Source organism: Sus scrofa, chromosome 17 (genome assembly GCF_054392235.1).
Source record: "Sus scrofa isolate SSC_HxYL_T2T_F1_AM1 chromosome 17, Sscrofa_HxYL_maternal_Yorkshire_Landrace_v2.0, whole genome shotgun sequence".
Lineage (NCBI taxonomy): Eukaryota > Metazoa > Chordata > Mammalia > Artiodactyla > Suidae > Sus > Sus scrofa.
In genome coordinates this window covers 69,722,534-69,791,941 of record NC_139399.1, presented here as the reverse complement: position 1 = coordinate 69,791,941, position 69,408 = coordinate 69,722,534, and the positions used below count along the sequence as shown (strand labels likewise).

Below are 69,408 nucleotides of genomic sequence, written 5' to 3'. Positions count from 1 at the left end.
GTGCCGGGTGCTGGCCAGGGTTGGAGCCTGGCTGGGAAGGAGGGGTCATGTGGGCATTGTTAGCTGTTGATTTCCGAGTGCCTCCTGCGTGCTTGGCATGGGGGTGTGGGGAGGGGCTGAGCACGGTGCCCTCTCTGCTGGGAGCCCAGAGTCTGGGGATCACACAGAAGATGTGAGATGTTATCCCGAAGGAGCTGACGGGAAGGGCAGGAAGGGAGCTCCCCTGGGGACGAGGACAGCCCCAGGTGGCAGGACTTCAGAGAGGGCGCAGGTGCCACGGGGGCTGCAGGTATGACATACAGGTGCATGAAATGCTCCCGATCTCAGTGCACAGGGTCCCTGGGGCCCAGCATGGCTCAGACACCACCCCCCCCGACCCAGACACCACCCCCAGACCCATTCTGGGGCTCGAAGGCCGGGACACACAGTGCAGAGTGGCTAAGACCAAGGGTTGCCCCTTGATGTTCTGGGCACCTGGACCTCCTGGGCCCTGGGGGGGGGATGGGCAGCTCCTCCCCCAGGAAACGAGACACTGGATCACAATACCAACGGCATTTTTCACAGAACTAGAAGAAATACTTTTAAAATTTGTGTGGAAACAGGAAGACCCCAAAGAACCAAAATAATCTTGAGAAAGAAGGGCAGATCTGGAGGAGATCCGTCTCCTGGTCTTCAGACTGTCCTACAAAGCTACAGTCAGCAAAACAGTATGGCACGAGTACAGAACCAGACACAGGGATCAATGGAACAGAATGGAAAGCCCAGAAATAACCGCCCACCCCACGGTCGGTTAATCTAAAACAAAGGAGGCGAGACAATCCAAGGGAGGGAACCTCTGCAGCAAATGGTGCTGGGAAACGTGGCAGCTCCACGCGGAAGCATGGAGTCGGAACACTCTCTCTAACACCACGTACGAAAATAAACTCAAACAAGGTTAAAGACCTCAATGTGAGGCCAGAAACCATGAAACTCCTGGAGGAAAACAGGGGCAAAACACTTTTTTTGACGTAAATCATAGCAATATGTTTTTTTGAGCTCCGTCTCCTAAAGCAAAGAACATAAAAGCAAAAATGAACAAATGGGACCTAATTAAACGGAAAGGCTTTTTCACAGCAAAGGAAATAATTGACAAAATGAAAAGACAACCTACTGAAAGGCCGAAAATATTTGCAAATGATACGACTGCTAAGGAGTTAACATCTATCACATAAAAACAGTTCTTACAACCCGACATGAAAAAAAAAAAAAAAAAAAGAACCCACAAACGACCTAATTAAAACATGAGCAGAAGAGCTGCATAGGCATCTTTCCAAAGAAGACATGCAGATGGCCAACGGGCGCAGGAAAGCATGGGCCACATTGCAACCATCAGAGGAATGCAAACTCAAAGCCACAACGAGATACCACCTCACACCTGTCCGAATGGCCATCGTTGAAAGAACACGTCGAAAGCTCCCACCGTGGCTCAGTGAAAACCAATCTGACTGGCATCCATGAGGATGCAGATTTGATCTCTGGCCTCGCTCAGTGGGTTAAAGATCTGGCGTGGCCGTGAGCTGTGGTGTAGGTGGCAGACACGGCTTGGATCTGATGTGGCTGTGGCTGTGCTGTAGGCTGGCGGTTACAGCCCTGATAGGACCCCTAGCCTGGGAACCTCCATATGCTGCAGGGGCGGCCCTGAAGAGCAAAAAGGAAGACAAACCCAAAACCGAACCAACCAAAGAATACAAGGAGTTCCCATTGTGGCTCAGCGGGTTACGAACCTGACTAGAATCCATGAGGATGTGGGTTCCATCCCTGGCCCTGAGCTGTGGTGTAGGTCGCAGACACGGCTCAGACCTTGTGTGGCTGTGGCTGCGGTGAAGACCAGCAGCTGCAGCTCTGATTTGACCTCTAACCTGAGAACGTCCGGATGCTGCAGGTGTGGCCCTAAAATGCAAAATAAATAAATAATAAAATTTTTAAAAAAAGAACACAAATAACAAATGTTGGTGGGTATGTGGAGAAAGGGGACCCTCTGACCCTCTTGGTAGGAATGGCAATGGGCGTGGCCAGTATGGCGTATAGTACGGGGCTTTCTCAAAAAAAGCGCACATAGAACTACCGTATAGGATCCAGCAATTCCACTCCTGAAAAGACCAAAAACATTAGCTTGAAAAGACACTTGCACCCTGGTGTTCGTAGCAGCCCTGTTTCCAGTTGGGGTGGGGTGCAGGGAGACCCTTTCTGTGTGTGCTCTTTGTTCAAGGGGTTCCGGAACCACGTGAAGTGAGTTCCCTAGTCAGAAAATTAAATGAAACAAAATCGAATGTGCCACATGTTATCTGCAATCATTAAGAGCAACAGGAGGAATTCCCACTGTGGGTTAAGGGTCTGGAGTTGCTGCAGCTGCGGGGTAGGTCACAGCTGCGGCTTGGGTTCAAGCCCTAGCCTGGGAAATTCCATATGCCGCAGGTGTGGCTGAAAAAGAAACCGAAACAATAGGAGTTCCCTGGTGGCTCGGGGGCTAAGGACCCAGTATTGTCACTGTCGTGGCTCAGTTCATTGCTGTGGCATGGGTTTGACCCCTGGCCTGGGAACTTCCACATGCCAAGAATACAGCCGAAAAGGAAGAAGAAACAGTGTAACTGATGGATAAAGGCTATGTTTCAGGTGTGTAGCATAATGATTTGATATTTGCATACACTGAAAAGATGTCACCTCCCTCACCTAGAAGAGAAGAGGGCACTGAAGAGCCAGCGGGTGGAGGCCAGGGTGAGGGGCCCCAAGTTGTCAGAACCCCAGGGCTCCCTTGTCTATGGGAAGACCCGGGCTTGGCAGAAACCTGGGCCGGTGCTGAGCTCAGCTCGTGGATTCACCACTTACCCCACAGCCCGCTTGCTGAGCAGGTGCCTCGAGGCTTGTACTTAAGCAACCTCGCCAAGTCCCTCAGTCAAGGATGGGGTTGGGAACTGACCTCCAGAGGCCACCTACCTATGCAAGCCGCCCCCCAGACCCGTCCTGCTCTGGTCTTGGCGTGCCCTCAGCTGGGCTCCCCCTTGCAAGCCGCCCTCCAGCCCAGGGGCCCCCCAAACGCCTCCCCTGCCTTTGCTGTTTCTCTCCCTCCCAGACTTCAGTCCAAGGTCGTCACCCCAGGGCCCTCTCCTGAGTCCCTGCAGTGGGGCTGCCCTCCCTGTGCATCCGCTGAGACCTGGGGGAAACGCCGACGCAGGAGGAGGAGCTGGGGGGCCAGAGGTGGGTCCTGCTCACCCACATCCACCTGCTGGACCGCGGGCCATCCTCAGCCTCGCCCAGATTGCGGGCATCATCCTCGGCCTCGTCTGGACTGTGAAGTGGAGCTTTGATACCCCAGTGCCCTGCTGAGCCGCCTGCAAAGCAAGCAGGTGCACGATTTCCCGCCTGGCGCCAGCCTCGGGCACCTGCAGCCCCACATCACACCTCTAGGGGGCGCCTCCCACCCACTGTTTGGACCCAAACCAGGGCTCGCGTCTTAGAAACCTGCAGGCAGGAACCAAGAGAAGGTGTTTCCTGTTCCCTGGGACCCGGGCCAACCCGAGGGTGCCAGGCATGGCGTGTTGAACGGAAGTCCGGTTCCTCAGACCGGGCACACGAGGTGACAAGCTCAGGATATTCAGCCGGCCTGCCGGAGGAGGCTGTGTCGGCACCCTGCCTCGTACTCTCTGTGTCCCCATCACGCCACCCACAGGACCAAGCTGGGCCCAGGGGAGCTGGGAGCCCCAGGGACAGGCTCTGTGTCTGGTCACCCGCTGCGGCGGGGGCGGAGGAGGGGCTTCTTTGGGGGGCTGTCAGATTTGACAGGTCAGAACAGGATGCTCTGTTACATTTAAATTTCCGATAAACAGTGAGGACTTTGCAGCACAAGTGTGTCCCAAGTACCGCATGCCGTAGACATACCCCAAATTATTCATTGTTTATTCGGAGTTAAGGAGGCATTCTGTATTTTTTCTGATGATCCTACTCTTTTCGGCTGAATTACTTTTTTTTTTTTTTTTGTCTTTTCTGGGGCCGCACTCGCGGCATATGGAAGCTCCCAGGCTAGGGGTCCAATCAGAGCTGTAGCTACCGGCCTACACAAAGCCACAGCAGTGCAGGATCCGAGCCACATCTGCGACTCACACCTACAGCTCATGGCAACACCAGATCCCCGACCCACTGAGCAAGGCCAGGTATCGAATCCGCAACCTCCTGGTTCCCAATCAGATTCATTAACCACTGAGCCATGACAGGAACTCCTGAATTACTCTCTGATCAGCAGCTTAATTGGTCCTGAAACGTGGGGCCAGCCAGGTCCGAGGTGTTCCATCTGCCTCCCGCTGAAGCGGGCAGTGGGGGAGGGACAGGGCCTGTCGCCCTGGGGGCTTACCAGGGTGTGTGGAGGCTGGGGGAGGACGGGGACGGCCAGGCTCTGGCTCCCCAGCACCGATGCTGTGTGCAGAGGGTCTGCGGGGAAGGCCGCCGATGTGCTGTGCACTGGGGCTGTGAAAAGCCCCGCTGTCCTGAACCCAGTCCCTGTGTGCGTCTCACATCCCTGGGCCTGCGGGACGGACCGAGGACAGGAGGCGGGTCTGAGTTTCATAGACGCCTGGGGCCCCCTCAGCTGTCACCTGGGATTTGTCACAAGTGTAGCCTCTTCCCAGGGGTGCCAATGCCCGGGAAGCAGGCACGTGTGGGCACACGCGCGGCTCTGAGGGGGCCAGTCTCCCAGGGGCCCAGCATGCACGCGGGCAGCCCTGCAGGGGTCTCGGGGTGAGGAGCCTGGTGGGGGATTTGGCCCGACTGCCCGCCACGCGCCCCCTCCCCCGGTGGCCTGGCAGTGGGGGGGGGGCTTCACTACTTTTATTGTCTTTTTATTTTCTGCTCTCCTGGGAGACATGAGCTCACGTTTCCTGCCTGTCCTGGGACACGTGGTCGTCCAAGCCCTGGGTCACAGCCCTTTGTTGTGGAGCCAGGCCCTGCCAGAAGGACCTTTGTCCAGCTGGCATGTGGTGGCTGCGAAGGCCGGTGGCCTCTCCTGTGATGGCAGGGACTGAGCTCAGGAAATGGAAGGAAGGGCTCCCGCGCAGTGGCTGTTGTGGTCCCTTTGCGGGGGACGGCAAGGCACGGGAAGGCAGGGTAGCTGGCCCGCTGTGCCGGACAGGGGCCAGGCTTTGCGCGGTTCGGGGGACCCCCACGCACGAGCGCCCGCCCCTTCTCGGGGGGCGAGGTCCTACAGGTCAGCCCTCATCTGCCCTCCTTCCTCCTCCCTCCTGTGGCCCCAGGGGGCCTGCGGTCCTTTCCCGGTCCCACCTGCGGCTCCAGAGTAGGTGGTCCGAGGTGGCGGGAGAGGTCTGGCCACAGGCCTGTGCAGACATTGGGCCTGTTCCCAGCATCTCCGGGGTGGCCTTTCCCTGGAAGGGGGCGGGGAGCAGACCCTTCTTCCCCAGAGGCTGGCGCTTACCGTCGGTTTGGAGAGCCCTGTCCCCAGGATGGCTCCAGCACCGCGCCTGCCCCACAGAGGCCCGCCCCGCTCGCCCCCCTCCCTCTTTTCAAGTGAGGCTTTTACAGGCCTCATTTCCCTCACTTCCTGCGGTTCTTCTCATCTCCTTGGATCCCCCGGGGCCCTGGGACAATTACGGCTTCAGAGACACCGCAGGATGGCGACGCGACAGTCCTGAGACGCCGCGAGGCTGCGCCTGGGTCACCAGTCATTTCAGCTCCCAAGTCAGTTTCAGCGGGACTAACCAGGCCGGAATTTACTTGAAGAGATGGCATCTCTGCCCATTAATTCAGCTTCCAGACGCCAGCTCTGCTTTCCTGTGCGCAGGCAACAAAGAGGAGTGGTCTTCGGGCTGACGTGGAGGATGTGTTGTCCTTTGCGGAAGAAGCCGCTCTCTCCAGGCAAGAGGAGCCGTTCTGGGTGAAGATCCCACGAGCTCCTGCTGCGGCTCAGGGGGTTAAGAACCCAGTTAGCATCCAAGGGGATGTGGCTTCATCCCTGGCCTCACTCAGTGGGTCAGGCATCCAGCACTGCTGTGAGCTGTGGCGCGGGTCTCCGAGGTGGCTCGGACCCCGCTTTGCCGGGGCTGTGGTGGAGGCCAGCAGCTGTGGCTCCGATTCAACCCCTAGCCCGGGAACCTCCATGTGCTGTGAGTTAGACCCTAAAAAGACAAAATGAAAAAAACGGAATTAAGACCTCTTCTGCGCTGGCACTTCTGTGGCTTCTGTCCACTCTGAGGGGGGGAAGATGTTGAGCCTTGAGGGTCAGCAGCCGGTGGCCTGGGGCTCCAAACTGCAGCTTGATGCGGGGGGACAAAGACGCCGCTGAGGGGCAGGACTGATGCAAGAGGGCCCCTTCTGGTAACTCACAGAACCAGGGACAAGGAGAAGAGCTACGAGCTTAGGGAGAGGCGCTCCACGGCCCCGAACCCTCCGCACAGAGTGGCAGGTGCCTTGGACCAGCCAGGATCCCCGCCCATCTATGTCTTCTTCCAGGGAGCAGGCGCAGTGCCATGGGGCTCAGGGGAAGGAGGCCACGTGGGATGCATGAGCCAGATGTGACGCCGAATGGACTGCAGGTGCCAGGTGGGGGGTGGCGGCAGAATTGCGTTTCCTACCCCAGGGCCCAGACGTAACCCGGGCTTCTCAACAAACAGTGTTCCCAGAGTTCCCACTGCGGCTCAGCAGAAACAATTCGACTAGGATCCACGAGGATGCGGGTTCGATCCCCGGCCTTACTCAGTGGGTTAAGGATCTGGTGTTGCTGTGACCTGGGGTGTATGTCACAGACCTGACTCGGGTCCCACGCTGCTGTGGCTGTGGTATAGGCTGGTGGCTACAGCTCCGATTCGACCCCTAGCCCGGGAACCTCCATATGCTGCGGGTGTGGCCCTAAAAAACAAAAGAGAAGATGGAAAGTAACGCTCTCAGGGAGGGAAGCTGGGGGGTGGTGGCCGGAGGGGGCAGGAATGCCCTGGGTTTGCCAGCTTTCAGAGCAGCTGTGTGTCGAGAAAAGTCAAGAAATAAAGGTGTCAGCCAATATCCTTGCACTCACCCCGTGTCCTGGCCTGGGCTGTGGTAGCAAGACCGCAGACTCGGGGGGGGGTGGTCAGGGAGCTGGGGGGGCCCTTTCACTAGGGCGCTGATCCCGCGGTCGGGGCTCCACCCTCATGACGCGATCACCGCGGGGACTCGGGATTCAACGGAGGAGTTTGGGGAGACACAACCGCTCAGACCACAGTGCCCCGGAAGAACTAGGAGGAGACCCTGGGACAGAGCCCCGGGAGTGGAGGGTGACAGGGGGCTCTAGGGATGGGCCTGGCCCACCAGCGTCCCCGCCTGCTGTGAGGACAGGCTGCTCTGAGCAGAGCCAGGTGCCCCGGGAGAGGCCGTCACCACGTGCCCGCGGTATGTCTGAACTCCCTCCCATCAACTCTCTTATTCGCTTTTTTTTTTTTTTTTTGCTTTTTAGGGCCACACCGTGGCATATGGACGTTCCCAGGCTAGGCGTTGAATTGGAGCTGCAGTTGAAGTCTACACCACAGCCACGGCACCTTGGGATCCAAGCCACATCTATGACCTACACCAGAGCTCACGGCCACGCCTCATCCTGAACCCACTGAGCGAGGCCAGGGATCGAACCCGCATCCTCATGGGTACTCGTCGGATTCATTCCTGCTTCGCCACAAGGGGGACGCTCTCCTTTTGCTTTTGTGAAGAACATTAAAATCTACCGTTCCCTGGTGGGTCAGTGGGTTAAGGATCCGTGGTCACTGTCGTGGCTCTGGTTCAAGTGCACGTTCACGCTCCAGCCGGGGAACATCTGCATGCCGAGGACGCAGCCAAAAAAAAAGAAAGAAAGAAAAGAAAAAGACATTACAATCCACGAAGGCTGTAATCTCGATGGTCCCGCAGAGCTTCCGCAGAGACAGGAATCGGAGCGCAAACACAGGAGGTGCCTGACCTGGTGGGGCCGGGGAGGGCGCCCTCGTGTGAGTCACGCACCTTCAGTGTGAAGTTATTGCAACATAAAAAATTAAAAAATTCAGAGATTGGGAAGGAAAAAAAGATACGTGAAGAAAACATTTTATAGCAGGGTTTTTTTCTTTCTTTCTTTCAAAAAACAGCATTTGTGTAATTTCATACATGATCGAGTCCCGAATCCTGGCCTTTCTATGTGTTCCAGAGCAAGCCTTTCTGATTAAACTAATTCCCCAAAGCTGCTTCATAAAACGGAAGCATTTCCATTTCACAGCAAGTGCTCGGGGTTGACGGATGGAGTGGGGAGGGGGTAGTGAAAGGGCTTTCTGAGCTAACCCCGCGGTAGGGTCTCTTGGGGTCACCAGGGGTCTCCCTTGAGTGTTGGGGTGTCTCTGACAGGTCCACACAGACCTGTCATAGCCCCCAGAATGGGGGGGCCTGCTGGGGTACAGGCTGCTCTGGGTTCCAGTGCTTCCCCAAGGCTAAGGGCTGCTGAAGGAAACGCAGCCTGGAGACCCCCGCCGGAGGGCAGGACCCCGAGCCTTGTCCTGGGTGCTGCTGAGCACCCCCAAGGCTCCTGGCAGAACCCGCTGTGTGATCCTGGGCCACTGCCCACCCCACACCAGGAGCCACCGCAGTCCTGGCCATAGCACGGTCTGTGGCGGGGCAGAGCCTTCTGAGCCGGGCAGGTGTTATCTGCTCACTGGGGTCCTGGCTGTGACCCTTGCCCGGCCCTGAGCACTTGGCTCGTGCCCAGGATGGGTTGGGGCACCCGAGGAGATGCGATGCAGGGTGGCTGCCATGGGTGCGTCTTGACCTCAGGTTCTCAAGGACCGTGGCCTCGGCTTTACGTCCTCAGTGTGAGGGCTCGTGCCCGGCTGGCTGGAGGGGGTCCCCCGAGGTGTGCCTGTCTTGGGGGTCTGCCCGATTTCTGTCGGTGGGTCTGGGTGGCGAGAGCAGAAGGGACGCCGGCAGGCGCGGGGGTCAGGCCTGGCAGAACTGACAGGAAGCAGGGTGGGGGCGGCACCAGGGCCGGGGGGGGGGGTCCGCGCTTGTGTGCTGGGGTCACGCTGATCTTGGGATGGAAAACTGGCCCACGAACAAAACTGAGGTGCTGCTGGAAAGAGGCACGGATGCTGGGCCCCAATGCACAGACGTGACCGGGGGGCCCCGCTGGCTCATGGGGCAGGAAAGGCAGGATGGCTCAGGGAGCCCAGGATGGGCCCCAACAAGCCCCCCAACATCCCCCTGGTCTGGGAGCCCTCCTGCCTGGGCTCTGGCTGTCACTGGGCCCCAGGGCCCCTTGCTGGGGACACCCCCATGGGCCTGAGCCAAGCGCCCTCCCTGGTTGCTCTGAGGTCCCTGTGGGGCTGGGCTGCAGGGACCACTTGTTCTGAACTAAGTCAGAACAGATGGCATGTTGGCCCTTCTGGCACTGAGGCGCATGCTGGGCTCAGAGCCCAGAGCCTCTTGGCGCAGCGGTACCCCAGCCGCCTGTTCCACCTGCTAAGGATCCTTTCCACGCGCCAGTGGAGGCTCAGGCGGCAGGCGCGGGCTTAGCTCTCCTCATCCCTGGGCCCAGGCAGGTGGGGGCCGCGTGCATGTCCCCCCACGGGGATGGTGACGTGGGCTGTTTCCTGTTTCTCAGGAGCTGGAGCCAGTCTTGCCCACTCCCGGCAGGACGCCAGTGCTCTGGGAAGGCGGGCGTGGCCTTTGTCTGAAACATCCAGGTAATTAAGGAGAATCTATTTTCCGGTAATTGAGCCCGAGGAGCAAGCCTGGCTTTGCTGTGGTCGGAGACCCCTGGGACACTGTGGGGGTTTTCTGGGAGGGGAGCAGCCCTCCGGGGGGGTGGGGCTGCTGGGGTCTGAGCCTGACGACAGAGCCCAGAGGAGCCCCTTGGAGTCCTCGTGGGGCACCGGGCCAGAGGAGGGCTCGGGCAAGCAGCCTGGTCCTGGCAGGCTGCCCTCGGGGACCTGGCGCCCCGTTACCCTCCAGCCCCTCCCTGTTCCTGGACTGCTCGGTGCCAGGTCGCCCCCTTCTTCCCTTCCCGTGTCAGCACGAGATGCCGAGACTCCCGCGGGGAGTGATCACAGCACTTAGCATGTTTTCCCGAGAACCTGACACATCGCCATTGACTCATGAAGCTGCCAGCAGGCTCCTCCGCACCCCGGGGCCCCTGGTTGGGAGCTTCCCCAGAAAAGCAGTGGGGAGGCCGCCCTGGGGTCCGACCCCTGCCCAGCGCTGGGTGTGGCCGCACGTGGGACCAGGAGCCGCTCCTTCCGGCCTCTTATGACAGGGGGGGGAGCTGGGGGCCGCTGCCCCCCGGCCCCCCATCCCCCCCGCGCCCCCCCATGCTGTCCTGGTCGTGCCCTGATCTCTGATGTCCTGACAGACTTAACAGAAAATGTGGCCTTTTCATTGTCCTGCTGTTGAGCGCAGAAGACGTGTGGCCACGTCCACTCGGTTGCGCTCTCCGCTTCTCTGTGCACCTGACACTTTTCCTAACACAAAACGGGAGACTAGAAATAACGTCTCTCCGCGGATGAAGAGGATTTTTAGAAAAACCAGACAAGTAATCACCGCGTGTGAGGAACATTCTGGCGACGAAAAGCCTACATGGAAAAGCCCCGGGCGCTCTGCTCAGAAGGTGCTTTCCACCCGGATTCCCCAGTTAGAAAAAGCCCACGGAGTTCCCGTTGTGGCGCAGTGGAAACGAATCCGACTAGGAACCATGAGGTTGCAGGTTCGATCCCTGGCTTTGCTCAGTGGGTTAAGGATCCGGCGTTGCCTTGAGCTGTGGTGCAGGTTGCAGACATGGCTCGGATCCCCCGTTGCTGTGGCTGTGGCTCTGGCGTAGGCTGGTGGCTATGGCTCCGATTCGACCCCTCGCCTGGGAACCTCCATATGCCGCGGGAGCGGCCCTAGAAAAGGCAAAAAGACAAAAAAAAAAAAAAAAAGAAGAAAAAGAAAGAAAAAGCCCACACGGAAGCCCAGCCCACCTGCTGCCGGCCCTTCCCGTTAGTTTTAACACAGCAGTTGGTCACAAGCATTATCCCAGGGCAGCAAACGGAACCTCCTTTGGCAGGTGTCTGCTGGGTGCCGATGGTGGCCCGACACTGCCCTAGGGCGGGCTGGGCCCCTGCGCGGACAGCGGAGTGAGGAACGCCCTGGACGTGCCCCCTGCCCGGGCTTCCTTGGCCTGCCCTGTGGCACTAAGGGCCAGGAGGAGGCTTGGTGGTGAGCACCCTGTCCCCTCCCCTTGGTGTGACCGCTTGGTGTTTCTGCAGCGTCCCCAGGAGTCCCCGGGGGGCCCGCAGATCTGCTCGCTGACTCCCTAGCTTCCAGGCTCACCTTCCAAGAATACTTGGCAGGCTTTGTCCCGGGCTGCATCCTGGGAGGGAGTGTGGCTGCTGGGGGACAGCGGGTCACGGAGAGGCAGCAGTGGGCATGTTATGCTTGAGAAACAGGGAGCAGTGGGTGTGGCCAGGGCGGAGTGGACGTGGCAGTGGCAGGAGGGGTGAGCCTGGTTGTTCGGGGACTGGAGCAAGGGGCCCTCTGTATGTCTGTCCAGGGGAGAAGGGAGCAGCGCAAGGGCTGGGCTGACCAGCAGCACCCTTTCCGTGTTGGCGTTTGCAGGGACAACTGCCAACGCTGGGGAGGGGGACACAGAGCTCTCGCCCCAGACTGCGCCGTCCCTCAGCCCTCGGGGCCTTGGGATTGACAGTCCATTTCCCAGGGGCTTCTCTTCCTTCCTCCACCTGCTCGTGGCATCGGGATGGGCTGCCTCTGCGGGGTTAGCAGCGCCCCTGGGGCCAGATGGGGCAGGAGCGTCCAGTCGCAGGAGTGCGTGGTGGGCACGCAGGCTGGGCCAGCACGTGGGACTAAACCGCTTCCTCCGCGTGTCCGACACAGCCTGCATGGTTCCAGGACTCAGGGGCCCGGTTCACCCACCAGAGGGGTCTCCTTGTGCCGAGAAACGGCGGGGGCGCTTTCCCGCCAAGCAAGCCCCCCCGGCTTGAGTCAGAAATGGACCAGAATGTTCAGCCCGTCTGAGCACAAACCTTCTGGTGGCCCCAGGACTGAGCCTGCGTCACGGTCACATTCTGGGGGTCACCAAGCTCCTTTCCAGGACAGCCAGAGGGGGAGGGCTGGTGGCCACGGCCCCCAGAGCTGCAGGAAGGAGGGGCTGCCGAGGCCAGGGCCCTCGCCAGGCCGCAGTGTCCGCCAACTGCCTCTTCTGCCCACTTGCCACAGCGTTAATAGCAAAAGACAGAAGGAATGTGGATTTGCGCCCGCACGACGCTGGTCAGGGCGCTGGAGCAGAGCGTCTCCTGCAGCCGCAACAAATGACCACAACGGAGCAGCGCCAAACCACGCCACTTACGGCCGCCCATCCTGCAGGGCAGACGGGTGGCTTGGCTGGGCCCTCTTCGGGGTCCCACAGGCTGCAATCACCATGTCGCAGCTGGGCTGCGTTGGTCCAGGCCGGGCTCCTGCGACCCCGCTGGGCCCACCTGGGAATTCAGGGGGCGCTCCCCCCTTAATCACAACTGCAAAGTCCCTTTGCCCATGACATGGCTCCGGGGACCGAGGCAGATCCGTGTGCCCGTCTGGCGTGGAAGGTGAGGAAGGAGCCAGAGACGCAGATGGAGGCGGAGGGGGGTCGGGGGTTCGGGGCTCACCCCACCGGGTCCCTCACTTCCCGTGCTCGGGTTCGAGGCTTATCCCTCGGAGAGAACAGAGGCACCTGCAGGGTGGGTGGGGGGGCTGCCTCAGAAGAGAGGGACCAGTGGCGGGGGGGGGCGACATCTCTCGACATCCACTTGGCAGCTCTTTTGAGTCGTACTATATACGAATATCTCACCTATTCGAAAACCTGTATATTTATGCATGAAAATGATATGCTTTCTTTCTTTTTTTTTTTGCTTTTTAGTGCCGCACCCACAGCATATGGAGGTTCCCAGGCTAGGGGTCGAATCAGAGCTGCAGCTGCCGATCTACACCACAGCCACAGCCATAGCCATGCAGGATTCTTAACCCACTGAGCGGGGCCAGGGGTTGAACCTGCTTCCTCACGAGTCAGGTTTGTTACCGCTGGATCATGACGGGAACTCCTGAAAACGCTATGTTTTTGAAACAAACAAGGAAAAGCCCGGATGTCGAATGCGGTGTGGTCTGGGGTTCACACCGAGCCTTGCCCGTTGGGAAGTTGTTTTGGGGTCCCCAGCAGGTAAGTAGCAGAAAGTCATTCAAAGTCACCCACAGGCGTTTGCCTTTGCAGAGCGCGAGCTCAGCCTGGTGTTTGCAGGACCAGCAAGAAGGCTGTCGTGGTCGCTCCTTGAATTATGTGTGGGCTTGGCTTTCTGGATGGATGGATTCACACCCAATCAGCCGGCTGGCACCTCCCTCCGCCTGGGAGGCGGGGGCCCAAGGGGCCTGTGGGGAGCCGCGTGCATGCATCCTGGGGCGCGGGTGGGAACTGGGCCAGCGTCTCGGGCACCCAGCGTGAACTGAGAAGGAGCCCCATCGGGGTGGGGGGGGGCGTGAGAGTCAAGCAGCTCCAGAGCAGCCAGGTGACGTGAGGGGACAGGGTGCCAGGCTCGCGGGGGCACACCACATCCCAAGGAGCTGGGGTGTCGGGGGCGGGGAGCCAGGAACGAAGCAAAATGGGGGAGAAAGAAGACAGTTTCATTACTGAATGAGCCAGAATGTGGCCATCTGCTGCGAGAGGCGGAGGCAGGAGGAGCACACCATCTTCCAGAGCCGGGAAGGCACGCCCCCTGCCCACCTGTTCCCTAGGTGAACAGTCACGGGTCCTCGAGGCGCAGGCTCGACGGCAGCGTGTGTCACACTCGTTCATGCCGAACCCACCTGGCAGCGGGGTGCCATCTGCGTCAGCTAATTGGCTTTACCCAAAGGAAAAACAAGCCTCTGTCATCTCTGTGACAGGAGGCGGCGTGGGGTCAGGGTGCTGCCCCGCGGGCTGGGAGACGGGCGCCATCCTGCATTCCAGGGAGAGCTGGCTCCCTGACAAAGGAGCCTGGGCTGGAGGCTGGCATGAGGCCCATGAGCTTTTCAAGGGGTGCAGATTCCTCCCCAAGGGACCTTCAACCCCAAGCTTCCTAAAGGAAACACTGAAGAGGGGGAGGGGCCCGGCTGTCCCTTTTCGTACCAGGGACACTTCTTTTCCTCCTTTTCAGTGTCTATTTACCCATGCAGGGGCCAGCAGCCGGGTGTCCGGCCAGCCCTGCTGTAGCACCCATGGGCCCGAGCGGAGCACATGGGGCACAGGTGCCAACTGGGAAGGTGGGTGCTCAGGGCACAGAGGGTCCTGGTTCCGGGCCCAGGCCTGCTGCTTCCCCAGCCAGTGATGCCACCCCAAGCGCCCGACATCCTGGAGCCTCAGTGCCCGCGAAAGGGCTGTGCAGACAGTTCCTTCCTCTGTGGCCAGAAGGGCAGAACCGCAGGGGGCGCTGGCGAGTCCAGCCTTCCGTCATCGCTGCTTCGGCCTAGAACGCACTTAAGGGGCAGTGGGGCACACGGGGCTGCAGACAGGCTGCCACTCAGCATGGGGTGGGAGGGGAGGAGGTGCCACGGCACGTTTGGGGAGCAGCGTGGGCAGCAGGAACAGGGCACCCTAGGCCAGGCTGGGACCCCCCAAGGTGGGCGGGAAGGAGGTCTGGGTCCATTGCGGTCACCTTCCTGGTCAGAGATGCCACCTTGACACATAAGAATCCATCTCTCTGCTGGTCAGGCTGGGATGTGGGTGGAGAGGGGTCGGGACCCCAGGCTGGAAGGTGGACCCTAAAGTTCTCCCCCCAAGGAGGCTGGAGTCCCATACCAGCTGGGGGCAGAGCTGGGAGGCAGACTGTCTGAGGACAGAAAGAAGCCTATCCCCAGGCATCTCCCCTGTCAGTGAGCTGGAGACACGAGGAGCCGTCTCCTGGCGCTGCTGCGAGGTGCAGAAGGGGCAGCCCAGGCTGGGTAGGGCCCTGGAACCCCTGGGTAAATGCAGCTCCCCAGGCTCCCTCCTGGGGCCCCGATGCAGGGGGTCTGAGAATCAGACAGCCTGGTGCTTGGGGCCGCCCTGAGGCCCCCCGCCCCCAGACCAGCTGCTCCCTGCTGGCGGGGTGCACACAGCAGGTGCTCATTACCTGTTGGAGGCGTGGAAACATGCAGACGGGTGGGCGGGCCGTGGGGACCGCCGTCAGATGTGGGGGACTGTGTGGGAGCGCCCGGCCTCTTCAGCCCTGGGGTCACGGCAGACAGGGGTCCGGGCCGTCAGCCAGGAGGCCCCGCTGCAGGCGTCACGTTCTAATGTAGACAGATGGCCAGGCCGCTCGGAGGAGCCGGGCTGCCGGGAGGAGGAACGAGGTGATTGAGGGTCATTCGGGCCCAAGGGGACTGATTGATGTGGACAGACAGCCCGAGGGCCGGCCGCCCTGCCGGCCGGGCTCCGTCCCACTCTGTCAGACGCTGGTCCCATGGCTGGGTCGGGCTGACTCAGGGATGCGGTGGCTCTCGGGGCCCATAATGCCGCCTCCTACCCACATGTCCCCAAGGAGCTGGGAAGGACGCCAGCCCTGCCCACCCATCCCCTGCTGCCCTCAGCGCTCCTGTTCCGGCCACACGGGGGTCACCTTCCCGGCCCGGAGGGAAGCGAGGTCCGCCCAGCCTGCTCCCTGAGCGCCCCCAGGACTGTCTCCTCCTTGTCCGTCAGGCCTGGGAGCCCCAGGCCCCGCCCTGCTCACCCCGGGGTCCCGCACAGCCTGGATCCTGCCCGGGCTTATCACGGGAACCTCCCCACTGGGTGGGCTCCGGGGGGCGTGGCCAAGGCTGCCCTCCCCCCGCCCTTCCTGGATTACAGCCACCGTGGGCCTGGGGCCGGGGGTTGGGGCCTCTGCTGCTTCCCTGGGCAGGAGGCCCCCAGGGACCCTGGGCAAGGGGCAGGGGCGGATTTTGAGGCTTCCTCGGGTGCCCCCGCCCCACTCCCACTGAGGCAATGGGGGTGGTGTCAGTGGTTTTGAAGCGAGGGTTCCATGTCACCGGCAGGCTCCTCAGCCGACCCCGTGACGCGTGTGCCTGTGAGTCACCCGGGGAAGGCGGACGCGGAGGAGTAAGGGCCAGCAGGGCTGACGAGGGCCCGTGGACTGTGGCAGAGGCGGGGTCAGGGGGTCGGGGACCCCGGGTGAGCGGGGCAGCCTGTTTCCTCATTGGTGAAAGGAACCGGCCCCTCCTTGTGGAACAGACATGGGAACAGAGGCCCAGAGGGGCTACCGTGTGGTCCCACCCCTGAGAGAGGGCAGCGGCTGCTGCTCGTCCCTTCCCCGTGCCCCAGGCCCCTCCTCGCCGGGCCCCTTGGCCTCACTGGCTTCACCAGGAAGGGGTGGGGTAGAAGGGCCCCCGCCCAGCCCCCGGACCCCCTGAAGGGGCCCTCCCTGTCTCTGGGCTCCCGTGAGCTCAGCTGAAGCCTGTTGACACGGCGTGTCCTCTGCGTGGCCACGCGGGGACAGGGAGCACAAACCTGCCCAGGATGGGCCACTTGCTTTGGAAGCATCTGAAATGTAACTTAGTGTCTGAAAACGTGGCTTTCTGAGTGCACACAAAGGAAAGGGGGACGCTGTGTGCAGGGACATGGCCGCAGCCGTGCGTGTGCGCGTGAATGGCCCTGGGAGCTCCCGTGCTGCCGTCTTTGCACCGCAGCAGCTGGCGACACCAGGGCCCGGGCGGGATGCTCGCCCACCTGCCGGCAGCGATGACCTCGTGGGGTTAGGCAGAGACTTCACGCTGTGCTTTGTATCTTTCATGTTATTTAAATTTTTCACGAGAGAATGAACCGCTTTTATAATAAAAGATAAAGGTTTTGCATCTTGAAATCCGACGCACACACAGCAAGCTGGACGGGCGGGGGCACTGGGTGGGGACCGGGTCCAGGAGCCCCTTCTGCCCCTGTTCCCCCCGGTTCCAGTTCTCCCTCCAAGGGGCTGAGCCCACATTCCCGGAGGGGCGAAGGAACGGGCGGCAGACATGTACTGAGCAGGGAAGGGCAAATGCAGAGTCGTCTGCAGGCTGGAGCCCAGGGCAGGTGCCGTGGGCGTCCTTGGCCGTAGCCGCTCCCTTGGGGCAGGCGCCTCCCTCAAAGTTTCCTGTAGCTTCAACATTTCCAGGTTTGGCCGATGGTGCAGTGTTTTGGGGCGGGCGCATCTCCCGTTGACAAGTCACACACTCAAACGCCTTGAGGGGACTGGGCCGGCCCCATGTTCTCCCAGGGACCCTCTGGGCGAGCTCGTGGCCCCCACAGGAGGCCCTGTCATCCTTGGCACAGGGTCCCCCCTGGGGTGGGGCTCGAGTTAGGAAGGCGAGGGCCTCCCCCTAGACGTTTCAAGCGCAGCCAGACTCTTGTCCCCTTTGTCCCCAGAGCAGCTCTGCCGACGGAGGTGGGGGCAGGGCGCCGGCCCCACTGCTGCCCAGCAGGGCGTGATGACTCCTGGATGGTGTCCCCTCAGGGGGAGGACGTGGCGTCCCGGAGGGGCCTAAGGCTGACGTCCTCGGAGCTCCTGCTGCTGGATGTGACCGGAAACCTCCGAGGGGACCCAGAGAGCTTCGGGACAAAGAGCCTCCTGTGGGGGGTGGGGTGGGGAGTTCCACGCCACTGCGGTGCCACTGCCAGCGCACAGGCCCGCAGCCCGGACCCCGGACGCACTGTGCGGACAGATGGCCTGGGGGCCAGAGACGGAAGTCAGAGGCCGGGAGGCCAGGGACAGCCTCGTGTCCACCGTCACGGTGCTGGAGGTCCTTCCAGAGGGAAGAAATACTCCCCAACATGCCGCAGCTGCCGGGTGAGGCCAAAAGGCAAGCTGCTGGGGTGGAAGGAGCCCACGGCCGGCCTTCTCTCCCACGGGGTGCGGAAGCTACAGACTGGCTGGAACACCAGGATGCTGGAAAATCCAGCAGGCGGGTTTGGAGGGAGTTAAAACAGCCTTCACCGCCCGTGGGACCTTCTGGGTTGTCTCCCGTCTTTGTTCCCCAGCTCGGGGCCCCCACTTACAATCGGCAACGCATCCCCCCTGGACCACCAGCCCACAAGGACTTGGACCCTGGGTGTCTACATGGGAGGCCATCCTGGGAAGGGTTTGGATGGCGCTGCCCGGGGCCCTGGGAGTCAGGGTGGGGCAAGATCCGTGGGTTGACCTCACCCACTGGGGCGGGGCACTGGCCATGCAGCCTCTGTAAGGGTGGTATCAGTTCGTGGGCGACGCCCCCTCCCAGCTCGGTGAAAATGGAGCCTGAAGAAGCCAGGGACCCCCTTTGCAGCCCCTTCTGGGCAGCCCCGAGTGGCCGGTGGCTCAGGAGGAGTGTCTGTGGGTCTCAGGGGCAATGGGGCGGGGGTGGGGGTGGGGGTGGAGGTGGAGCCTGCGTCCTTAAACTGATGGGGCGGACGCTGGCTACACCTACTGAGCAGAGGGTCGCTCTGGGAGTTTTGCTCAGGTGGGATATTAGGAGGCAGGACCCTGGAAAGTGCTCACCCTCCAGAGACAGGGGTGCTGAGCAGTGAGGGGGGGTGGGATGGCGCCCTCTCTTGGGGTGGGGGGGTGGAGGATGCAGGCTCCGTGCTCTCTCGCCTCTCCCTGGGCTGAGCCCACGCCAAGATGCACCCGCCCCAACCTTGCAACTCCTTCTTTGCGGGAACTTCCGTGTGGTCACCTGCCTCCAGGGGGCTCTGCCGTCTGCCCTCCCTCTGCCCAGGGTAGGGGGAGAGGGGGGATTGCTGAGCTGGGCAGGTGGCCGCAGATCTGAGGCCATGAGTGTCACGTGGGGGACACCACAGTGGCCCCTTGCTGGGTGCCCTGCTGCAGCGGGGACCAGCCTCGGGGTCTGCCCTCAGGGGTGCCAGGCCTGAGTGTCCTGGTTACCTGCTCGGAGCCCAGCTCCAGGTGCGCCCCAGGGAAGAGGGCCCAGCGCCCCTCCAGCAAGTTCTGGTGCAGGAGGGGGAAGGGCGCGGGTCAGCTCGTTCCTTAGACTTTCGAGTACCTTTGAAGCAGCAGGCCCTGTGGCCCCCACATAAGCAGAGGCCGGGGATGGAGGGCGGGGGTTGACTATTTGGCGGAACTGGCCCTGCAAACAGTTGCAGGGTGTGCCTCTCATTTCACCCCGTCCCACTGGCATCAGGAGAGGCAGCCCAGGCTCTGCTGTCCGGCGGCCCAGAGCTGGGGACCAAGAGCCCCGCCTGGGGAGCAGGACCCGTGTGTGCACCCCGGAGCCGGGGTTGTGGGGAGCCCCTCCCGCGTATCCCCGGCCTGGCCAGTGCCCGGCAGCCTCTGGACTCAGTGGCTGACCCCGGGGGCACAGAGTGAGGCCTGAGCCCTTGTCTGGGCTGCACACAGAGAATGGGCAGCCTTCAGAGTCAGGAAGGAGGCGGGTGCAGCCTGGGTGCGAGTGAGGCTGGGATGTGTCTGCGTGTGGGTGTGTGTGTGTGTGCGCACACGTACACTCACGGGGGGCTCCCGGGTGGGCGTGGAGCTGCCGCCTCCCTCACGCCTGCTCCCTCTGCCCCTCCTCACCCCCCCCACTGGCTCCAGCCTACCCCCTGCTCTGTTCTCCCTCAAAAATTCAGCCTGGATGTGGTTTCCATTGGTTTCTGATAAAAATCAGAATTCAAATAATTGTGGGAAGCGGCAGAGGGGCAGGGGGAGGGGGAGGAAAGGAGGGGTGGGGAGGGAGGGGGAAGGGAGAGAGAGGGCGGGGGGAGAGATGGAAGGGGCATCGAGGGGGAGGGAGGGTGGGGGGGAGGGGGAGGGGGAGGGGAAGGGAGGGAGGCAGCTTTCCCTGGACTCAGACTCCTGCAGGCAGCCACTGGCTGTTTCGCTCTTCAAATGTATTTAAAAATGTATGGAATTCTCTCCAAAGCCCTCCTGTTGCTTAGCGACAGCGACGACAGGGACGGGCCAGAGGGGCCTTGCTGCGGGAGTGTGGTTCTCCCCTGTCTGGGGCTGGAAGAGGGACCAGCGCTCAGAGAGCCTGCAGGCGGCAGGGCGGGGGCCTCAGAGCTCTGGCCTCACGGGATGGCGCCTTGAGGTGCGGCTGTGGTTTGGGACTTCCTGCCACGGTCCCCAAAGATTTCCCTCCTGGGCTGGCCTGAAATCCCACGGTTAGAGCTTCATTCCTTTGGATAGTCTTATAAACCGCCAGTGTACCTACTGGGGCTTGCCCGTGAATCCCTTATGCCTCAGGGTGAGTGGGAGTCCCTTCCTTGCTGATGGGGGGGCGGTGACTCCGAAGGCCTTGGGCCTCGCACCTCAGGCCTGTGCCAATCAGGATGGGGCAGCTTCGAGGAAGCCAGGCCTGTGGGGACCCTGGCAGGTGGGGAAGTGGGGGGCGGGGGGAAGCCTGCAACCTGGAAAGGTGCTTTCCTTATGTCCCCCGGCTGGATCCACCACGGACACTGCTGCGTCGAGATGGGGCGGGGGAAGGAGGGGGCCGTGACGCCTCTCCTGCTGGTGGGAGATTCCAGACAGGGCCGCTGGGTGGGAGGACAGGCTGACGGCCCTCCCTGGCCCGGCTCCCCACCTGTTGGCCTCCGGGGCCCTTCAGCTCCTTGGGCTGGTGGGAGGGGACGCCCCAGAGTCACAGGACCCTGGTCCCCACCTTCACTGGGCCTTGCCCGTGCCTAGGCCACAGATCAGGACCCTGAGCCCTGGGACCCCGAGTCCTGCACCAGCTGCTTCTCAAAGCTCAGGGGGGCAGGGCCTGAGCTGGCGCATCCTGCCCGGTCCCCGGGAAACGGGGCAGAGCGCATGCGTGTTGGCAAAGGGGCCGGGAGAGGGCTGTCTGCTGAGTGACGGCTGCACGCGGCCCGTGGCCTCCTGGGGAGCCGGGTCCAGTCGCCTTTATTCCTTTACTGAGTGTCGCTGCGGGACGTGTGCGCCGCTGGGGTCAGTGTACATCACGGGGTTTCGGCATCACTGCTGACCAGCCACACGGGCGCTGGACCCTGAGACCAGACACACACGGCACACAGAGCCGGCCTCTGGGGTTCCAGGGAGATGCAGCCAGAGCTGGGGAGGCTTGGGGGGGTCCGGCAGGGCGTAGACATGGGTCCCCACTGATGTGAAGTGGGCCGACAGGAGGGTCTGGGTGGCGGGCATCTCGCCCCACGTCCACTCTGCCCCCACCTCCGGGGCCGCCACGTCCAGGCCTGGCTGAGTGGGTGTAGTGACCACGCCTACATCTCGGGCGCCTGGGGAAACCGAGGCGCGTGGGAATCGCACTGTGCCCGGGGTCCAGGGATGGCAGGGCGGTCCTGAGGGCCAGGGCTGGCTGACCTCAGCCTCTCCGCTGGGCTCCTGCTCTCCCACCCAGAGCCGAAGCTCATGGGGAGCTCTGAGTGACCTCAGCCCCGTGCTGCAGCCACGGGGTCAGGGTCAGACTGCCTGCCCCGTTCTTGGTGAACAGCCTGGAGGAGGACTTTGGGGATGCAAGTCACATAGTGTTCACATCAGGGCCCAGATCCGAAGTGACCATGGACCACGGATGCTGTAGCATCCTGGGTGGGGGACTGAGTCCTGGCCGACCCCAGACTAGGCCCAGGTCATCGCCATCCACGCAGGTCCTCTGCCCGTCTGCCCGCCTGTCTCCCTTCTGGCGGGCCTGCCCCAGGCCCAGGGAGGACCTGCTTAAAAGGTCTGCGTCTCACTTCTGGCTCCGGCCACGCAGTGTCGCAGCTGGTCTGGGGCAGCTCCCCAGGGACCTGCCTTCCCGGGGCCATCCTGTCTGGAGACCAGCCCCCAGAGTTCAAGGGGGCATCTGCCCTTCTGGGTGCCCAGAGTGCCTCCTTCTCGCCTGCAGCCCAGGCCCCACAGCTGGCATCTCTCGTGACTCCCCTCTACTGCAGGGCATCCACTGCAGCGGCAGGAGCTCAGCCGGACAGGGGGAGTGAGAGCACGTGGGATGTCACTGGTCTGGCCACCGGGACCCCGCTGACCTGGCCTTGTGTCCGCAGAGCCGGGATGGAGGGCTTCTCGGCCGAACGGCCCTGCAGTGGCATCTGTGCAGAGCCTGGCTGCCTTGGCCTGGGGAGGAGCGGCGGGGAGGGGGCGGCCCGGGGCCGGGCTGACCCCTCACTGTCTTCTTGCCACATCAAAGCTTCCTAGGACCTGCCCTGGCAGAGCTGGAGAGCGGCCCACGGGGTCCTGAGTGCCTGGAGGCGCGACGGAGGCCCTCTGGTGCCAGGACAGCAGGGTCCTGCCGGCTGGCCTCCACCCAGCGCCGGCTCCCAGGGTCGCCCCCTCCTGACGGCTGCCCGGCTGCCCAGGGCCCGGCCCGACCTGCTGCTTTCAGTCCTTTTCTGTCTAAACATCCATTAGTCTGAGAACAAAGACGACTGCCTTTCACCTGACACTGAGTTCTCCCCATTAAGGCCCTTTTCGGTCTGGGAGGCTCGAGCTGTCTCTGGCTTTCAAAGGGGAGAGCGAGGCGGGCGCAGGGGAGGTGAGGGGGGGGAGAGAGGAGCAGCTCCCAGGACGGCTGGAGGCCAGCGGCAGCCCCTCTCTGAGTGCCCCCCCACCCTAGTACAGCGTTTCCCGGGTGACGTTGCTGGAGAAGGTGTGGTTGCTGGACACGCTGTTGGTCTTCCTGGAGAGGGCTGGCCTCTTCCTCCGGCGCCCCCACAGGGGACAGAGGCAGGCCAGGGTGGCCAGGAAGGCCTGGCGGAAGCTGGCGGAGACGAGGTTGTAGAGCACCGGGTTGATGGCGGAGCTGACGTAGAAGAGCGCGTTGCTGAGCATGTAGAAGTAGTGGTAGAAGTCGAAGAGGAACCTGCGCGGGCGGGACGGGGCACTCAGCCGCGGCGGCGGGGTGGTGGCGGCTCGGAGCCCCGGCCACAGGCGATGTGGCCTTTTTGGACCCGGGGCTCCGGCTTCCCTGGAGAAGGGGGACGCTCGGCCCACACTCCCGCCTGGCCCGGGTCGGCGGAGCGGAGCTGCGGCCGCCCTCCCTCCAAGGGCCGCAGGCCTCGGCCAGAGCTTGGCCTGGATGGGGCAGCCAAGGCAGGGACCCCCTCCACACCCCCCAGACAGCTGTGCCCCTCATCCACAGCTTGTTTGCCTTCGTGCCCCAGGACGTCGCTCCCTCCCCAGGCAGCCCTGAGTTTCAGGACCCCTCCCCCTTTTAGGGTCGCACCTGTGGCATATGGAGGTTCCCAGGCTAAGGGTCTAATCAGAGCTACAGCTGCCAGCCTACACCACAGCCACAGCCACGCCAGATCTGAGCCACATCTGGGACCTACAGCACGGCTCGCGGTAACACCGGATCCTTAACCCACTGAGGAAGGCCAGGGACGGAGCCCGCATCCTCATGGATGCTAGCTGGGCTGGTTTCTGCTGAGCCATAGCGGGAGCTCCCAGAAACCATTTTGGGTTGTTCTCCCGCCTGTGACATCTCCTTATATCCATCCTGGACCTGCCCTCCCCAACACTCCCCGCTGCTAGGAAGGTCCCTCAGCCCTTGGACCCGGTGGCCTGCACGCAGAGCTGCTCACATAGCCGGGCTCAGGCTGCCACTGCAGGGCGCCCACGGGCCGGGGCCGTGTCCATACATGGCACGGCCTCACTGACACGCATCGGCACGCGTGTGTGTGACGCTCTCGAGCCCCGGGGGTCCTTCCGGCAATTCCTACAGGCGGGGGTGGTCCAGGGGCCCCGACAGCTGCCAGCCCTCCCCCCACACCCAGCCCTCACTGTCCCCCTCCAGACGGCCCCCTACCTGCCTGTGTGGATCCTCCTCGGACCTGCTTTCCTGGTGCAGCCTCCGGGGGTGTCTGACCCTCTCTGGCCTCGCCCCTGCCTCCCGTCGCAGGCTCGCCCGAGGGCCACCGGATGCTCCCCCACCCCCCACCCCCGCCGGTGCCGGGGAGCGTGGCGCGGCTCGAGCCCCCACCCGGGCTCCATACTCACGGGGTCCACTGCTCGTCGGAAATGTAGCAGAACATGAGGCGCCGCGCGTGGTAGGGCAGCCAGCAGACCACGAAGGCGATGACCACGGCACCTGCAACACGGGGGAGGGGAGGCCCGGGGACACCGTGAGGACGACGGCGCTGCTCAAAGCGACCTACATGTGCCGCGCAGCATCGAGCGGCGTCCTGGGGACGGTTTTCCCCCCAGAAATAGAAGAATTCATTTGGAATGTCCAGGGAGCCTGAAGACCCCCCAAAACAGTCTTGAGAAAGAAGAGCATGGGCGGGGGGGCTCCCACTGCCAGACTTCGGAAGCCGCCACAAAGCTGCAGCCGCTCAGCCTGGAGCCGCCTAAGGCAGACGCACAGACCCTGGCCTAAAGGGAGGACCTAGAAATAGTACCCTGTCAGGCGATTTTCCCGGGGTGCCAAGGCCATTCGGGGGGAGGGGCTGTCTTTTCGACAAACGTCCTGGCAAGACTGCCTGCAGAAGAAAAGAGGACGCCAGACCCTCAGCCGCTGCAAGAAGGACCTCAAAATGGACAAAGATCCAAAGAGACGAGCTAAGAGCACACAACTCCTGGAAGAAAATAGAGCCCCAAACTTCCTAACGTTTAATTTTTTTTTTTTTTTTTGGTCTTTTTAGGGCTGCACTATCAGCATATAGAAGGCTAGGGATCAAATTGGAGCTGCAGCTGCCGGCCTGCATCACAGTCGCAGCAGCGCGGGATCCTTAACCCACAGAGCGAGGCCAGGGATCCAACCCGCTTCCTCATGGACACCAGTTGGGTCTGTTACCGCTGAGCCACGACAGGAACTCCCATAACGTTTAAATCTGAAAACAGTTTCTTGGATCTGGCACCAAATGCACAGACAACGAAAGAGTAAGTAAACCGTTGGGATCACTAGACATGAAGAGCCACAATTAACAGAGTGAAAAGCCGACCTACAGGACGGGAGAAAAGGTTTGCCCCTCATATGCCTCCCTCATCAGGGCTTAATATTCTGGAGAAGCAGGGAACTAAAACTCAACGACCAAAATCAAACAGCCCAATTCAAAAACAGATGGGGGGCGTTCCTGTTGTGGCTCAGCGGAAACGGATTTGACTGGTATCCATGAGGACGCAGGGTCGATCCCTGGCCTTGCTCAGTGGGTTAAGGATCCAGTGCTGCCATGAGCTGAGGCGTAGGGGACAGACTGGGCTCGGGTCTGGTGTTGCTGTGGCTGTGGCGTAGGCCAGTGGCTACAGATCCAGTTGGACCCCTAGCCTGGGAACCTCCATATGCCGTACGTGCAGCCTTAAAAAGGCAAAATAAAAAACCAAAACCAAACCAGGCAGAGGGCTGGACAGATGTTTCTCTGAAGAAGACGCATGAATGGCCAATACGCACGTGGAAAGATGCTCAACATCACTGATGGCTGGGGAAGCCCAGGTCAAGTGCAGTCAGGTACCACTTCATGCGCAGCAGGATGGCTACAATCCCCCCAAAAAACACCCAGAAAGTGGTCGTTTGGGGGAGGGGATCTGGAGAAATCGAAATACTTGTGAAATATTGGCGGGAGTGTAAAATGGTGCAGCCACTTCAGAAAAACAGCATGGCTGTTTTAAAATATTCTTTAACTCAGAATATTAAAAATGGAATTTACATATGATTCAGCAACTCTCCTCGTGGGGAAGGGCCCCCCCCAGAGAATTGAAAGCAGGAACTCAGACACCAGGATCTCACAGCAGCGCTATGCACGGAGCTGCAAGAGCCCACCTGTCCATCAGAGGATGATGGACCGACAAGATGAGCTGCCTCCACACAGCGGAATATTACTCAGCCTTGAAAAGGAAGGAAATTCTGACACAGGCTATGACACAGATGGGCCTTAAGGACCCTATGCCGTGTGCACAAACCAGTCACAAAAGCCCCCAGGACAGTGGGATTCCCGTAGAGGCGGTCCGTCAGGGAGTCAGATTCGGAGTAGCCGGTGGGGGCTGGGGGTGTGTAGCGGGTAGCGTTTCAGTTTTACAAGCTGAGAAGAGCTACAGGATGGGAGGTGGTGCTGGTGATGGCCACACAGGGCTCGTGATTATACCACCGCTGAATCTCGTGCTTAAAAAGCCAACCCCCTGGGAGCACCCGGGCTGCCTGTAGGGTCCGGGGGCAGAGAGAGGCGTGGTCCTGAGATGGTGCCTCATCATCTTGGCAACATGGGGGGACTTGGGGGAACTGGTGTTTGGGCTCCTGCACCTTGGCGGCTGCCCTGCTCCCGAGGGCCCAGGGGACCTGCCCTGGGGGCCTGTGGAGACCCTAGGCCTGGGGGAGGCCCTGACAAAGGGGCTGCCTGCTGGCAACAGTGGGAACGGAGTTGGTGGCTCTGGGGTGTTCCGGAAAGCCCGCCCCCACACGGCCAGCAGAAGCGATCACGGCGGCCTGCCCACCGGACGCTGGCTGTAGGTCCCTGGACATGAGGCTGCCGGGAGCTTAGCGGGGCCAAAGGCAAAACAGGGCCTCTCTCTCAGCCGTCATGTCAGGCTGGGCAATGCAAAAAAGACAGCATTGTAGAAATCCTGGGGTAACAAATGATGGAAATTACTCTCACCATCTGGCCACCCTGCAGCCTAGGGGTTCCCAGGCCAGGGACCAACTCTGAGCCACGGTTGCGACCTATGCTGCAGCTATAGCAACCCCGGCTCCTTAACCCACTGTGCCGGGCTGGGGATCGAATCTGCGTCCCAACTCTCCAGAGACGCCGCTGACCCCGTCGAGCCAAGCGGGGACTCCTTACGAGCCACAGTAGAAAGTTCCTACTTTCCCAAACCCGGTCCCTAGACCCTCAAAGTCACACGTGGTGCCTGCGTCACATTCCTGGGGACATTTCTCTGCTGGGAAGCAGGTGAGGGCCGGGCAGCCTGGGGCTGAGGGGGAGAGGGAGGAGGGCTGCTGGGGCCCGAGGCTGGGTGCCCTGGGGGGCCAGGCGGCTGGGCTGGCCCAGGGGAAGCAGGGAGGGGGCGGGCTGCCTGAGGACCGCTTCTCATGATGCCAGCGCCAGGGACAGGGACGGACCATCACGACGCACAGAAGCAGAGGGTCCGCCCCGCAAGCTCCTGTGAGGGGTGCTGGCCTTGGGCATCCCCTATTAGAACGTGGGTCCCTGTGCCAAGGGACGGCACTCGGGCCTCTCTGGCTGGCACCCAACTGCCTGCCATGCAGGGGACTCCAGCGCTGCGGCCTGGCTCTGTGAGCACACGGCCCATCTTAAGGTCAATGCGGGAGACGCGCTGACTCCGTGAATGCACATGGGAGAGCGGAGGAACCAAGAGCAGCCCGGCCCCGGAGGAGCCAGGGCCGGGAGCCTCGCCCCACGCGCCTCGGTCCCGGGCTAAGCGGCCGCCTGTGTCCCTCTGGAGCTGGCGGCCTTGCTGGCCCCTGGCTGCCGCGCCCCCGCCCCAGGGCCCAGCGGTTACGTACGTAAGACGCGGACGCCGTGCCGCAGGGCCTGCACCCGGCCGGGCTCGATGGCCATGCTGAAGGAGCGGTGCGGGTCCCCGGCCCTGCACGCGGGGCCCGGCTCGGCCGCCTGGCGGACCATGACCGTCAGCTTGTTGGCGATGACCGAGTTCAGGACGGAGACGATCGCCATGGGGATCACGAAGGACGTGAGGGCGTTGACCTGCGAGGGCAGAGGGCGCCCGTGAGACCCCGGGCGCCGGACGCTGCCCGGGCGCCCGCCCCGCCGGCCGGGTCCGGGGGCTGGACCGTGGGAGGTCCCGGGCTGAGCCTCCGCCTGCTCGCCCCCAGCCCTGGCTCGGGGGGCGCTGGCAGGCTCCTGGGAGCCCCGCGCACGGGGTCCAGCCTGTCCTCGGTGTGGAGAGAAACCCAGGGTGTCCTGGCTGCGGGGAAGGGCCTGGTCTCTGCGTTCCTGCGTCTGGACGGAGGCAGCCCCACCTGGGCTCGTCCTGCACGCGCACAGCTCACCTGAGGACATCAAGGAAGTCCCTCCCCACTGCCTCTCAGCACAGCGAAGGCTGCTTCCTTCGGGCACCGCCAGCTCCACCACCTCCGCTTCTGTCCCTGCTCAGACGTGGCTGGACCTGGACTTGAGCTGGAGCCCCGCCCCTTGGTGACACCAGGCTGAGCCCTGCCTTTGAGGGCGCTTGCTCAGCTGAAGTGGCCCAGGCTGCTCACGACAGGAATGCAAACCTGCCCGTGGACTGAAGGGGCCCTGACAGGCGGCAGGGGACCGGCCTCCCACGGAGCTGGCCCTGAATCGGCACCACCTCCCCCCACCGCGGAGTAGCAGCCTCTGGTGTAAACCGCTCTCGGCGCTGTCTTCTGAATGCTCTCTTTGTCTACACAGCCGTCCCTGCCTCTCCTGCTGCTCGCGCACCTGCTGCATGACCCGTGATGGAGCTGGGCCTCGCCACCCCGCTGCTGCCGCCACTCATGCTCATTCAGCTTCAGAGCCAAAGAGCAAAAGGGGGCACCTGGGGAGATACCTGCGCTGGCCGGCCAGGCACTACCACCCCATTGTGAGTTCCCAAGGGCTGTACTGGGCGTCCTGGGCTCCAGGCTGTCCCTCCGCCTCCTCGCTCAGGTTTGCTCGCAGCCCTGAGAGCAGAGTGGAGGGTCCTGCATGGAGCCCCCCACCCCACCCAAGGGCAAGACAGGGACAGCCTCGGCAGGGTGAGGACAGTCCAGCTCTGTCCTGCTAATGCGGCAGTGGCCACGGAGACCCAGGCAGCCAAGAAGTGACAGGTTCCAGATCGTCTTTGGGTTTGCTCCCTACGCCTCCTGGGGTTCAGGAGTCTGTTTCAAGGATCGGGCACCTTGCGCCCTGCTCCCTTGCGGCACCGGCCGAGGCCTCTGCAGACCCTGCCTGCCGCACGCCTGCCCGCCCACCACATGGGGCTCCAGGCCCCTTATCAGGACTCCAGGCCTCTGGCTCCTCTTGGATGGGACTCTGCTAAGCTAGAAAACAAACACACCCGACAGGGGCCGCCCGGGCCCTCGGGAAGCAGCCTTTTCCACGCCTGCCAGCCCCGTGCCCATGCCTCGTCGCGCGCTGGGTTCCCGGGAGCCGCCTCCACTGGACACCCTTCTCTCTGTACCCCCCCACCCCCAGCTCCAGCAGCAGGTCCGGAGCCCGGGTGCCCATTCACCTCTGCTAGGCGTCTACCTTCCGTGGGACGCTGGGGGCTGGTGCCGCGGAGGGGCAGCCTGGGCGGGGCTGGGTGGGGTGCAGGGGGACGTCTGCCCGGCGCAGGAGACAAACCAGCTCCTCGGGAGTCACCGCAGCGGGTACAGTGTAAACAGAGCCAGTGTATCCAACACAGATTTTAAATGTCAAAACATTGACAACACCGTACTTCCCGAGCGGGGGCAGCAGAACCAGCCACCTCCGGGGAATGCAGGCAGTGGACCGGAGCCCAGGCCGGCGGGCTTTGGGATCTGGTCCGAGGCTCCCAGTGGCTCCTCCAGTCGGAAGTCCAGACCCTGACCCTGAGGTTCTGGAGCCAGGAAGGGAACCCGCACGGCAGGCCCACCCAACAGAGGCTGGAGAGGAGGCTCGGGCTCCCCTACGACAACCTGAACGAGCTCCTGGAATTTATACAATAACCTAGACATCTCGCGCCACAAAAATCCAGATGCAGCAAAGATTAAAACGCAGAAATAACCCTCCCAGGACTGCTGGAGGCGGGGCGGGATGGGGCTTCCTCTGAGGTTCCTTTGGGGCGAGGGGGGCAGCGGCACGCCTGACCCCCGGGGGTCAGCCTTCTCTTGCCAAAGCTCACAGCATGGACAGGGCTCCACCTGCGCTCCCTTTCCTGCATTCTAGCCCTTACTTCTGGGAACAGGAGAGCAGCCTGCCCCCAGCAAAGAAGAGTGAGCCCTGTGCAAAATCTCCAGGAAACACGGAGAGTGTTGCCACACTCGGGGCAAGGCAGGAGGGCGGCCGGGCCCTTCCGGACAGCACGGAGGGGCCGTGCCCTTGCCCCAGGAAAGCATGAGGCCACTGGGGAGCAGATGGGCTGACTCTAAAATTCAGATGAAACTAAACACAACAATGACAACTAAGAATAGCCAGGAAAGTTCTGGAAAGGAAGAGTGTCGGGTCAGTAGGGCCAGAGGCATTGGCCTTACCAGCAACAACGGCAGCACGACGGAGACTTTAAGGAGAATAGTCTGAGGCGAATAAATGAGTGAAGGGAGAGGCCCGAGGCTGCGCTGGATGAGAAAGAGGTCTGAGTGGGCGCAGCAGGTGGGCGATGGCCCGAACTGCCCCCACTCCCCGCTGGGCAGCACCCACGGCCCAGTCCCAGGACTTCCCCTCCCCTTCCCCGGAACCGCCCGCCCCCTCTCCAGACCTGGCCAATGGGCACATTCCAAAAAGCCAGGCTGGGCCCTCATTGGACAAACACAGGCTGCATGTTCACTGCGCCTCAATCACATCTGTTCTGTGAGGACCAGCCACAGGCCCTCTGTTCAGGAAAGAGACCCCACTTTGCAGGGGCCTGCTGAGTGGGAAACTGCCTTTGTGGCCTTTGGTGCTATTTTCCCACCTTATGGACCTGCTTAAGAATGAAGACAGCACAGGTGAAAAAAGAGTGCCCTGATAACGGTGAACTCCTGGATCCAGCCCTGCCTGCAGCCAGAGCTCCTGGACTTTTAGTGTTTCTTGAGCAAAATAAATATTCCTTTCTTCCCCCTAAGAAAATCTGAATGAGTTCCTGGAACTTGTACCCTGACTTATAGAGATCTCAAAAAAAAAAAAAAAAAAAGATGGAGCAAACATTAAAACACAGAAATAGGAGGAGTTCCCACTGTGGTGCAGTGGAAACGAATCTGACCAGTATCCATAAGGATGCAGGTTCAATCCTTGGCCTTGCTCAGTGGGTCAGGGATCTGGGGTTGCTGTGAGCTGTGGTGTAGGTCGAAGATGAGGCTTGGATCCTGCATTGCTGTGGCTGTGGCTGTGGCTGGCAGCTGCAGCTCCAATTTGACCCCTAGCTGGGAACTTCCATGTGCTGCAGGTGCGGCCCTAGAAAAGCAAAAAGCAAAAGAAAAAAAAAAAATCACTGAAATAAAAGCCACAAGACTGCCAGAAGGAACCATGGAGCTTCAACCTTTTTTTTTTTTTTTTTTCGTCTTTCGTCCTTTTAGGGCCGCACCCATGGCATATGGAGGTTCCCGGGCTAAGGGCCAAATCGGAGCTGTTGCTGCTAGCCTACACCAGAGCTGTAGCAATGTGGGATCCGAGCTGCGTCTGTGACCTACACCACAGCTCACAGCAACGCCGGATCCTTAACCCACTGAGCGAGGCCAGGGATCGAACCCGCAACCTCACGGTTCCTAGTTGGATTCGTTTCTTATGTGCCACGACGGGAACTCCAGAACTTCGACTTTTCACTGTGTATATTATACTGTGAGAATCTTAAAAATAAAGTGGTTTAGGCATTGCTGTACGATTTTGCTATAAAGTCAAGTGGTGGAATAAAGATAGATTCTTTCAGTCCCAGGAGAGGTTCCTGTCGCAGCTTGCCCTCCCACACTCCTTGGCTGTGGCCCCAGGCCCTCCTGCCTCACTTCGGACTCTAGGATGCTGAGGGTGCGGACCGCCCGCCCCAGGGAGTCGGGAGGATGCCGAATGCAGCGGGGGCAGAGGGGCCAGGTCGCGGTCTGGGTGTCGGCACATCCCATCTCAGAACCCGTCCTTTCTGTCCCCGAGTCGGGGCCAGGCACACCTCACCACAGGGCGAGCAGACCACTGGGCCAGCTTGGACCACTCCGGGCAGCCTGCCTGGGGGAGGACAGGTTTCCCGAGGGCCTGGCGACACGTTTAGATGCCGCCTTCCCTCCCCCACAACCTCTGGGCTCTGCGGCCCTGACCTGAACAGAAAGCTCCTCGGTTGGGATCCCCAGGAAGTTGCAGGACACCTGGGGGTTGGGGACGTCGGCCTCCCAGAGAAGGGGCCTTGGCCTGTCCACTGGCAGCCCCGGAGGGGCCCGCGGGCCTCGGCATTCTCACTGCTAACATGGGCACAGTGATGGGGCTGGGCTCAGTGCTGTGAGCAGGGTTTGGGCTCCGTCCCCCAGGATGAGCCTGGGAGGTGGGATGGGCGCCCTGAGGGCACTTCCCTGTGGCCGGTCCTGCCTGGGGACTCGGCCGGGTCTCTGCCCTCCAGCATCTGTCATTCTGGGAGGGAGGGAGGGAGAGTGGGCACTTCAACAAGGTAAGAAGGTGGAACAGGACACAGGGCTGTCGGGAGGGCGGGCTGAGCCCACGGAGCCTGCAGACTGTGTGGGGACGCACCCGGCCCGGCCTGGCCCCCGACCCGGCCGCAGGGGCAAAGCCTCTGCCTCCTCCTTCCGCCCGGTCTACCCTCCCCCGAGGAGCAATGGCTTGGTTTGTACTGGCCCCTCTCTCTAATTGATCCCACTGTGTTTAGGTAAAGAGACAGCCCCCGGACTCCACAAGCATTCACAGCGCAGCAACCAGCCCGCCTGTGTGGGAAGGTGCAAAATACTGCTCAGGGTGTTTGCAAAACCCAGTGGCTAGAACACCAGCTGCTGAGGCTGCTGGGGGGCGGGGGGCGGGCAGCGGGAAGCAGCTTCCTGTCCCAGCCCTGCTGAGTGAGCGTCCCCAGCAGGGCACCAGCCCGGCCAGGCCCAGGCTTTAGGGACCAGCCCCTTCCACTATCTGGATATGAACCTCCTCAGACCCAGCAAACGCTGAGCCCCCTGCCTCTTGGCCCCGCCGAGGGCAGAACAGCGATGGAGGTCAAGTCACTCCAGAGACCCTGCGTGTCACTGCCACTCAGCACAGGGACAGGCTTGCTCCAAAGGAAAAAATTCAGGAAACACGTCCATGCCCACCACGCGGGCTGGTTAAGCTATGACGCATCCACACCAAGGGGTACTGTCCCCACCGAGAATGACAGGCGGGGACGGGGCACGGTCACGGTTTAGTGAAAAGCGTGGGCAAAGAGCAGCCAACGCCTCCCTGGAGTAAGGAGACAGCTCTACGCCCGGGACGGCCTGTCCTGTGACAGGTGACTGAGTCCCTGCCCCATGGTGACAAGAGACCCGCACACCACCACCCCCGGCCCCCCAGCTCAGGGGAGGTGGAGGGGACTGGTCCTGAGCGCCTCCGCCCTCCTTTCAGAGGTGGGACACCAGGACCAGAGGGCAGAAAGGGTCCTTCAAAGGGACAGCCCAGACCCTTCCAGGGCCAGTGTCATCTGAGGTGACTCCCAGCCCTCTGTTATCCTGTATCTCATGGGCACCTAGGAGGCTGCTGGGATCTGTCACCCAGGAGACCAGTTCGAGGGCCCCGCCGACCTGTGGTCAGATCAGCTCTGACTGCAGACTGGAGTGTCCGAGACACCCAGCAGCTGCCTCCAGGGGGGGACCCCTGCCCTCCCGCGGGCGGTCCGAGGCCCCAGACAGGCCGTCTCAGCGCCCGAAAAGCCGCCCTGGCTCCGGAGACCGTGTGCCGCTTGGGGCTTAGCTTGGCTGCTTCTGGGCACTGGCCTCGGCTGCTCACAGCACCTTCTCGTGGACACACGCCCTTTACTTAACCCTTCGCACAGCGCTTTCCACGAGCCACACGCAGGCTCAGCGCCCTGCCCGTGTCACCTCATGGAATGTGCACATCGACGCTACTGTTCTCATTTTATGGAAAAAGCCCACAGCCAGCCCAACACAGCCCAGCGCTTGCCTCCCGCCCGCGTCCTGGGGCGGCTCCACAAGCAGAGAGCAGGGGAACGGAGCACCCGGGGATGGTGGGCCAGAGAGGGGTGATGCAGCCTCACCAGCAAAGCTTTGTGGGTGCACGCCCCACCAACTTCCCATGGGGACACTTTGGGTAACTGCAAACCTTGGAGAACTTGCAGTCAAAGGCCATGACTCGTGGGTGATCTCTGGGGACGGAACCTCTGTCCGTTAGTCTCTCCTTTCTTTCATCTCTTTTCTGCTCCACTTGGCCCCTGTGCTCTTCTGGTTCGGAATTTCTGGGAGAGGGTGGACCAGAGTGGCCAGCGACTCAGGGGAGAGAACGCTCATGCCACAGGGAGCCTCGGGGTTCAGCACCGCGGACAGTGCCCAGCGAGCAGAGGGACTGCCCCCGTAGGGAGAGAGAACCCGTGGCAGGAGCTGGGGGTGGGGGGACTGGGGTGAGAGAGCAGGAGTCCTGAGCCAGCTGGGAGCTGGGGCCAGCAGGGAACGCTCCACCCCGGCCCCAGTCCCCAGACCTTGCCTATCCTCTGACAGGGGCCAGTGAGCAGCCTGTAAGCCCTGCAGGAGGCCCCCTCCAAGCCCCGGGCTGCCCATGCAGCCAGGCGCCCTACACGAGGGAGCCTCTCCCCTCCCAGACGGCTGGAGCCACAGAGGCCGCAGCCAGAGAGTGAACCTGGCGAAGCAGAAGCCCCCTCACTACCCCCCCACGCCTGCAGTCACATCCTGTCTGCTCTCGGCTGTGCGGCAGCGCTGGCACCAGCTGGCTGGCGGGAGACCCTCAATCAGATTAGGGAACGGCCTTCCCAACATGCCTGCCCCTCCGCCTGCACCGGGGGTGCCATCCTTGACGGGGGACAGCACGGGACCCCTCCCCTCAGCAGCTCACTGGGCAGGTGCTGGGGCCCTGGCCTTGGCTGTGAGTTGTGTGGCATGCTTGTGAACCACCCTGGGCATGGCAGCTGGGCTGGCAAGTCCCATTTCGGTCATGCCAGCCCTTCTCAAAACGGCACAGAAACCGTCTGTGGGCTGAAGGCTCATTTGCTGGCTTTTCAAACATCTGTTGGCTGAAAAGCTATGAGAATGTTCACATCAGCGGAACATCTGCTAAGCAGCAGCAAACCAGGCTCTCCCAGATCTTGACAAGGACAGGTGCAGGGCAGGGGGGTGGAGTCTGGCCCCGGGCGCAGCCCCCACCTCCGTGCCTCGTAGACTGCAGGCAGGAGGGTGTCCTGCTGGGCACCTGACACGAGACCCGCCCACGGGGGGCAAAGCCCAGCTCTCGTCCCCACGCGCCTCACACTAGGACAGTGACCACCTTGGTGTGACCAAGTCTACCTTGCAGGATGGCTCCCAGTTTGTAAGGACTGGCTGCTGCTCATCCCCCTGCCAAACAAAAGCCCCTGTGGGCAGGTCCCCAAGCCTTTCGCTTGTGTTTTTCTACTGTGTGGAGCCCCGATGTGACTCAGGATTAAAAGGGGGGCCGGCTCGGCACAGCGTTTTCTGGAGGCTCCGAGGGTGCCTTGAAGGAAGTCAAGTCATCCAGAATGTTCTCTGGTCTATGCCAGGAAAACCTGGGGACTTGGTTTTAATCAAAAGCCGGCTGGACTTCCATGGAATTGTGCAAATCCCCCAGCCGTGCCCTAGAGTGGGTCCTGCAGGACTGGGCACCACTGGGCTCTCAGGGCTGAGGTCCAGGCCAGGGATGGGAACATTTCAGAAAGCGCTTAGGAAGCTGTGCCCCCAGCTGTGCTTCCAGCTGCAGCGGGAAGCCCAGGCTCAATCTGGGGCCGGCAGCTCGACAGAGCATGCCTGTCACTGGCAACTCAGTCTCCAGCCCTGCCATTTCCAGGGTTTTCTTGCTGTGTAATTGTGTGGGCAGCTTAGCAAATATCCTGTTCCTTCCCAATTGTGAATTACCGTCCATGGCAGAGTGGTCACTCGCTCCTGTGGACATCTGGTCCCGTACCCAGCATCTCAGCTCCTTTCAATAGAATTAGTGCTCGGTCCCTGCTTTAGGTGAATCTGATTAGTGGACCCAGAGCTGAGTGGCTGGTGTGAGGGAGGGGGGCTGGGGGCGGCCACCCACGCTCCCCAGGCCCCTGAGGGGGAGGGGACTCAGCCACCCGGCCAGCGTTTGCTTCTAGTTTCTGGCCAAGCTGACCAGCCCCCGGGAAGTGACACTTAGTGCACCTTCATGCTGGCCTGCCTGCTGCTCATGAAGAGGCAGTGGGTGGCTGGTTCACCTCGAAGGCCCCAACCCTCGGGATCAAGGGCAGCGCCGGCTGCACCACTGAGGCACCAGGGCAGACGAGCTCCTGGCTCCTGCCCCGCCCGACCAAGGCCTGGGGTACCTGGAGCGCTGTTGACAGTCTGAGCCCGAGGCCCAGAGCGGGGCTGATGGCTCCCGCTTGAGAGCCAGGACTGCAGCTTTCCAGGCGTCCCCTGCGGGACAGCAGGGCGGCAGGGGGCAGTTTCAGGAAGTGAGGCTGTGCTGCTCAGGTCTCCTGTGACGATTACCTGGAGACGAGCCCAGGGCACCGGCTTCCTCCAGCCTGGGAGCCGGAGACCTAAGCAGGGACAGGCCCTGCGCCTGCTCTGGAAGGTTCCAGCCCTTTTGTCCTGCACCCTCCCTTCGGATGACCACAGACCACCCGCCTGTCCTCCGCGCTCCATCCTCCATCCCCTGAGTGCACCATGTAGGCCCACCTCGTCTAAACGTCACAAGCGTTTATTGAGCACCTGCTGTTTGCGAGGTGCTCTGCACACAGACTGAGGCAAGGGGTGGACAGGTGGACCAACGCGGAGGTGAGCATGAGGTGCGGTCGAGGGATGAGGGGCACCGGTGGGGCTGGGAAGGAAGGGAGCACGAGAGACCCTGGGGGCCTGGGGTGGGGGTCAGGCCACGGAGGAGGGGGAGGGGTGAAGTGGGGGGAGGTGGGGTGGGGGGACTGGCTGCAGGTGCCTTTGCATTTCAGGGAGAGCTCTGTGGATATGGCCTGGGGGTGGGGGGTGGGGCAGGCAGGGAGGGGCCCAGGTCCCCAGGGGGCGCCTGCAGGGATGGACACATGGAGGGTTTGGAGGGACTGGGGGGCCGGGGCAGGACTTGGGTTGGGTGGATGTGGGGGTGAGGGCAGGCAGGAGGCAGCCAGGGTGATGCCTAGAGGAGATCCCATTAGACCCTGGGCCTCTCAGGGCCCCTGGAGCACATGCTGGGCGGTGCAGCAGCTCCCAGAGGAGGCGGGTCTCCCACCTCAGTAACCCCGGTGCAAGTGTCTTTGCCGCTATTGGCATCCTAAATTTCAGCGGAGACACCCAGAGCTGCCAGCTCCCTCGCCCCCAAAAATGACTCACCCTTCAGTACAAGGCATTCATGAAATGGGAGTTTTCCCTTCTGCAGAATCACAGGGTAAACTGCAGTGTGGAGGCGTCTCCCAGCCGAGCCTGGGTAAGGGCGACCTGCAGACACTGGGGAGACGCCGGGGGTGGCGTTGGGGGAAACCTCAGGGCCTCCGTTTGCTCTTGAGGTGGGTGCAAAAGCCCCCTAGGGTTAGGGTCTCCCAGCAGCTCTGGCCACACCGGAGGCCAGCCCTTTGCTCCCAGTGTGGACACGCATCTCCCGCCATCAGCCTGGGCGCCAACTGCAGCCTCTTCCCCGGTATCTGGAGGTCCAGCTGCATTTACTGCAGCCCTTTCAGTGCAACCTCGTGCCCCCGCCCTCGATCCATACTGGCCCCTCCACTGCCAGGTGAGTTTTCTCTGACAGCTTTGATTTTTCTCTTTTTTTTTTTTCTCCTTTCTGCTTTTCAAGGCTCCACCCGCAGCATATGGAGGTTCCTAGGCTAGGGGTTGAATCAGAGCTACAGCTGCCAGCCTACACCACAGCCACAGCAATGTGAGATCTAAGCTGTAACTGAGGCCTACACCATAGCTCGTGGTAACACTGGATCCTTAACCCACTGAGCGAGGCCAGGGATCGAACCCGCATCCTCATGGATCCTAGTTGGGTTCGTTAACCGCTGGGCCACCATGGGAACTCTGATGGCTTTAAAATGGCCACTAACTTCAGGTGGCCTTTAAGGAAGCCAAGGGTTGCCCCCACCCTGGGCGCCCACCTTTGCCATGTGACTAGGCCTCTTTTCTCTCAGGGAGGTGGGGGCTGCGGCCCACCCCTCGACAGGGCCAGCTGACCAGTGAAATGCAGCGGAAGTGTTAGCATGCACCTCCTGAGCCACGCCTTATGCTTTGTGCCACGTGAGGAAGCCCTGGCAAGAGCCAGCACCCGCCTCCAGAGAGGTGAATGCGACCATCTCTGACCCATCCAGGCCTGGTGCAGCCACAGGATGACTGAAGTCACATGACTGACCTCACCTGAGATGGGCTGAGCTGGTCCAAACTGCCATCCAACAGATCCCAAGCAAATAAATAGCTCTTGTTTTAAGCCAAGATGTTTGGGGCTGTTTGTTATGCAGCAGAAGCTAGCTGATACACAGCCTTATAGCACTCTGCGTTTTTTACTTATCTGTCCCATCACTGTATTTTCTCCTTGGAGGGAGACCCTTCTTGCTTAAATAAAATACAACCACCCCATCCCCACCCCCCAGGCACCAGCAAGAAGCCCCATGAGGCAGGAGGTCACCTTTGGGTGGGGATGGTGGGCAGAGATGGTCTGTGTGGCCGACTCGGCTACCCCACCCCCAGAACTTGGGGACTGGTTTCCCATCTCTTTACAGACTCTGTTTCCATGGAAGATTGCCAGCCCCCAGCTGGGGGCTGGCTTCATAAAGGTGCCTCCCCTGGTGTCCCACCCCTTCCCGGCACCTGCATAGTGGGGTCAGGAGCACCGGGGCCGCAGCTCACTTTTACTTTTGTTTCTCGGGAAGAGACGCTCATCAGCGAGTCTGACCTGAGCATCTGACCCGTGGGTCCCACTTCCTGAAAAACCAGCAGCGTGTAAACTGAACCTTGAAAAGGAAGGCTAGCACCCAGCCTTTTACAGTCACTGCACACCGGTTTCTGCTGGGGGATGAAAGTTGGCAGATTTAGACGATAATTACCAGGCTCTGAAAATTAGCCTCTAATGAAGAGAGTGGTGGAACGTGGAATCCAAATTCGGTGTTGAGCCCAGACGCCTCTGAAGAGCGCTCTGAGGAGTCAACAGGGGTCAGCTGGAGCCCCGGTGTCCGGACAGCTTCGCCATTCGCCGCCCCCCCATCTCCAGGGTCCCTGCGCCCCGGACTCACAGCCTCACCGGCTACCAGGGAGGAAACACCCAAGGTCCCGGGGGCGCCCTCCCACCTGCATATTTACCTTATGTTACCTCTTTACCCTCCTCCAACCTGAGGAGGTGACTCGCCCACGTTACACAGAAGGGGCGACTCTGCTGTGGGCCCAGTGGGTGCCCCCCCCCGAATTCACACGCTGAACCCTAACCCCCAGGGTGATGTGTTAAGCGGCGGGGCCTCTGGGAGGTGATGCGGTCACGACGGGGGGCTGCAAGGGGGCATCAGAGGCCCTTCCGCCCCCCCCCCCACCACGTGAGGACAGCGAGGACCCGCCCGTACAGGCTCCTGGATCCTGGCCGTCCAGCTCCCGGGGCTGCAAGAGACGCTCATCCGCTGTGAGAAGCCCCCAGCCTGGTCCGTCTGAGCAGCGCGGGCGGATGGAGTCAGCCGCGCGGTTATCCGCCCCCAGGCAGCCCCGCGGGGGGGTACTGCCTGGAGGAGGTGGGGGCCGCCCGCCCCCGCGGGCTGGTCCCTGCCTCGGGCATCGCGGCGGGGGCCTCTTCCTCCGCATCGGTTCTCCGCTCTTCCGCCCACGAAAGGAATTTCATCTCCCTCCTAACTCTGTGCTTGTCACAAAGGCGTAATCGGTTCATTTGTCAGCCTGGGAGCGTGTCAAGCCGCTGACGTTGGGTTTTTGCTGCAGAAGCGCCATCCGGCTGCACCGCGGGCGGCCGGGCGCGGAGCAGACGGGCCTCCAGCCCCTCCCGCGGCCCCGGCTTCCGGCCCCGCCTCCCGCCCGCAATTACGGCGATTTGCATAACTGTGAATGGGGCCGGTCTGGGCGCCGCGAGATCCCCGCCCGGCCCCGCCCGCGCCCAGCAGGTGAGGGCGCCCAGGCCGAGGGAGGGCGGTCCCTTGCCCCTGCCGCACGGCGGGGTCGGGGGTCTGCCTCTCGGTTGCTGGCAACCCCCGCCCCCACCCAGTTGGCACGGTGGGAAGAGAGCCCGGTGCCCCCCTGCCACTCACACACCGTGTGCACGAACAAATAAATGCGTGGCCGACTGCCCAGGCTGTCCTACCAAAGCACCAAGGACCCGGCGGCTTATAAACAACGGATTCTAGTTCGCACAGCTCTGGAGGCTGCAGGCTAAGAGCCGGTGCCTGCGTAGACGGCCCTGGTGAGGCCGCCTTCATGCGAGGGGCCCTCGGGTCATCACGGGGGCTCGGCCCTCCCACCCGCATCACCCCACAGAGGCCTCACCTTAATGCCGTCGCTTTGGGGGGCAGTGTTTCAGCACATGAATTTGGGGGGATACAAACATTCTGTCTGGAACGGCTGGCAAAGGGAGGGATGAGCTGTCTTCACATGGGGACCCCTGACCTGGGGGAGGCCTGGGCGGGCTCTGGAAAATGGCCCCAAGCACCCAGGAGCCTTCTGTGTGCAGACAGGCTGCTTCCTTGGGGGCCGTGTCTGGGCAGTTAGAGCAATTCTGCTCTGCAGTGGATGGAACAGCGAAATCTCTGCTGCTGTAACCGATTTAAAACGTTCCAGTGGCTGCAGTAATAAAGTAGAATCAGGTGAAAATAATTTCATTACTGCACTTTAGCTCAATACAGTCAAAATATTATCCTTCCACCTGCTCCCATTATACAGACATGAGTACATTCCCCCCTCAAACGAACTCCCTGGAATCACCGGCGTGTAGTTTACACGGAAAGTTCCCCAGGATTCAAAGTGGCCACCGCACCACTGCACAGGGCCGCTCGAGGTCTTCTGAGAAGCCCTGCAGAACGGTTTCCAGGTGGCGTCCCCCCCACGGCCCATGGTGCTGGCCGTCCCCTGGTCCCTCTCTGGTCAGCATGGCGTCACCCCCCAAACAGGATGCATTGGAATCTGCACACACTCAAGGGGGAGTCATTCATTTAAAACGAGCCGTAAAAAGGTTGTGCTAAAAAACAAAGCTGCCATAAGAACATGGGCAGCAAGCCCCTCTGGGGGACACCCTAGAAGGGCCCCCCTGGGCAGTCTGGGTTTGGGGCCCTGGGTTCCAGCAACAGATCTTGGCTTTCTCTGCACCCCCGTGAGGCATCAAGGACCCCAAGATTTCCTGGAGAGGGAGGGTGCACAGGGCACCTCCAGGGAAGGTACCCGCCTCTCTTGCCCCAGAAACGAACGAGAGTTATGTCCAGGAGCCAGGGTCAGAGGACAGGATGCCGGGAGGGGCGGGGAGCATGGGGATAAGAGGCAGACGGGCTCCCATGGCCACCCTGGCTGCCGAGCTGAGCAAGGGGCTTCCCCCACCCCAAGCCGCGGTCTCCTCACCCATAAATGGGTGCAGCTGAGAGAGCCCCCAGCCCGGGGAGTGACCGCGGGGTCAGAGCTGGCTCTCAAACCATCATCCGTGACACGAGCACCTGCATCTGGCTGTCACAGCGCTGACCCTCCCACAGCACTGACCCTCGTGCGAGCCCTGCTCACCCAGCTCAGATCCTTCTCCCTGATCAGCCGAGACCCCAGGTAAGAGCGGCCATCAGAGGGTGGGGTCCCCTGCTTCTCAAAGGTGGGACCACCACACTGTGCCCTCCCCGGCCGCCCCCTGCATCATCTCGTGAGAGGCCTGAGCCAGTCGGTGGCAGCTGTGCCTTCTGAAACTCCTCTTCCCACCCGGACCCCGGCACCCATGCTGTGACCACACGTGGGGAGCCTGGAGTGTCCCTATGCAGGGGACACTGGTGTCCCCACGGCGGTACTCACAGCCCACGGAGGGGAGCGGGGGCCAGCATCAGCTTAGTGCTCATTTTTGCCCCCCTGGAGCTGAGACTTTGAAGGCTGGTCCCACGAAGGTGCCTCGGGGAGGCTGAGGAGGACATGGCCGCGGAGGCAGCTTCCCTGCTAGAGCGGTAAATCAAGATTCATTTTCTCTGACAGATCTTATCCCGAAAAGACAGCCACACACTGTTGACGACATTTAAATTACTGGGGATTTGTACGTTGATGGCTTGCATGAATATTCATGGCTGCGTGATACCCATGTATTTTCTGAGGCTCCCCGGGCCCCACGCCTCTCACAGGGATGGGACGCGTCCACATCGGCCTGAGGCCCACGCAGCTATGAGGAGCCCCTTTTCACAGCAGCGTCCGCAGGCCCCGGCCGCCCCACCGTGACCCCCACAGGCAGGAGGTGAGTCAGACATGGGGGTGGGCAGAGTAGGGCCAGGGGCGCCGTGTGGACGGACCTGCTCTTCCTAAACTAAAGGTGGCTGCGTGGGGCTGTCTAGACCGAGGGCTCCCTTAGACCTCAGCCCGGCCGTGGGAGTGGATGAGGCTGTGCGCCCCCAGGACCCACTGCGTGCACACCTGGCTCCCCGACCATCACCCAACAGGACGTGGGGGCCGGGTTCTCTCCCCAGCGGCCCCTGCATGGCCGGGCCGGCCCTCGGCGTCCCCCACCCTGTGATGGGCCTCGCGCCTCCCCCTGCTCGTGGGATAAAATCACGCGTGTGCTCCCAGCAGGTCGAAGGCCCAGTAACGTGGAGGTCCATTAAAGACCCTCCTTTTGAACCAGAGCTAACGGGGCCTGAGTTGTTTCCACCACCCGTTAAAGCCCCCTGTGAGGGAAGTCCAGACACCCGCTTGGAGAGGGGACAGGTCCCGACACAGGGGCTTTCAGTGACCTACAGATGCCAGCCCACCGTGGCCTCAGCCTCAGCCCCGACAGGGAAACCGAGGCCGAGGGCGGTCCTGTCGCCCAGCTGGCAGGCACAGGGCGGGGACGCGTGTCCAGGGCGCCCCGCCCAGCTCCTGCTCGCAGCTAGCACCCCAAAAAGAAGTACTTTAGGTATAACTCCATCAAAGTATGTACAGGCTCCGCAGAAGGAAAATGACGAAACTCTAATAAAATTAAAAGAACACCTACATCGACAGAGAGAGCGTCCATGCTCTTGGCCAGGACGGCTCCGGACGGGTGAGGTTTCAGTTCTCTTCAGCTTCGCCTATAGATTCAACCCAATCCCCAGCAAAACCTCCACTAGGTATTCTGTGGATTTTTAATTTTTATTTCATTTTTTGTCTTTTGTCTTTTTAGCGCTGCAGCTGCGGCACGTGGAGGTTCCCAGGCTGGGGGTCGAATCGGAGCTGTAGCTGCCGGCCTCCACCGCAGCCACAGCCACGCGGGATCCGAGCCGGGTCTGCGACCTACATCACAACTCATGGCAACGCCGGATCCTTAACCCACTGAGTGAGGCCAGGGATCGAACCCACAACCTCATGGTTCCTAGTTGGATTCGGGACGGGAACTCCCTATTTTGTGGATATCGATGAACCGATTCTGAAGTTTGAATGGAGAGCAGGCAGAAGCCCCAGAGTAGCCAACACGGTACTGAAGAACCAAGGACTGACTATAAAGGCAGCAGTTCTGCAGGGCACTGGCGGGGGACAGACAGAGAGACCAGTGGAACAGAACAGCCAGAACTAGGTCCTCAAAATGCAGTCCACTGAGCTCCGCCAAAGGAGCACATCAATTCAACGGAGGAGAGGTAGTCTTTTCAACCAACGGTGCCGGGACAACTGGACATCCGTGTGTCCAAAACAGGCCTTGAACCTTAGACAAGTAACTCAAAACGGATGCTGGACCTAAGTGCAAACTGCACAACAAGAGAACTGTCAGATAAGGAAGTACAAAGGAGAAAAATCTAGGTGAGCGTGGGTTCGGCCATGAGTTTTGGACAGAACAACAGAAGTTTGATCCATGAAGGAAAGAAAAAAAAGAACGAGCTGGATTTATTAGAATTAAGACTCTTGCTCTGCAAGGCACTGTTGAGAGAATAAGACAAATCACAGACTGGGAAGAAATATTTTCAAAACACACATCTGATAAAAGATTTGTTCATAGGTCTGGTGAGGGAGTAATATCCATAATACATAGAGAATTCTGAAAACTCAACAACCAAAAAAAAAAAAAAACAGTTACAAATGGACCAAAGACTGGAACAGACATTTCTGTGAAGAAGATACGCAGATGGCCAATGAGCACGAGAGAGGAGGCTCGGCGTCACGGATCAGGAAAACGGCAGCTCGAAACCGCAGAGCGATGCTGCTTTACACGACCGACCGGGACGACTGCGAAGAAAAAGGGACACAGAAAATGACGTCCTTGAGGATGCGGAGAAACTGGAACCTCGTGCACGGCTGGCGAGAACGCAAAGCGGTTGAGCCGCTGTGGAAATCCGTTCACCACGTGCTCAAGAAGACGGAAAACATTGCCCCAGGCAATTCCGCCTCTGGGTATAAACCCCAAAGAATGGAAAGCGGGGTCTCAGGAAGCGGGGTGCACACCGGTGTCCACAGCAGCCTTGGTCACAGTGGCCAGGAGGCGAAGGCGGCGCGGCGTGCCTCCACCGAGGGCCGGGCGAGGAGAAGGCAGCGTGTCCGCAAGTGGAATAGCATTCAGCCTTAAAAGGAAGACTTTCTGTCACCTGCCAAACACGAACGGACCTCGAGGACGTCACGCTCAGTGACATCAGCCAGTCGCAAAAGGGGGGCCCCCAGTCCCGGGTCGCCTGCCTCCGACTCCTGGTTGGAACTCGACGTCCCACCTCCCAGGAAGCCCCCAGTCCCGAGCACATGGGATGGGTCACCCCCCTCAGCCCCCCGCCCCACTGGGCTGAACTTGCCTCCCCAGAAGGGTCATGGGACGTCCCCGCGCAGAGTCAGCTGGCCCCGGGGTGAGCCCTCTGGCCCTGATTCCATTTCCTATCGTCCAGGGGACCCCCCTCCCCCACAGCCTCCCTCCCTGTGGGTCCCACTGCCTGGCACCCAGGCCTGGAGACCTGGGCGGGGTGAGCTCTGCCCTCACCCCTCGGATGAGGAAGCTGAGCCGTGAGAGCAGAGCTGCCCGGTGGGGGCCTCTCAGGTGCTGCCCCGGCCGAGGGCTGAGGCTCCGGGCGTTGTCACAGCAGCCCAGGATGCAGGCGCCATGCTTGTCCCTCTATCCCTGGGACCAGGGCAGGGAGGGCTGGGTGGGGAAGTGGGTGGGGTGCTCAGGTCCTCTGCCTGAGAGGTGCCCCTGCCCCTGTGGACGTCACCACAGCTGCCCCTCCCCGACTCATCGCCACCCTCTGTTCCCCTGGGTGCATGGCTGCCAGTCTCCTGATCTATGAGCCTGAGCTCCACCCTGGCCACTGGGACATGTCAGGGACTCGCTGAACGCTGCTGCTGCAGGCTGGGCTTGGGCAGGGACCTGGCCGAGGGTACGTCCTCCACGGGGACAGGGAGGGCCGTGGTTGGCTGCAGGTGCTGGTCCTGCTGCGGGACCCCTATGACCTGTGTCACTCCCAGCCCAGAGGTGCCGGCTGTGAGGGTGACAGCCCAGCCCGCCTCCGGGAGGGACAGCCTCGGGGGCTCCAGTGGGATGGGGCTGAGGCTGGACTCCTCCTGGGCCCCCTCCTGCTGACACTGCTGTCCAGGAGCTACCGTCCCTCCCGACCCAACCTCTCCTGCAGGCTGCAGGCAGAACAGAGACGGTGACCTGGGCGACTCCCTGGGCTGCAGGCTGGGAGAGGCCGCTGGGCACGTGTCTGGGCACCGTCGAATGTCGGCACCGACTCCCGGGCAGCCCGGACAGACAGGCCGACAGCATCTCTCTGACCGTTGTCAGGAGGGGAGGGGCGGGGGCAGCAGGCGCCTCGGGGGCCCCCAACTCAGCACCCCAGGTTCCCCCAGAATAAAAAGCATCCAAGACCTTCTCTGCTGAGCCCAGGTTCCTGTGGAGGGGGTGTGAGTGCAGCTGCCAGCGCCCAGGCCGAGCACCTGCCTGTCCATCCAGGTGGGCCTGGGGGACGCCCCTCCATCTTTAACGAGGAGCGGGTGTCTGTCCCATTGACATGACTCCCTGGCAATCAGCTCAGCAGAGAAAGTGCAGCCTCCCAGTCCGTGGGTGCCTGCCACTTGTGGATGGTCCTTTTTCCCTCTCTCTTTTTGAGCAAGACTCGCACATAGAAAGAAGCTTCCCCCGGGCACGTGTTATCCTCTGCAGAGCCCTTGTCCGGCCAAGTGGAAGCCGGCCCGGGGACTGGCCAGCAACGAAGGTCACAAGCGCCTTCACTTTCACTGAAATAGAAACAGCTCCACGGAGGAGACATTGAGAAACAAGAACTCTGCCGTTTTTAGAACCAAATGTAAAAACCCGCAGGAGTGAAGCTGGGGTCGAACGGAAGCTTTGCTTGCTGCTGCGACAGGCTGTCTGCCCATCCGCCCCCAGAGGACACTCGCAGCTGGCTAATTGACACCTGGTGCCTCGGCTGGCTCTGTCCTCGTTTCTCAGAGAGGAAGTGGAGCATGAGGACGGAGCCACGACGTGCAGGGATGGAGGGCTTCGTGGAGGAGGCAACCCTGGGGCCCGACGGAACAGGTAGGGGTGCAGGGGCAGCTGAGACCATCCCCCTCCCTGGACTGGAAGGCCTCCTGGCCCTTCCTCCAGGAAGCCCTCCTTGCTCCACGAAGCCTGACACGGGTTGCAATTCGACGTCACGCCTCCTTACCCTCACAGGGAGCCCGGGGAGGGGTGCGAGGAGCTGGCTTGGCCCTGTGTTTGTCCCGAATGTGCCTGGGCTTTGGGCATCCCGGGCCATCCTGGAACTGGCGCTGTCTGCTGTGATGGGGGTGAGCGGTGCAGGGAGCTGGGAGCAGGGTTGGCCCTGCCCTGGTCACAGCCCTGCGGAGCCCAGGACACAGCTGCTCCGTCCCTGGGGCCACTTGCTGGCCCCTGCCCAGGGGCCAGACGTGGCCAGTCTGAGATGACATGTCTCCTCAGACCCCTGGGAGGGACCCGGTGCGCTGGGAAGTAGCTCACAGCGGCATCTTGGTGCCCATGCCCATCTGCCAGGGGCGACACAGCAGCTCCACGCTGGCCCTCAGGAAGGTCCTGCTGTTTGTCCAGGGGCCACTCGCCCTAGAAGCTTTCAGAGAGGACACCTGGTCCCAGGTCCACCTGTTCTGGCCCGAGGGGCTCCTCCAGCACCCTGGACACGTGTCCTTGTGCAAATCCACATCCAGCTGCCCCGCTGTGCCCCCATCGCTCTACCACCCGCCTGGGGTTCAGAGCCTCTGCCAAGGCCATCGGCAGGGACGCTGCTCAGACAGGCTTCTGCTGAGCTCCCCCAGCCCCGCAGAGCGCAAAGCTGGCTCCAGACCCGCCTGCGGGATGGGCCCCATCACAGGGAAGGAAGCCATGTTTCCAGACGCAGACGGCCTGGTTTATTTTCGGGGCAGAGGCAAAAAAGCTGTGCGTGCCTGGATCGCTCCGGCACTCGGCCCCACCTGTTCCCACAAACTCGGGGCTGGGCCTCCCTGCGGCCCCATCCTCGCTCCCAGCCCTTTGGCTCCCCGCTGCATGGCGAGCTGGGGACCGTGCCCCTGCACAGGGCTGGGAGCGCGCAGAGGCAGCTGCAGAGAGGAGACCCGTCTGCGGGGCTGTCTGTGTGCAGAGGCCTCGCACCTGGCCCCGGGCTGAGGGGGCCGCGTGGGGACAGATGTGACCTGACCTGGTTTCCCCGTCGGGCCAGACAGTCTCCACAAGGGCACCGGAGACTCTGGGGCCAATGAACACAGGTGACACCCAAACCCTCTCCTTCCCGCTGGGCACCGCTGACGAACCCGAGCCCCCCACTCTGGCCCCACTGAAGCAGCTGGTTTATTGGCTGGACTCAGAGCGACGGACAGACGCACAGCATCTGGTTTTCAATGCGATCCCAAAGGTGACGTGTGACACGCCCATGCTGGCAGGGACACACATGGGCCGTGAGCATCCTACAGCGTCCGTTGCCCCCTCGGTAGGAAGGGGCGAGCAGATGCCCGGTTGGCACCAGAGGTGTCCCCAGTGTTTGTCGAGGTGACACAACTTGACACCCCAATCAGCAAACTGGGGCGTTCCCATTGTGGCTCAGCAGGGACGAACCCGATGAGGATCCATGAGGGTGTGGGTGCCACCCCTGGCCTCCCTCAGGGGGTCGGGGATCTGGGGTGAAAGTCACAGACCCGCCTGGAGCCCAAAGGAGGGCTGTGGAGCCACAGACTGCACCACACCCTCTCTGCCACGGCTGGTCCCCGCAATCTGACCACTCCCCGGCCCCCGTCGGCTGTCACGGGCACCCGGCCTCCCACAGCAGGCTCCCACGTAGCCATCACATCCACCTGAACTTGACTTTGGCTCAAAACGGCAGCAGATAGGACTAAGCAGGAAGCAGCCGCACACTCCAGCTGCAACGGGCAGAGCTTTCAGCCAAGGTGCAGCCTGACCAGGTGAGAACAGGTGGGGCTGGTGACAAGACGTGAACAGGTGGGAATAGTGACAAGGTGACAGGTGGGCCAGTGACCAGGTGAGAACAGGTGGGAGTAGTGACAAGGTGAGACCAGGTGGGACAGTGACAAGGTGAGAACAGGTGGAGCTGTTGACAAGGTGTGACCAGGTGGGACTGGTGACAAGGTGAGACCAGGTGGGAGTAGTGACAAGGTGTGAACAGGTGGGAATAGTGACAAGGTGAGACCAGGTGGGACAGTGACAAGGTGAGAACAGGTGCAGCCTGACAAGGTGAGAACAGGTGGGGCTGGTGACAAGGTGAGACCAGGCGGAGCTAGTGACAAGACGTGAACAGGAGGAAGTAGTGACAAGGTGAGGACAGGTGGGGCCACTGACAAGGTGTGACCATGTGGGACTACTGACAAGGTGAGACCAGGTGGAGCTAGTGACAAGGTGTGACCAGGTGGGAATAGTGACCAGGTGAGACCAGGTGGGAGTAGTGACCAGGTGAGACCAGGTGGGACAGTGACAAGGTGAGAACAGGTGGAGCTGTCGACAAGGTGTGACCAGGTGGGACTGGTGACAAGGTGAGACCAGGTGGGGCTAGTGACAAGGTGTGAACAGGCGGGAGTAGTGACAAGGTGAGGACAGGTGGGACCACTGACAAGGTAAGAAGTAGGAGTAGTGACAAGGTAAGACCATGTGGGACAACCTGCCAAGGTGAGAACAGGTGGGGCCACTGACAAGGCTGGGCAGGGAGGCCAACTGGCCTGGGCTGTGCAGGACTCCGAGGCTCCCACCAGGGAAGCTCTCTCCACCCCCAGCCGAGGGACTGGGGAGTGGGCAGTGACAGAGCCCATGGCTGCGTGGGGAGACGGCACCCCCTGCAGAGCCGGGAGGAAATGGGGCCCCAGTTCACCCACCACCCCCGTGTCTCCTGCGTCTCCACGGGCCTCGCCCGGCTGGGGCAGGGCCAGCGATAAGGACCCAAAGGTGGAGGGGATCTGGGTGAGGGGACAGACAGACACTGCCCAGTGTGTCGCCCACAGCATCTCTTCACCCGGATGGTACGAGGGGACTCACCACGGGTCAAATGAGGATATGTACGGAAGGTGACTGGCGGCCTGCCTGACCCGTGTCCTCGTCCTCCCCGGCGTCCCGCCCTCCCCGGGCTGCGTCCTTGTAGGAGGCGGGGGCATTTCCTCTGCTGAGGATGCGGGGGGCCCCCCTGCGCTGGCTGCTCCTGGGACTGTCCTGGGCACTGTCGCTGGGGCGGGGGGTGGGGGGAGTGAGGTCTGTGTTCAGCCCCTCCTGTTCTTGCCCAGCGTTTCCCCAGGGGGTGAGGTGGCTGGGAGGGTGAGGTGACCTGGGCAGGTAGCACGCCGGGGCCACCCCCTGTCAGGAAAGCTGGCCCTGGTCCCGCTCCTGTCTCTGCCCTTGGAGTGTGGTCTAGTGGGGTTGTTGGTGGCCCCAAAAGCTACGTCCAGTCCTAGCTCCCGGAACCCATGGACGTGACCGTATTTGGGAAGAGGGGTCTGCACATGCGATTAAGGATCGCAAGATGAGGTCACCCTGGATTGGGGTGGGTCCTAAAGCCGATGACAAGTGTCCCTAGGGAGAAGCAGAGAGGAGGGGCGCACGGGGGAGAGTCCACATAAAGACAGAGGCGGAGCCGGGAGGGAGGTGGCCACAAGCCCAGGGACACCTGGGCCACCAGAAGCTGGAAGAGGCAGGAAGGACCCGCCTGCGAGCCTCCGCGGAGCACGGCCCTGCTCACACCCTGGTTTCGGAGTCTGACCTCCAGACTGCGAAAGAACGGAATTCTGTGGTTTTGAGCGGCCTGGTCTGTGGTCCTTTGCTGTCACGGCCCCAGGGGGATCAGCTCACAAGACCAGGGCGTGTCCCGTGGCCTCCGCGACAGGCAGAAGCACAAAAGGTGTTTGGGGTCAGAGCTTTTCTGAAACAGGAATGTCCGCCCCTGGTGGATTCAGCTGGAGGCTTTCCGAGCGTCTCCGAGCTGCTGTCCAGACCTGCCGCCGGTGGAGGGATTTTTAATACTCGGGACGGGTGTCTCCTAAACAAGCTGTCAGGAAAACAAATGGCAGGAAGTTGAGCGGGTATTGGCCGCGTCGGAGTGCCCTGCAATTCTCCGCGTCGAGTCTGCAGGCGAGTTTGACAGGGCGGGGGCCCGGCGGCGCCTCTCTGTTCCAGAAAAGCCTCCCTCGGTGGGGTGCGCTGTCTGTGCGGCGGCTCGCCGTGGCTGGCTGCGGCTTCTGCCCCATCTGCTGGGCCTCTGAGGGCACAGAGGGTCCACCGTCCTCAGGGCCGCACCCCGAGACGTGCGCCCCTTCAAGCCCTCGTGTGCCCGTCGCCTCCAGCCCAGGCAGAGCTGGTCACCCCGCGAGAGGCTCAGGGGGACCTCGGCAGACGGGCTCGGGCTGGGCAGGAGCCGGGAGCCAGACGTCCTACCAGTGGCCACTCTCCTTCTCTCCCCAGCAAAAGCCTTGGGGACATCACTGCGGGTGTCAGCCCGGGCGACCCCTTGCTCTGGGGCCCTCCATCCTACCTCCAGCTCTGGCTGCTGGTGCCTGTGCCCCTGACCTGCTGACACGAGAAGGCCGCTGGAGAACCCTTCTCCGAAGCTCGGCCCAGCCTCTGGCAGCCCATCGCCGGCGGGGGTGGGGAACACAGGGGTGATGTTACGGGGCTCCCCACCTCCCAGCACAGTCCAGAGAGGGGTCTCGGGACCACGTGGCCACGAGGGATCCTGGGATGGAGAGGTCCCTGCCCCCCCTGCCACCCTGGTGCACCTTCCTTTAAGGGTCCTGGGAGCTGCCGGGGAGCCCAAGTCGGGAGTTTGGGGGGGGTGAGGCGGCCCAGATGGAAGACCTCCCCACTCCCACCCCGGCAATAAATAGTGACCCTGGACAGGCGCTTCCGACCATGCACGTCCTGTCGGGCGCAAAGCCCGAAGCTGACCGATTCACAAACGAGCCAGTCTTTGATTTTGGCCCCGGCCCGGAGGGTCTTCAAGGGCTTGACGCGTGGGGCTCCCAAGGGACTCACCCCGGATTCACCGTTCCTGCCTCCTGACCCTCGGGAGCTGGAGGGCTACGGTCCTGCCTGACGACTGTCCTGGACCTCAGCATCCCCAGACCTTTTCTGAGCAGCTACAACTTAGTGATGCCTGAACACGGATCCTTCCCAACAACCCCAGGACTCTCTGAACTTCAGGAGGTTGGAAGTGGCGTGTTTATTTACTTTTTTAAATAGAGGAACCATTTTTGAGTTACAAGGCACAAAACTCACTGAAGAATGCTCTTAACCTTTCAATATGTCAAGAGAGAGTTACTGAATTTACAATAAACCTCCTTTTAACAGACAATGAGCTAAAAATGTTTGAAATCCAAATAAGGCTGCCCTTTTTTTTTATAAGCCTCAGTACAGGATTTACTCAAGCACAGTGGCTGTCTTCCACTTTATGTTTCTAGAATAACTATGTTTCTTTTTACATATTCCTTCACAGCATTGTTTTAATAATCCCTTTGAACCAAGTCTTTTGTCATAAGCTGCCTCAGATGTTTTTGAAAGTAGGCCGTGTTTAAAATCCACAGATGCCTCTCACTTGGGGTACTGGCCCCGCTCTCTTGTCATAAACAACTATAAAGTCATACACGACTTGCCAGGCGCTGTTTTCAGACACTGGACAAGCCACAGAGCAAAGACCACGGTCGCCGGGAGCAGGGAAAGTGCAGGGTGAGTCCCGCTGTTACCCCGATCACCTCTGAGGGCCACGCTCCTGATTGTGACATCGGGAGCGTGGCAGAGCCTGGCTACTCCAGGGAGAAGGCGGAAATCAGAGCTCAATCTGCAGAGCAAGGCGCTGGGGGGGGGGGGCTGCCTGGGGGCTCTCCTGTGGGTCTGGGCTGGCTGGGACCTTGGGGGGCTAATGGGAGGGCCGCTACACTCGGGCAGAGCTGGAGTGGGGAGGAGAGTGTCCTGCGGAGACCCCAGCAGGTCTGCACCTTCGGAGCAAGGACCACGCCCTCGAGGAAGGCCAGGTCTCCACCCACCCTAACTAAGCCTAAAAGCCAACACCGAGTCCGAGTCTGCACACGGTCAAGAGGACGAGCCCGCAACTGAAGGGGCTGCTAGAACAAGAGCCGACACCCTTCTAAAGAAGATAGCAGAATCCAGCGTCTCATCAATGTGCCATCTGCCACGTCCAGTGGAAGTCAAAAATGACTAGACACGTGAAGGCAGAGGGCAGCGTGACCCACGAGCAAGGGAAAAAGAAGCCAATAAAAACAGACCTCCAGGGGAGCAGTGAGCATGGGAGATTTAAGGGTGAGTGGGTGTAGTGTGGCCCCTTCGTGGACTCTGGTCACTTAATGGTGATAGCCCTGGAGCAGCCGGCACAGAAGCAGACACAGAGAGGCAGGTCTCAAGGCCAGTGCAGGGAACGAAGCCCGAGGACCAGGAAACGAGTATGGGAGGGAAGCTCAGCAAGGAGACAGCTGGAAGGGGGCCCCGAACTCTGTGTGTGCACTGACACCAATCCCGAGGTTCCCACTGCTCCACGTGTGGGTGGAACACACCTAAAACCAGAGCAAAGTATGTGAAAATGGAACTGTGATCCAAGACTACACCCTGAATGGCGCACACGGTGGGGGGGACTGAACAGCACAGCCAAGGACTTGAAAACAGAACTGACCCAGGAACGACCACCAACAGACGGTAAGACACAACTCCAGTTCTAACTGGGCTGACGGCGAACAGAAAAGGATCAGCTGAAAACATCAACATTCCCCAGAGGATTTTAACATAACCCCAAATACCAAAATGGTCAGGAAGTGATCCCAAATCACTTGACATTGAAAGAACCAGCACAATACGACGAACTCTCAAGGAAACGTCCATCGGCACATGCCGTCCTCAAGAAGACTCAGATGATGGAATCACCAGGGACTTTAGAGTAAGTATCGTAACCACACTCCTTGAGGCAAAGGGCACCCCCCTGAAATGCCTGGAAAGGTAAAGTCCTTAAAAGAGAAAAAGAAACTACATCAAAAGAATCAAGGGAAGCTTTAGAACGAACACAACATTATCAACCAAATTCACCGTAAAGGAACAATACGCCCGATGATGACAGGATACGGAGCCTGCGAGTATCATTCGCCAACACAGACCATCACCCAAGACCTTCAAACAAATATTAACACAGCTACAGCGTGGATGTTGTGAAAGTATGTTCTCTGAACACATGGAATTAAGTTAGAAATCAATAACAAAATGTAATCCGGAAAATCTCCAAACTTGTGGAAGTTAACACACCTCTCAAAGAGAAGACACTTTCTAAAAAGAAAGGAGAATTTTTTTTTCTTCTGCTTTTTAGGCTGCACCTGTGGCATATGGAGGTTTCAGGCTAGGGGTCCAGTCGGAGCTACAGCTGCTGGCCTACATACACCGCAGTTCACGGCAATGCCAGATCCTTAACCCACTGAGTGAGGCCAGGGATCGAACCCACATCCTTGTGGATACTAGTCAGATTTGTTTCCTCTGTGCCACAATGGGCACTCCAAAAAAAGAAAATATTTTGAGCTGAATTAGAATACAGTATTTCAAAATTTTTGAGACACTACTAAAGCAGTATTTAGGAGAAGGTTTTAGCATTCAGTGTTTACATTAGAAAAAACGAAAGGTCTTGAATCAATAATCTAAGCTTCCATCTTAAGAAATCTAGGAGCATGAGAACAAATTAAATTCAAGGCAAACAGAAAAAGGAAATGCACTTGGGAACAGAAATAAAATAAAAAACAGAAAGACAATTTAAAAAAAATCAATGAGGGCAGATGCAGATTTAACTAATATTAGGCATGAAAAAGGAGCTACCATTACAGACCCCACAGACACTATAAGGACAATAAAGGAAAACGACAAACATGCTTGTGCCAAAGTCATGACAATGGGTCAGTTCACTGGAAGACAGAAATGGCCACAACTTAGCCAAGAAGAAACGCATAACCTGAACGTCCTATGAGAGGGGTTGAATTAGAAACCCTCCCACAGGACTCAGGCCCAGACGGTTTCACTGACGTGGTCTACCAAACCTTTCAAGAGGAAATAATAGCCACTCTACCCCAGCTCTTTCAGAAAACAGAAGAGGAGCAGACACTTTCCAGCTCATTTCATGAGAGGGCAAATTGTCTTGATACTGAAGCCAGACAAAGACATCACAAGAAAATAAAATCCTAGACTACAATCTCTCATGAACATAGATACGAAATTCTCAATAAAATATTAGCAAATCAAATCCAGCAACATATTAAAAGACAATACCCAGACAAAACTTTCCTTAAAAAAGACACATGCACCTGCATGTTCACTGCAGTACTATTCACAACAGCCAAGACATGGAAACAACCCACATGTCCATTGACAGATGACAGGATTAGGAAGATGTGGTATAGGGAGTTCCCATCATGGTGCAGTGGTTAACAAAGCTGACTAGGAACCATGAGGTTGCGGGTTCAATTCCTGGCCTTGCTCAGTGGGTTTTTGGATCTGGTGTTGCCGTGAGCTGTGGTGTATTTCACAGACGCAGCTTGGATCCCATGTTGCTGTGGCTCTGGTGTGGGCCGGTGTCTACAGCTCCAATTAGACCCCTAGCCTGGGAACCTCCATATGCTGTGGGTGTGGCCCTAGAAAAGGCAAAAAGACCAAAAAGAAAAAAGAAAAAAAAAAGGGGGGGGGGAGTTCCCGTCGTGGCGCAGTGGTTAACGAATCCGACTAGGAACCATGAGGTTGCGGGTTCGGTCCCTGCCCTTGCTCAGTGGGTTAACGATCCGGCGTTGCCGTGAGCTGTGGTGTAGGTTGCAGACGCAGCTCGGATCCCATGTTGCTGTGGCTGTGGCATAGGCCTGTGGCTACAGCTCCAATTCGACCCCTAGCCTGGGAACCTCCATATGCCACAGGAGCGGCCAAAGAAATAGCTAAAAAAAAAAGACCAAAAAAAAAAAAAAAAAAAGGAAGATGTATATATACACAATGGAATATTACTTGGCCATAAAAAAGAATGAAATAATGCCATTTGTAGCAACATGGATGGAACTAGAGACTCTCATACTGAGTGAAGTATGTCAGAAAGAGGAAGACAAATACCATATGATATCACTTACATCTGGAATCTAATATATGGCACAAATGAACCTTTCCACAGAAAAGAAAATCATGGACTTAAGAGAATAGACTTGCGGTTGCCCAGGGGGAGGGAGTGGGATGGATTGGGAGCTTGGGGTTAAGAGATGCAGACTATTGCCTTTGGACTGGATAAGCAATGACATCCTGCTGTGTAGCACTGGGAACTTTGTCTAGTCACATGTGATGGAGCATGATAATGAGAAAAAAGAATCTATACACGTATGTGGAACTGGGTCACCATGCTGTACAGTAGAAAATCGACAGAACACTGTACCCCAGCTATAGCGGAAAAAAATTAAAATCATAAAAAAAAAATAAAGCCAAGACCAATGGTTTTTTGAGTAAAAAAATAAATAAAAGTAAAAAAACCAAAAATGAATAAAAGGATAATACATGACCAAGTGGAGTTTGTCCTAGGGCTGTGAGGCTGGGTCAACATTGAATTAATGAATGTTTTCTACTGAAGTACGGCTTCTAGAGTCTCAAATTCATGGCGACTGAGAGGAGAGGGTGGTTTCCAGGGGCTGGAGGACGGGTGAATGGGGAGCAGTCGCTTAACGGGTTTCTGTTTGGGAAGATGAAGAAAGTTCTGGAGATGGATTGCGGTGATGGCTGCACAAAATATAAATGTACTTAACACTGCTGAACTGGGCATTCGAAAATGGATGACATGGTGAATTTTATGTTATGCATATTCTACCATAACAAGCAATTAATATGATGCACCATTTTAACTGACTAATGAAGAAAAACCACACAAGCATAGCAATACAGGCAGAAAAAGCACGGGACAAAATCTTACCTGCCTTCATGATAAAAGAAAACTCTCAGCAAACAAGGCATAGAAGGGAACTTCACTCACCTGATAAGAAACATCTACTACAAACTTAACTAAACTAAGAAACTCATACTTAATTATAAAGATGAAAGTCTTTCTAAGATGGGTAACAAGGCAAGAAACTTTTCCCTTCCGCCCCCATTAAACTAAAGATCATACTAGAAGGAGTTCCCGTCGTGGCGCAGTGGTTAACGAATCTGACTAGGAACCATGAGGTTGCGGGTTCGGTCCCTGCCCTTGCTCAGTGGGTTAACGATCCAGCGTTGCCGTGAGCTGTGGTGTAGGTCGCAGACGCGGCTCGGATCCCGCGTTACTGTGGCTCTGGCGTAGGCCAGCGACTGCAGCTCTGATTAGACCCCTAGCCTGGGGACCTCCATATGCCATGGGAGCAGCCCAAAGAAATAGCAAAAAGACAAAAAAAAAAAAAAAAAAAAAAAAAAGATCATACTAGAAATTACAGCCAGACAAATAAGACAAGAAAAGGAAATTAAAGATTGGGAAGGGATGAAATAAAACCTTCTCTATTCACAAACATCACTGTCCACATAGAAAAGCCTAGGGAACATACAAAGAAATCTCTAGAATTAGTGTATTTATCACAATTGTAAGATAAAAGGTCAATAACTAGAAATCAATCACATCTCTATGTACTAGCCATGAAAAACTGGAAATAGAAAAAAATTTTAACTACATATATAGTAATTCCCAAAGAGAGTTCCCTGGTGGCCCAGCAGGTTAAGGATCCAGGGACGTCACTATTGTAGCTTAGGTCACTGCTGTGGCATGTGTCACTGCTGTGGCGCAGGTTCAAACCCTGGTCCAGGAACTTCCCCATGCCATGGGCATGGCCAATTAAAAAAAATTCCCAAGACATGAATACTGCAATATAAATGGCGGAAAATACATATAAAATCCGTACGCTGAAAACTACCACTTGTGGAAAAAAAAAAATCCAAAAAGACCTAAATAAATGGAGAGGTGGATTTGGAAAGCTCAGTGTCACGGTGCCAGGTCTCCCCACGTTGATCTACAGATGAACACACCCCCAGTCAAAATCCCTGTAGGCTTCATCACAGATGCTGAAAATCTGATGCTCAAATCAGGCCCAGGGCCGAGGGTGCGGGGGGCGAGCTGACTCCATGAAAGCCAAGGACCTGGAGTAGCCGCAACAGTTCTGGAAAAGAACACAGTTGGAGGCTCGTGCTATTTGAACGACGACCTACAAAGCTTTGGGAACCGAGACTGGGGGGCTGGGGGCTGCCCAGACGCAGCGGGGATGGAAGGAGCAGGTAAGAGTCTGGATGTAGCCCCCCAGACTTGACCTCGTGCAACAAGACCCCAAAGGAGAAAAGACCATCTTTCCGCGGGCGGCGTGGATGTTTTGGACGTGGGTGCCCAGCGAGGACCCGGAGCTCACACCCTATGGAAAAAGGAACTCAAAATGGGTCATACGCCCGACTGTAAAACACAGAAGCACAGAGATTCCAGATGATAAGCGAGAAAAACATCTTTGTGGCCTTGGGGTAGGCCCAACACCCAACCGTGATCCTTTAATTTTCTTGATGAATGGGGTTTTTGTCAAAATTCAAACTCGTTTCTCTGTTTCGTGGAATGTTAGGAAAATGCAAAGATAATCCGCAGAAGAAGAAATTTGCAAATCACGTATCTGACAAAGGACTTGCACGCAGAATATTCTAAAAACGCTCAAAAGTCCACAAAAAGAAAACCAGAATCCTGTCGTTGCTCAGCAGGTTAAGAACCCGACTAGGATCCGTGAGGATGCAGGTTCAATCCCTGGCCTCCCTCAGAGGGTTAAGGATCCAGCGTTGCTGAAAGCTGTGGTGTAAGTCACAGACACGACTCAGATTGGGCGTTGCTGGGGCTCTGGTGGAGGCCGGCAGCTGCAGCTCTGATTCAGTCTCTGGCTTGGGAATCTCCATATGCTGCAGGTGCAGGCCTAAGAAAGCAAGCAAGCAAACAACCCAATTTTAAAAATAAGCAAATACTGGAACAGACGCTTTACCAAAGAAGATATACAGACATCAAATAAGTACCTGAAAAGATGCTTACTATCATGAGTCATTAAGGAAATGCAAATTAAAACCTCAGTAAGACGCCACTCCACAGCACTGGGGTGGATAAATGAAAACAGCAGACAAAGCCAGACTCTGACGATAGCAGGAGCGTGTCGGGACGCACGGAACCGCCCCTCCGCGTTGCTGGTAGGTGTTCACTTCGGAAAGATCTGGCAATTTCCTATGAGGTGAGATCCACTTCCTGTGCGACCCAGAAACCTGACTTCTAAGTGTTTCCTCGTGAGAAGTGAGAGCCTAAGTTCACACGCCGGCCTGTCCATGAATATGCTCAGCAGCTTTATGCGTAATTGCTCAAAACTGGAACCACCCACAGTCCTTCAACCAGTGAATGGATAAACACACCCTGGAAATTCTGTACGATGGACTCCAGTTCCACACACAGAAGGAACGCGCTGTCCACACTGACGACGGCCCGGCTGGCCCTCCGGGCGTCGTGCAAGTGAAGGAAGCCAGACCCCGGGCTCCTGGACCTGGCATCCGAGTCAGGGCCAGGGCTGGGGCTGGGGGTGAGCTGACTCCATGAGACTGGGCTCGACGTTGCAGGGGCTGGTGACAGGCTGTAACTCAAAAATTCGCCAAAGAAAAAAGAATTCCGTGGCGGCCGGGTGGTTTAAGGATTCAGCTGCTGTGGCACAGATTCGACCCCCGGCCCCAGAACTTCTGCAGGCCGTGGGCTCGCCCCCGCCGCCCCCGCAAAAAAGAAGAGACAGGAAAACTGGATCTGGTATCGGATCCTTTCCCACCTTCTCTGCCCCCACCTGGGACCCCACGGCAGCCCCCGGCCCATCCTCCCCGTCCCCCCAGCTCTCCCAACAAGGCAGCAGAGCGCCCCACATGGCTGTCCGCTCAGGCTCCCACCGGGCCCATTTCCCTGGAGAAGGGATGCTGCCTCCTCCACGAGGCCCTCCGTGATCGTCTCTCACGTCTTGGCCTGCCCTGTGCTCACCCGCTGGGCCACGCCACTCCCGGTGGCCCTCCAGAGGACACGCCAGCCGCAGCCCCTCCGGCTGTCCCCTCCCTGCAACCTCCTTCCCCGATGCTGTCACACCTGCTCCTTACCCGTCTGTGAGATCTTCTCTGACCCGAGATGTCACCCCGCTAACCCCCCCACCGCCCCCGTGCATGTTTCCTCGGCTGCCCTTGACACTTGCAACCACCACATAAGATGCTCATTCATGTCGCCAATTGGCTGTGTCCTCTGCTGGGACACGTGCTTCACGGGGCAGAAATCCTCGCAGCGCCCCCCATACTTCGCACACGTGCTCAGCCAGTGTGGGGTGGGGGCGTGCCATCACAGAGCTCAGTCGGGGATTCTACACACACACACACACACACACACACACACACACACGGCGCCACAGAGACAGGCTCAGGCCTCCACCCTCAGGCAGCAAATCTTTCTCAGGGGGGCTGGACCGTTGCTGTGGCTGGTCCCTGACCCTACAGGTGTGGGCGCAATGCCAGGCTCAGGACCCTCCTGCAGGACCCGGCCGCGTGCACACAGCCTGCACGGCGAGACTGAACGTGGACAGTGAGATCGGCTCCCAGCAAGTGGGAGGCCTGCCCCTGCTTGACGCCCCGGCTGGGCTGCGTGTAGGCAACTGAGACAGTGGACCCGTGAGTCACTGTCACCTCCAGCCGGCAGGCGAGGAGACCGAGCCACAGAAGGTCACATCGCTGCCCGGGCCCTGCCGCTGGCCGGGGTGAAGCTGGGACTTGACCTTGGGTCCTGGACCGCAGACAGCCCTTCCCGAGCAGCTCGGGTGCTCTGCCTGGCTCCCTGCCTCGGGGACGCAGAGCCCCACAGGTGCACACGTGCGATGTCCCCAAAGGGCAGGGACCCTGGCAGGCAGGGGCTCCGTCTCGGCCGCCTGCGGGAACAGCGGTACGGGTGGGCGCCGGGCCTGCTTGGGGACCCCCAACCCCCCCGCCTTGGTCCCTTCTTCAGACCTGAGCGGCCCGGCTGCTTCCTCTTGCGGGCTGTGCTTCCACCGCGGACGGCGAGGGCGGTGCTGGGGTGATGCGGGTCGGCGCGGGGGTCTTGGGGACCGGGCAGCGCCCACAGCTGAGAGCTCGGCGGCGCGGTCCGCTCGCGGGTCTGCGGATCGGGCTCTCAGCCCTGCCTCCCGGGTGCCTGGTTCCCTCTGGTGATGGGCGGGCGGGGAGGGGCGGCCGCCTGGGGCTTCGTGCTCCCAAGGGTGTTCCCAGGACCCCTTGGTCCTCTCCTGCCCTAAGCGCCCCCCCCCCCGACCACGCGACACAGGACCTGCCACCCAAACAGCCTTCAGAGGACCAGGCGCCCTGAGCTTTCGTTTCCGACACTCACGGAGGAGACGCAGCGTCTCCACAATGAAGTGACCTCTTGAGCCGAAGTTCCAGGAGTTTCCACAGACGCTGAGCCGTGGAGCGAGTAGCACAGTCAGGTCAGGACTCAGGACATTCATCAGCCACCGCCAACCCCACGGGCCCGGCCCCAGCCTGGCGGCCGCGGTCTCCCCTCCCCATCCCTCTCCTTCCAGAACAGCCGTCCGGGGTCGTGCAGCTGGAGGCCTTCTGAGGCCGGCTCCCTCCCGTGGCCCAGCGCGCTGTGACCTGCTTCCCGAAGACTAAAGACAGGCTGGAAACCCCGGCACCAGGGCCCAGAGCAGCCAGCACGGCGACAGAAGCTTGGGGCTGGCAGGGGTGGGCGGCTGGTGTCCAGTGGGATGGGGGTTCTGGACACGGGTGGGGGCGGTTCTGGACACGGGTGGCGGTGGTTCATTTACAGGTGGCTGAAGGGGTAAATCTGATGTGTCGACTTTACCAGAACAAGGAATGAAAGGCTCGCAATCCCTGTCCCCCTCGAAACACAAACCACCAGGAGAGACAGGACGCGGGCAGCTTCTTTGGGTGGAGGGAGCAGAGGGCGCCCCTCGCAGGCCCTGCGGTCCGGCTGGGCCCCCTGGGCGAGCCTCCCATGCTGCCCGCGTCGCGGCTGGCGCCCCAGTCCTCCGGAGCCGAGACCTGGGACTCGGCGCGTGGGCTGCTGTCCCTGAGCTTGTGGGCGTCACCTGGGACGGCTGCTCAGGTGGTCCCCGCCCCCCTTGCTGCCCAGGACTGACTGTCCAGAGCCATGGGGCAGCTGCCAGGCCACGAGGTCCCACTGCACACTGGACTACGCCACCACCGAACCCTTGGGCTGCCTTAGGCCGCTGGCTCAACAGCCCCCTCAGGGCCGTTTGCCTTTCTGGACCACCGCCGGGTGGGAACCACGCCGTGTGCTCAGCTGCTGTGTCCTTAAGACCCTTTAATACAGAACAGCTCCCTGGCCTCCCTGGCCTTTCACGACCTGGGCACCTCCTGAGCACAGGGTGGATGCTTGGAGAACAGCCCTCAATCGGGGGCGCGTTCCAGGTAGGGTGCCGCGCCCTCTGTGCACACAGCCGGATCTGCCACACTTCCCCAGTTCATATCACCCCTTGGGGGCCCTGGGACTCATCGAAATTCAGCCACAAGTGTCGCATCAGGGAAAGGAACGGGAGACACGAACGGGATGGCTGGGGGGTCGGTGGGCCCGGCGGCGGTGGCACAGGACGGAGCCACCCAGGAAAGGGTCAGCGGCCAGTTTTCTTCCGCTTTGTGGAGACAGGTCTCAGCTGCCTCCGCCTCCGCCGAATCCCGTCAGACCTCGACGGCCTGGGCGCTCAGGACGCCGCCCGGGGTCCACGTACCCACGGACCCGAGCTCCTCCTGCGTGGCCCCCACCCCTTCTGAAGCCGGCGCTGAGTGTGAACGGGCGGGGCTCCGTGGGCTCCTCCTGCCTGTGGACCCGGGACCTGGGCTCACTGTGATCTCTGCCCGCCCGCGGCTCCCCCGCCAGCCCCGGCTGCAAGCTCAGGAGACGCCAAGCTGTGTCCAGCAAAGACAAGTCAAAGCTGCTCAGAAATCCCCTCCAAACCACTCGTTCTAAACGTGACTTCTGTTTGCAAGTGTCAGGGATGGAAGGCCACAGGGGTGAAGGGCTGGCGGTCCTCGTGGGAGACACTTGGGCTGCAGTGGGGGGGTGGGGTCCCGTCTTGGAAAGGGGGGGCCGCTGCAATTGGCCTGCCTCTGCTCACTTCCACATGTGGTCCAGGAGAGGGAGACGCAGGGACAAAGGCGCCCAGCCCCTCTCTGGACAGACGTCACTGTGTAAAAACAGTGGATGCTGGCCCAGAAGCCCATGTGGGGACCCCCCCACCCCAGGATGGCGGGTGGCGGTGGGAGGGGGAAGGCGGCAAGGCCAGGGCCCCCGGTGAGGGACATTCTTTCAGGCATTCTTTCATGGAGCAGCCCGCACGCAGGAGCCCTGGAAGCCTCGAGGAGCGGTCAACATCGGAGGGAAACAGGTCTCTGAAAACCAGGCCCTCAGTCTCTCCCAAGCACGGCCCAAGGCCTTTACAGAAAAGGAAACCCCCGCTCGCCGAGGGCACCAGGAAGCCAGCAAGAATTTAGTGAGCGCCGGGCAGTGCTGCAGCTGCAGGTGTGCACGTGTGTGCTCGACAGACATGCACCCAGCAGACAGACGATGGGGACCTGGCCCCCCTTCCCCTTCCACCTGCCCCCACCCCCTCCCCAAGCCAAAGGACTGTGAGGAGTGGCCCTGTGGGAGAGTGCACAGGGCATCTGATTCCTTGGAATCAGCAGAGGGGCCCCAGGAGTCAGAGTGGGCACCCTTTAAGGGGGCTGGGCTCCCTCCACTGTGGTTTGCTTTCGATGAACCAAACCCCACCCATCCTGGCTGAGCTCTGCGTGGGGGGCAGAGGGAGGGAGGGGGGCGCTGCGGACCCCTATCTGCTGACCCAAGCCGGACATGTCACACACTTGTAGGCAGGTGCCCTGGCTGCTGTCCCTCAGACCCCAGCCCCGGGCACAGCCCAGCAAGACCTCAAAGGAAGCTGGAAGGCAACTGCCACTGTTACGGCAGGCGCCCTGCCGCCGCCTGCTCTGACTCATCTCCCTGCTCCACGCGCTGCTGGGCCCTCCACGCAGGACACCTGTAGCCATCAGTTTTCAGGTCAGGTGAGGGGACCCAGGGCTTAATCCTGCCCACTGGTCCACCCCGGTGGTGGCCTGCAGAGGGTCAGCTGCAGCCCAGGGATGGACACGCAGACACCAACTCCTGCCTCCCCCAGCATGCCAACTTCCCCACCCATGCCAGCCACACCCAGCACACTTTCTGCTGGGAGGCTGCTGCCGGCTCCGGCATGAAAGGACCGCCAGACCAGGTCCTCTGGGCCCCCTCCGGCTCCGCCCAGCTCCTTCCCCATCCATCCTGGTCTAGAGGCAGCACCCCAAACTCCAGGGTGGCCCACATCCTTGGGCCACCATGCTATTCAAAGGGGCGTCTCTGCCAGGACTGGCTCCTGTGGACGCCTCCTCCCACTTCAGGGCCCTGCCTGGACCGTCCCTGCCAGATAAGCCTTCTCTCCAGGGCCGGACTCCCCCGACCCCGCCAGGCCGCCTCCTCCAAGCTGATTCCTGGGGTGGGAGGGGGGCTCTCATGTGCTTCACCGAGAGCCCTCGGCTCTCGGCCTCCGGCTCCAGTGTTATTCCCTGCCCTCGGCCCTCGGCCCTCCGCCTGCCACCAGCCCCAGGACCTTAGGATTCTCCAGCACAAACGGCATTCGTCACCCCCACGGCCAACGAGAGCGCCTCTGAGCACTGCTACCTGCCGGGAGCCATGCAAGCCCTCGCTCCGCCTTTACCCTTGAAGCCTCACCTCACAGGTGGGGCTCTGATTGCCCCATTTCACAGGTGAAAAAACTGAGCCCAACCTAAGGAACCATCCCCAGATGGCATCAGGTTCAGCTCTGTCCCCCCTCCCCGCCGCACGGGAGGTGCGGCCTGGGAGGAGGGTTCTGCGGCGGAGGAGGGGGGCTAGTCTCTGGGGAGCACAAAGCCCTTGGAGAAGCTGATGAAAGGGGAGCTCTCCAGAAAGAGGCCAACACCAGCACACGAGTGTACCTTACAGCTCAGCTGAGGCCCGTCCATAGATTCCCCCCTAAGATCTGGGGCTCCAGCTCCCTTTGATAGAGGGGGGATAAGATGGGGGCCCTGAGACCTGGCAGCCCTGGAGTGAAAGGTGGAAAGTGGGGGTCAGGCTGCTCTCAAGCACCGCCCCATCCCTTCCTGCACCCCGGCCTTCCATCCCTTCCTGCCTTCCCAGGAATAAAATTTTTTTGCGACATTTCTCCAACTTGCGGAACCCAGAGGAACCCAGACCGGAAACTACTTTTGGGGTGAGGGAAAGAGGAGCCTGAGGCTTCCCTGAGGGCGTGGGCCCTTGCCCCAAGGGAGACCCCACCGGGCGCCCCCACCCCTGCTTCCCCCAGGCCCCGCTCCCCTGAATCGGCTGCTCACCTCAATGACGACCTTGACTGTGGCCGTGCCCACGATGGGCGTGCACACCAGGCCGCCGGGGTGCTGGCCGTCGGCGCTGCGGTTCTGCTGGCCCATGGTGAAGAGCATGGGCAGGGCCAGGAGGCCAGAGGCCAGCCAGATGGCGCTGATGAATTTCTTGGTGCGGCTGCGGGACATGAGGGTCTTGGCCTTGAAGGGGTGGCAGATGGCCAGGTAGCGCTCCACGCTCAGGCTGGCCACGTTGAGGGCTGTGGCGTAGGTGCAGGCGTCTCGGAGGAAGTAGTAGCCCCGGCACACGGCGTCGCCGAAGGCCCAGGGGTGGTGCACCCAGATAAAGTTGTACAGCTCCACGGGCATGGCCAGCAGCAGGATGAGCAGGTCAGACAGCGCCAGGCTGCCCAGGTGGTAGTGCACGGTGCCCTGCAGGTTCTGCAGGGACTTCTTGCGCGCCAGCGTGAACGCCGTCACCGAGTTGCCCACCGTGCCCACGACGAAGAGCGCCAGGTACACGGTGGTCACCAGCACCTTGGAGTAAGTGTCCGTGTTCACGTCCAGGTCGCTGCTGGGCGCTTGCACGGGCTCCGACGCGTTGCCCGAGCTGTTGCCGAAGCCGGGAGCCAGGAGCGCCGCCTCCAGCCCCGACGGGGGCCGCGAGAGGGGGTCGCCGGCTGGGGCGACCTGGGGGCCGGGCGCCGAGCCGTTGAGGCGCATGGCGGGCGCGGGGTCGGGGCCGCGCTCCCCGGGATCCCCGGTTCCTTCTGGCGCCTCCGCCGCCGGAACGCGGTCGAGAGGGGGCGCGTCTCAGGCCGGGAGGGAGCAGAAGGCGCCGGCGCGCCGTCCGGCCAGGAAGCGCCGGACTCGGACCGTGCCAGCCGGGAGCGCTCGGGGCTGGCGCTCACCGGGGCCGCGGGTTCCCGCTGGGCTCCGCGCTGGCCCGGCTTCCTCCGATCGCCAGACCCCGCGATTGCGCGGGGCCCGGGGCGGAAGCGCCGGCTCCCGCCGAGAGCGCCCGGCCGGCTGGGGCTGCGCGGGGCGCACGCCCGGGGGCCCGGAGGCCCGGCGCGCTCGCTCGCCGCCCGCGCTCTCCTCCCCGGCGCTCTCCGCGCACGCCCGCCCCGCGCACCTCCCGCCGCGCCAGCGCCTCTCGGGCTCCGCGCCTCCACTGAGCGGGCGGCGGCGGGCGCGCCCAGCCGTAGGGGGCGGCGGACGGGAGAGGAGGCGGCCCCAGCCGCTGTCCCCGCCCCGCCGGAGGGCAGGGCCGACCGGTCGCCCCCGCGCGCTCCCAGGGCCAGCCCCGGCTCGGGGTGGGGGAGCGTCCCAGGGAACCGGGGTTCCGGCGGGGTGCCTCGGGAATGTTGGCGCTTTCCGGGCGCCCTCCCGCGGGCAGCACGCCCTCCTTCCCCGGTCTTCCCAACTTCTTGCGCCCCCTGCCCCAAGGGAGCTGCCCCGGGTCGCCCCCAGGTCGCCCCCAGCAGGGGGAGAGGAGGGAATGGGGCTGCCGGGCCCAAGGAGGAGGCTTCCAGCTGGGATGGCTGGAGTGCCCTTTCCTCTGGGGCGCCCATGGGGGTTCCAGAAGCTGGGCGCCCAGGGGGGCTCCACACGCAGCTAAGTGGGGGGAGGGTGCATGAGGGGAGCAGAAAGCAGAGACAGGAGCAGAACCCCGCCCTGCCCAGGCTGGGCTCCTGGCCCCGGGGGTGGCCTGGTGCCACCGTGGGTGCAAGTGATGCCCTCCAGCCCCTCCTCCCTGGGTGGACCTGGCCATCTGAGGGCACCCTCAGGGTCCAGTCCCAGCGTTACAGCCAGGCCTGGCTAGTTGTACCTGCCCTGCTGGGCGTCAGACCCTGGAGTCGGCTGAGGGGAATGGGACGTTGAGGCTGAGGCTGGGGCTGAGGCTGAGGCACCCTGCCGGGACTCCAGAGCCACCCAGGGGGAGAAGTTCACACTCGGTACTGACTTGTCTGTTCCCAGCTGGCTCTAGGCTTGTCTTCGCCACTGAAGCCTGACGTTCTCAGCACATAAAACATGTGCTTAGAAGTTTAGTCTTCAAGGGACACACACACACACACACACACAGGTCCCTTTGCTGGAGCCAGCACGGTGGGCTCAGAGGCTACGGGCACAATTTCAACCTGCTACTTAATATCTGGGTGAGTGTTTTAGCGTTCCTGTGCCTCGACTTGGTTGTACGTAAAATGCGAATATAGGGAGTTCCTGTTGAGGCTCCGTAGTTAATGAACCCACGAACCCGACTAGTATCCATGAGGATGTGGGTTCGGTCCCTGGCCTCGCTCAGCGGGTGTAGGTTGCAGATGCGGCTCGGATCTGGCATGGCTGTGGCTGTGGGGTAGACCAGCAGCTGTAGCTCCCATTTGGCCCCTAGCCTGGGAACCTCCATATGCCGCCGGTGGGGCCCTAAAAAGACAAATAAATAAGTAAATGCAAAGGGTCTTAAGGGTGAATGGCCGCCTCTGGGGGCCCGGCTGTTCCGGATGCCGCCGTTTTGCCACCTGTGGACACCTGTGCTCAGTGGACACCTGTGGAGCTGATGCCGTGGAGCAGATTGTGGGGCGACTTCAGGGGCTGGGAGGGCGAAGGGCCCAGGACAACCATGGTTGTTTTAAATCCACCAAATTAGCCCGGATTTGCTCCCTGGCAGACAAGTCCACCAGTTCAGGGGACAGGTCTTGGGACTGAGACCTGAGCGTCCGGGTCGCAAAGAAAGGGACAGTGCCAGACTGTGTCGGACCCGTGGGGCTCATCTCTGCACAGAGGGGCCCTGGGGTCTTACCATGGCCAGTGCCACCCGGTCACCCCTCTCGGAGCCCCCTGAGAGGAAGGCAGAGGCCTGTGGCCACAGGGGCCTGTCCCTTTGTCGGCCAGGAGCCGTCGCTGCTCAGGACGCGCACATGCTCTCGCCCGCCGCTTAAGCTCACTGTTTGGTTTCCACGCCCTGACCTTTCCGCTAAGCTGGCCTTCTTTCAAAGATTTCTTTTCGAGCCAGCCTAGGAGCTTAAAAAATCATAACAGCAACTTAGCACAAATATTATGACAAGGCATTTGCTTAAAATCACAGAGGAAATGTCACCTGGAGGCCTTGCGTGCACTGGGGGGGGGCAGGCCCTTGGCCGGGGGTCCCTGGCGGCTTGGGGTTGTTCTTCCGGGCACGGGGAGCCTGGTCGGCGGGGCGGCCAGAGCCTCCGACTCCAAGCTAATGGCCCCTTTCTCTTCTGGTTTCCCCAGACTCACGGGCTTCCGCAACAGCTGAGACCATTTAAAGAAAGCTCCGGTGAGGTGCGAGTGGCTTGACCTGATCACACCCTTGGCCAGCCCGACTCCTGCGGAGCCCTGCGTGAGCTGTCCGGGGCTGCGGGAGAGCCCGGGCAGCCGCCCAGGCCCTGTCCTCCAGTGCCAGCCAGGACTGAGGTCCGCTCACAAGGGTCTGTGTTTGTGGGGGAAGCAGGTTCATTGGCTGAGCGGGCAGCAGGCGACCAGGTGGCCAGCTTCCTGGGATCCCCGCCTGGGGTCCTGGCTGGTGAGCCCTGGGGACTGAGGTCAAGTCTGGGATCCCAGAGGAAAGAAGCTTGGATGGCCACTGCCATAGCAGGGCTGCTGGTGTTTTGTTTTGTTTTGTTTTTTAATAATTCAATGAATTTTACTATATGTTTAGAAAACCATGACAACCTGATTTTAGGACATTTGCATCCCAAACGCCCAGTTCTTGGTTTGTTTGCGTGGCTAACTTCTCTGAGGCCCTGCAAGGCTGCCTGGTATACAGTGGGTGCTCAGCTAGTGGAAGAGAAGACAGCGAATGGTGCCTTTCCCCAGCAGGCTTCCAGCTGCAAGAGGGCATCTGTAGGGAGCCCAAGAGAGACCCCTCCAGGCTGCACCCCAGGCCACCCCCGGGCCTGAAGCCGTGGGAGCATGAGGGCACCTGATCACCCCAAGAGAGCGGCCGCCAGGATGGGGGCAGCAGAGGTGAGCGGGGCTCTGCCTTCCTGGCGACAGGAATTGGGTCCCTGGGTGTGTCCTTAAGGCACCTCTTTCCTCTGGACCCCACACCACCATTGGGCAACTCTTGCCAGAAAGAAGGCTTCTCCCTAAATTAAAAAAAAATACATTCGCAGCACTGCCTGCACCCCTTGTCTATTTAGCTATTGTTGCCTGACAAAGTACTCCAAACTCAGTGACTTCGTGGCAAAACAAACATTTTGTTGTCATCGCCGTTACTGCGAGGCTCCCCGTGAAGCTGCAGGTGGGTGGGGAGAAGCGTGCGTTTAGTTAGACACCCTTGGGAGACGTCACCTGTGTGACCTGCAGTGTTGCTGCTGAGTTTCACCCACGGCGCAGAAATTGCTCATGTCAGGCTGTGCAGCCTTCCAAGGAGGATTTTAAACACAGGGCAACTTGGGCGTGCGTGCTGGCCGGCGGAGCGGGCGGGGAGCCTCCTTCCAGCTTGGGCAGCAGCCCTCCTCCTTCACAGCCCTGGATGGTCCCTTGACCCTGGGCCCTGGCCACGTTCTGGAAACGTGAGCTGTGTTCACAGGGAAGAGTCAGAAGGCGGGGGGTGGCTGCCCGGAGTGCATCGTCTGCCACGTGACGGCTGCTCAGGACGTGGCTTTCAGTCCTGGGTCCGCTGTGCCTCGATCCCCAGGGCTCACCAGCCAGGACCCCACCTGTGGGCTCCGTCGGGGCGGGGTAACTAAACTGACCAAGCCTCCGTT

The 69,408-nt window shown here is 60.6% G+C and overlaps 1 protein-coding gene across 1 annotated transcript; it reads right to left on the bottom strand.

Moving 5' to 3' along the window:
• Positions 1–19,611: 19,611 nt before the first annotated feature.
• On the bottom strand, positions 19,612–65,789 carry NTSR1 (neurotensin receptor 1). Its single transcript, XM_021078238.2, has 4 exons — positions 64,688–65,789; positions 27,388–27,589; positions 23,931–24,021; positions 19,612–22,794 (listed from the first exon to the last, which is right to left on the bottom strand). Exons 1-4 carry the CDS (start codon positions 65,396–65,398, stop codon positions 22,545–22,547), a joined length of 1,254 nt encoding a protein of 417 aa, XP_020933897.1. The 5' UTR covers positions 65,399–65,789; the 3' UTR covers positions 19,612–22,544.
• Between the last annotated feature and the right edge of the window lie 3,619 nt (positions 65,790–69,408).

Excerpts from the sequence above, each read along its gene's own strand:
- NTSR1 (XM_021078238.2), bottom strand. The coding sequence starts at position 65,398 with ATGCGCCTCAACGGCTCGGCGCCCGGCCCCCAGGTCGCCCCAGCCGGC. Across the intron at positions 27,590-64,687 it reads CAGTCAAGGTCGTCATTGAG|GTCAACGCCCTCACGTCCTT; the intron begins GTGAGCAGCCGA and ends CTGCCCTCGCAG. Across the intron at positions 22,795-23,930 it reads TCCGACGAGCAGTGGACCCC|GTTCCTCTTCGACTTCTACC; the intron begins GTGAGTATGGAG and ends CCGCCCGCGCAG.